We start from the raw sequence: 70,460 nt of genomic DNA, 5'->3' as shown, positions 1-70,460 counted from the left end.
AAAAATACATTCAATATTTTGCTACAGTGGAAGAAATAGTCATTCTTGGGATGTAAACTTATTGGCGACAAATTTTTGCAAAACTACCCAAAGAAAGGAAAAATTCAAGCAGCCTAAGTCACTAAAACAAAACAAAAGGTCTGTCTGGCAAGGAGTGGGGTTTAGTTATTAAGAAAGCCGAGGGCTGGGGGAGTAATTGTCACTACTGAGTTTGCCAGAATCAGTGTCCCTGGTGAGTGACTTTTGGATTTCTCCTGTAGCTGCTAGTCTAAGAAGCTGCAGCTGAGGATAGGAGGAAGATGCTCACAGTAGACAACAATAGCTCATCATGCTCCCGGGAACCTGTCCACTGAGATCATCATGGTGCTTTGCAGAGGGTTATTAAAATCATGCCAGTGCTGGGATGTGTCCGTGTCACTCATCCTCATTCCATGCTGTCCTTAGGGGAAGAGTGCCTGTAGCCGAATGCTTTAGGGTCATCAGAGACACAGTCACCATATTTAATTCAGGATGAGATGGACCTTTGGTGAGATGGCCTGATTCAGATGATCTGTTTTAAAGCTCAGAATTAGGCCCATAAGCATGAGTCACAAGTGCCTGGCTTCCCCATCACCACCAGACTGTGGACTAAGAGGGCCAGGACAGACTCTCCTCCCCCCCTAGTGCTGGATCCTCCATGCCACGGGTGATGGGGAGTCACTGTGCTGGTGATGACACTGGTGTGTTCCCCTCTGTCCTTCCTGTGTTCTCTGTACCACTCTGTACCTGCTCCTCTTGCTCAGAACATGGACTCTCTGATTTCTGTTCCAAGAAGGGGGTAAATGATAGCTAGCCTGAACTCCTGGAAGGCCGCCGAGGGAGCAGCTTGGACCTTGCAGGGGAGTTCTGGCTCTCAGGACTGTGCACTGGGGACTCCTGCTGGTCTTTAATGTGCTCCTCCAGGTCCTTCTTACATCTTCTCCTACCTGCTCAAGTCCCTGGGTTTCCAGCCTGTGGGATAGCATCAAAGACTCCCAATGCAAAGCTTCCGAGATATGGAGGAAATTGACAGCTGGGCAGTGTCTCCTGGGTCCCTCAGGATTACAGTGGCTGGCCACCTACTCTACTGTCCTAGCAGTAGTCCCTCCACCCCGTCCTCTTTGTGGAAACTTTCTGGCAAATTTCTTCAGGCCTGTGAATAGTGATGAGGCCCTGCGCAGCCCGACTGGCCCCGGATGAGCCTTTCCCCTTGTACTGACTTCTTTCCACCTATAGCTTTGCCAAGGGTTCTTTGTGCAATTCTCTTGAAACCATACTACGTGAGTGTGTCAACTGGACTTCCTTCATTTATAAAAGTTGAAATATGCCTGTCTCGGGATGAAATGGTGTAGCACACAAGAAGCATTCAGCACCAGGAGCACACAGTTATGTGCTCAGCAAGTGATAGCTCAAGACATATTTCAAGGTGGAGCTGGTCAGAGCCTACCAATATTTATTAAGGACTAGTTATGGGTGAGGTAGAAAGCCAGCCATTTCCCAGGTGACAAAGGTGTGTTAGCAAATTCAACGCAGTCCATTCCTTGGGAGACTGGGCGACAAGAAGCTTCATTTCTTCTCTTTTCTCCACCTTCCATCGTCATTTGTTGAGTGTTTCCTGAGAGCCCGCAGTCTTCTGGGGGTCATGTTAACAATACCTGGGCTTAAAATAGTGAGGAAAATAGACATATCCCTGCTTTCAGAGAGTGCAGAGGCTATTGGAGGAGAGAGACATCAATCATGTTACTGTACCATAGAGGTGTGTCTGCTCACTCATGTAAGGGCTCGGGACAAAGAGCACTCGGTCTGCGTCAGGGTCAGGAGATGCTTTGCAGAGGACACAGTGCTAAATGAAAGGATGAGTAGACCTGGGCTTGGCGGAGGATAGGCGGAGAGGTCATGGGCGAAGGCTGCAGAGGGAGGAAGCAACGGCAGAGGGAGCAGAAGAGGGAAGGAGGGGCTGGGTGGTGGAGATAGGGGACGTGGCCATGGAGGGGTGGTGGGGGCCAGATGGCACAGGCCTGTGCTACAAAGTTAAAATGGTTAAAATGGAAGGGGAGTTCATGGTGATTTCAAGGTTTGAAAGTGACACTGGCTGCGACAGAAAATGGACTAGAATCCTTAGGATAGAGAGCACCACTTAGAAGGTCTTTGACAAAAATCTGAGCCAAAAATAGGCTTGGGCAAGAATGTGGCAGAGGAGATGGGGGGAACTGGAACAGTCCAAAAGACACTGATCCATTGTTCCATCTTCCCAGATGGGGAACACATAGAAAAAGTTAAATATAGCACATGATACATAATGATGACAATAGTATAATTATATAATATGATAATATTAATATTAACTAACATAATGATTATGATTGCCAACCTATTTTAATGCACCTGTAACCATTTCATTGAAATATTTGTAGAATTGAATGCTTAGGACTTAATGTGTTAAGAAACAAAAAATGAAATTTCATAAAAAACGAAATCAGGCATGGTGGCACCTGCCTGTAATTCCAGCGACTCAGGGGACTGAGGCAGGTGGATTGTAAATTTAAGACCAGTCTCAGCAACTTAGTGAGGCCCTAAGTAACTTAGTGAGCCCCTGTCTCAAAATAAACAAAGGGCTGGCGATGTAGCTTAGTGGTAAAAGTACTCTTGAGTTCAATACTCAGTAAATGAATTTAAAAAAGAACAAGAACGTTGGGGGTGACATAGAGGATGAGAGAGTGGGAGAAAAGAAGCCCAGGATTTTGGCTGTTTGATGATAGCATCTCCCTAGAAATGAAATGCTTATAGAAGATGGATTTGGTGTGGAGGGTGTGGGGAACACCATGAGTTCAGTTTTAAGTCTGATGTGTCCTTTTGAGACATCTAGATGGAAAAATCAAGAAGCGATTGGATGCACGGGTCTGGAACTACAGGGAGAGATCTGAGCTGGAGATTGGAGTGTAGTGGCCATAGGAAAGCAGATGGTAATTAAAGACCTGGGGGACAGCCTACAGAGAGGGTCAGTGAAGACTTCCAGAAGGGTAAAAAGCAAAGTAGAGCGAGGGGACAAAGAGAATGTTGCAAGAAAAAGGGAGCAGTTGACCATGTGTCCTGTTCCTGAGAGGTCAAGAGAACTGAAAAATGTCTTAGAATTTGGCAGTATGGAAGTCCTTGGTGACCCCGGGAGAGTGATGTCAATGGGCATGTCAGGGTCAAAGCCAACTTGGAGTGCCATGAGGAAATGCAAGGATTTATACTCAGTGACCACCCCCTTCCCTGTTTTCTCAATTGATTTGACTGTGAAATGGAGAAGAGGAATAAAGGGGCCAAGAGAAGGGCATTTTTTGTTTTTCTTTTAGGATGTGAAGGATTTAAACGTATTTGACTGTTCATGAAGCAGATCCAGCTGAGAGGAGGTAGGTGAATTTCCAAGAAGGAGGCAGGCACACAGTGGGTGTGAGAAAGCAAGTGGGTGGTCTCAGCGACTGGCAGGGGAAGGGCTCCTACCTGTGGCTTTTATTTAATCCGTGAAGGAGGAGGAAGGTGGTGATTTGAGAAGAATCAGTGAGTGAGTTGATTGGAGAAATGCCCAACAGTGTCGAGGGCAAATTGTGGCTTCCTGAATTTACGGTGAGTCCTGTGCGACGGTGCGGTCACTCTGTGTGGCCATGCCCTGTGGTGCTTGTACAGACAGGGAGGGAGAAGATCATAAACTGTCCGGGGGGGGGGTGTTAAAAAGGCAGAGGGCAGGGGTCTGCGGGCATTGTCAAGACAGCCATTGAAGGACACCTTATGGGCTCTATACTGGCAAGGAGGGCTGGGACAGAGAGGGCCGAGGGATTAGGACAAAGGTGAAGGATGACACCAAACCTGACTTTATCCTCCCCTGGAGCCTCCCCGCTGACCTTGAGGAGTGACCGTGCTTTCCTGCTGGCATCTATATGGGAGTCTCATCCTTCCTCCGACGGAAGTTGTTGATGATACTTGACAAATGTTTAGTGAGCTTGCTGTATACAGTCACAGAACAAAACCAATGTCATCAGAACTGTACATACGTGCATACAACCACGGGGACAATAAGGATGCTGAGTTTGTTTCCCTGCCAGGCACGGGAACAGGACAGTGAAGAAACCCAGTGACAGGTTTGCTGGGAGGAAAAAAACTCAAGTTTTATTTCTTTGGTTATTGTCATCTTTTTGTTGTTGTTGTTGTTGTTTTTTTTTATTTAAAGAATTAGGGGAAAAAAAAGTAGTTTCTTGGTATTAAGGGTGACCACGCAGGTTGGGTCTGACAGGCGGAGTCTGTAAGGCCGGTGTTTGAAAGCCCCGTTGTTCTGGGACCACAAAGCCTGCAGCGTGGGTCTGGCATTCAGTTCTGGTGTTTCTTTGGCAAGTGCTGCTCTGAGTGAAAAGGTCTCCCTTCCACAATGCTGTGCTGTTCTGTGCCCTGGGGCCGCGGGGGAGCTCCCTGCTTCTGTGGAGTTTACACCCACGGAACACAAAGGGCAGGAAAGTCATGGGGAGGAATGTGTGTCTGGGGGTGGCCTTAGCCACAGCAGGTGGCTGGCCCAGTGCTGGGGAGCTGGGCATCTCAAGACCTGCCAGGAACTACCCAGGACCCCAGGAGAGCACCTGACTGTTTCAGGTAGGAACCCAGCAAGACCGGCCTCCGAGACCCTGGAAGCCAGACAGGCTGAGACACGGACTCCAGAGTCAGCAAGTCCAAGTTCCTGTGTCCTGCCCCGGCTTCCTGGGGAAGGTTCCAGGTTTCTCCAAACCACAGGTTGCCCATTTGTCAAGGGGGAATGAATCCTAACTGCCCTCAATGACAGGGATGTGATGATGTGTTTCAACGTGTGTTAGCACCAGGTTAGGCGCGTATGAGCTGCTACGATTACTACAAATAGTGAGACAAGTAAGGAATTTTGCCAAGACGTTTAGTTCTAACTTCTTATTTTACAGAATAAGAAGCTCAGCCCAAAGAGATAGGTATAGATTTATTTATTTATTTATTCATTCATTCTTTTTAGATATACATGACAGTAGAGTGTATATTGACACATATACCTTCATGGGTATAACTTATTCTAGTTAGGATCCCATTCCTGTGGTTGTACCTGGTGTGGAGCTCCATGGGTGGTGAATTCATATATGAATATGGGAAACCAAAGAGATTCAAGCAACGTCCCCAGGGCAATCAGGATGTCAGCAAAGCCTGTCCTGGAATCGTGTGTTCTCTTGCCCAGTCTCTTCTGATGATAGAGAGGCAATGTACTTAGTGCCTACAAGCAGATTTTGGAGCCAGAGTCCTGAGTTCACCCTGACTCTGCCTCTTCCTACTATGTCATCATGCTCAAGAGGAAACTGCGTTAATTTTTGGCTTTCTCTGCTGTGAATGGAGCTAAAAGCTTCCTCAATGGGTTGTTACAGCCATTACATTGGATGAAAACCAGGAAGGACACGTAGGTGCAGGAAACCCTGCGTAGGCACTTGCCAGCCTCATACCACCCTTTCCCTTAAACTTCCTGTTGTTTTCTAAGACACAATCTCAAAATGAAGCATCACTCAGAAGCAAGGCCTCAGGTAAGCACTTAGACCTTTAGTGAAACGGTCAAGATTTCTCTGCACTGGCCGTTGGTGCATGGCAACTGTTATGTTTAGGGGTGAGGTGTCTCCCAATGCTCATGTGTGAGACAATGCAAGAAAATTTAGAGGTGAAGTGATTGGGTTATGAGAGCTTTAACCCAATCAGTGCTGGATGGATAAACTGGTGGTAACTGTTGGCAGGTAAGATGTGGCTGGAGAAGGTGGGTTGCTGAGTGTGCTGTTGGAGCTTATGTTTTGTCCTTGTTGAGGGGAACTCGCTTCCTCTGCTTCCTGGTGGCCATGTTCTGAGCTGCTTCCCTCCACCACACTCTTCCGCCATGATGTTTTGCCTCATCTTGGGCCCAGAGCAATGGAACTGACCATCTATGGACTGAGACCTCTGAAACCATAAGCCCCAAATAAACCTTTCCTCCTCCAAAGTTGTTCTCTAAAGTTGACTTTTGGTTATGGCAGTGAAAAGCTGATTCAAACAGAAATAGAGAGCTCCATTCATCCACAACACAAAAAGCTGATTAAACAGCAGCAAGCAGACTTGGAGCATTTGTCTAACTCAACAGGGACAAATTCATCGTCACAGGATGAGCTGCAGAAGAAGGCAGACAAAGTGTAGGGGATGTGACTTTGGAACATTGGGCAGGGCAGGTGGCTCACAGGAGAGGTCAGAGAAGTGGCTCGAAATGTGGGGAGGGCCCACGGTACCAGCAGCTGAGCTGCCATGCCTGCCACACTAAGGGAGAGATTGTGACAGCAATGGTGTGAAGGAGAGGAGGCCAAGAGATGCACAGACAGGCCCCAGCCTCTCTCCACAGCCCCGTCTTCCTTGTGATGACAGGGGATGTGTGAGATGCCACCCGGGTCCTCACAGGGGATAGAGAACTTCTCCCCCAGCTTTTGGGACTGCTGCGGTGGGCAGCGCTCAGTTGTCAGCCCTCTCTGGGATTGCCTCTGTGAAGAATGCCACCTCTCCCATGTCACAGCCTTTTCCAGGGCAGCCAGGAGCTGATGACAGGCTAACCTGGGGGTATAGCAGCCTGCCTTCCTCGTCCCCGCTCAGGACAGCTCCGGAATGTTGTCACAGCCTCAGAGCTCCCACAAGACCATCTGAGGTCTTTATCGCAAAGGCGGAACACCTCTCTTTGTCCCTTACAGCTGCTGCAATAATCAGGGCTAGGAAAATATCTGCAGAGGCAAGAAAATGAAGCTAATTTCTTAGGAGAACGGACCATTGGGGCAATGGGGGGAGCAGGTGGGTAAGAGGAGGAGTCCTAGAAACAGCATGGTGTGGGTGGTCAGTGGGTCCTCCGCAGCGGGGGAAGAGCTTCAAACCCAGGCCACGAGGGACAGTGGAGGGGACTGAAAAGTGAGGTGAAGAAGTCAGATTTACGCCAGGTGCTGCGGCAGAAGGCTTTAACTTCAGCGACTCAGAGGTAGAGACAGGAGGATTGTGAGCTTGAGGCCAGCCAGCCTCAGCAACTTAGCCTGGCCCTAAACGACTTAGCGAGACCCTGTCTCAAAATAAAAAATAAAAAGGACTGGGGATGTGGCTCAGTGGTTAAGTGCCCCTGGGTCTAAAAAAATATAAATTCTCAAGGACTATCACAGCAGCCTTCACCTCTGGACAGGCGATCATGCAAAGGCTGCATGAAACTTGTTCTGCTGGGTCTCCTGGCTTCTGCTCTTGACCTTCTACAATCCACCCTCATACCATTTAGATCAAGAAGTCACTCCCCAGCTTTGAACTCTCCCATGGCTTCTCACGGTACTGGGGATAGAACAGAAGCATCTTGCTGGGACCTGCCAGGCAGGCCTCTTGTCCTTGATCCTTTTCTAGCTTTACTTCCTAGGGCTGTTCCCCTGCCCTGCCTTCCAGCCGCAGCGGCCTTCTTGCTGTTCCTTGAATATACCAGCCCCTTCAGGGCCCTTGCACCTGCTGTACCCTTTGCTCCTTGTTCCCTACGTTCTTCTGTAATCCCTTCATTTGCTCCATGCTTTGTGCTGTTCAGTGTTGGAACAAAGGTCATTTCTATCTCATTACCCTGTTTTATGGTCTTCATAGCTCCTTGGCTCCCCAAAATGATTCTGTACCGTTGTTGATTATGTGATTTTATTTCCTGTCTTCCCCACAAAGAGCACAAACCTCGAGAAGACGGACATGTATTTGTCCTGTAACCATGGTAACCTCAGCCGCCTACTCCAGTCTTGGCATGTAACAAGCAGGTGCCCAACACCTATTCGCTGAGTGAAAGAATGATTGTGCAAGGGCCTAGAGCTAATGGGAAATGTGGACAGTGGAGTTTTAAAGCTGTAGTAGGTGAGCCCTGTGGTCCCCGGAGGTGCACTTGGGGCCAGGCCTGCCCCTCTGCAGGCCCCTGCAGTCCATGGCAATGCTGGATTGTGTTTGGATTCAGACAAGGCAGCATTTGAATCTTGGTTCTGCTGCTTCCTGGCTGACCACAGGCCTCAGACAAGCTGTTTGACCTTGAAAAACCCAGTTTCCTCATCTATAAATACATGTTTGAGTAGAAGCCACTCTATCAGGGTGCTGGGTTGATTAAATGTTGCCATTGAAGCCCTTGGTAAGTGTGGGGGCACTTAGCAAGTGCTAAGTTGGTGTCCCTTGCACAGTGTGACTGTTTCGTTTCTGTTTCTCAGGAGATTACAGGTTCTGTTTCTACTATCCGCTTGAGGCCACGAGGCTGCAGGAGCTGGGGACTCACTTGGGAAAAGGCCATGCTGCCAAAGTCCCCCTCTCATGAGCACAGCACCCCTTGGCTTTTATTTCCCCGAGACACAAACCGACTGCTCTCCTAGGGGGCAAAGTAAGCAGCAGTACTCTGGGTTCTGGTGGGTGGCAGGGGTGGTGAGCTGCCTTCCAGACTGTTCCTTCCAACTTCCTGTCTCTGACTGAAACCAGAGCTGACCTGGGCTGTGGGAACCAGATGAGGAAGTGGGGGACTGCTGTTCCCTCACAGGATTCAGAGCTAGTCACAGTTGGCCACCACGATGGAGAGGGCATCACTGCACAGCAGGCAACTATCAGCTGAGGCTGCCCGGTCCCTGAAGCCCCTTTGGATGGCCAGAGAACTTTCTCCTTTCTGTTCCAATGGTAGCAAGTTAACACCATCCATAGGATGAAGCCCATGTCATGCCGGGCGCTGTCCTTAAACAGCTGCATCACCTGTGTCACTCTCCCAGCCACCCTGAGATGGCTACAACCATTAGCCCCGATTTACAGGTGAGCAAATGTCTGCTGGGTGAGGTTCAGCCCCTGAGCAGGTGCAAAGGCCTGAGGTGGGAGGGCGTGTGGCGGCCCAGCCTGGTGGAGTGAAAGAGAGTAAGTCAGAGGCGAGGACAGGGAGGAAAGACCCAGGAGGGGAAGGGAGAAGAAGGCTCTGAGCTAAGGACCTGCTAATGCCATCTCACGTGATTCTCATGGGGCCACCCAGATAGAACACTTGTCCCACGTTGTAGATGAACCAACTGGGCTTACAGAGATTAGGAATCTGGCCTGAGTTCTCAGGCTGGGAGCTGAGAATCAGACAGGTCTGCCCAACGAATCTCCAGCTCTTCACCTCGTATCAGGCCCGGTGTTGGAAAGGTGGGGACTTTCCAAGGACACGTTGGACCAGATGACTTTTATGGTCCTGGCCAATCCAATGTTCCGAGGGACTAAAAATCTGATGGGAACTCTCTGATAGTCACTGGTGGGCCCAAACATTGGGCAACACATCTCAGGCCTTATTATTTAGGATATGTCTCTCGTCTCTTCTCTTGCTTTTATTTATTTATTTTCTTTTTAATACACTGCATCGTTTTTCCTGAAAAGTTACCCCAGGAGCAAAGGCTAAGTGCTGACAGCATCTGCTCTCTGCTGTGGCATCCGCACCCCATCTCCAGCATCAAGGAGATAGTCCCCATCTTCCCTGGTGGCACTGCCACCTTTCCACATCCAGAGCTCCCCCACCTACCACCCCAGTCACCACCCAGGTCCCCACAATGGAAACCCATCATCACTTTGAGATCTCATCTTGCCTGCCCGTCTGTAGCCTGTGGCACGCAGTCACCCCTGTTTGACCAATCATGTGCACTTGGACGCTGCAGGTCACACCTGTTGGCTTTCAGCTGACCCGTATGTGGCAACCTCGTCCACTCGTGGCTGGAAAAGCCATTCTTCAGTGAGATTCAGTTTATCTATGCGTCCAACAGGGTCTTCTCCTCTCCACTGCAGACACCTACATCTGACCATCTCCTGGACATTCCCTGAGTGTCAGTAGGATGTCCAGCAGCCAGTCCTGAATTAGCCCCTTGTTCTCAGTCCTGCCGGCAGTGGACTCCTCTCTGGTCCTTCCCATTACAGTGGAGGGCAACCCTATCCTCCCAGTTTCTCAAACCTCAAACCTGAATCTCTCCAAACTCCTGTCTCTCGCACATCCTGTCCGTATGTGGACTTTCAAATGACCTGCTCCAGCAACTCCTCATCACCCCCACGGGTCACTGTGGCTCGCAACACTGAGTGGCTTCCCAAGCACCTGTCCTCCTTGTCCAGTCTCATCCTAAGTCAGCAGCCAGAGTGTGAAAGCTCAGGGCAGATCATGCGACATCCATTAGACACTCTGCAGAGGTCTCTCCAGCCAGGGTCAAGCCCTGCTGGGCCTCCAGGCTCTACACCTGAGCCTCCCTCTCCTCCCCTCCTGGGCCTTACATCCTCTGCCTCCCTCCGTACCTGCTCTAATTCAGCTTCTCCTGCCTGGACTGCCACAGCTCCAACCTCTCCACTCTCCTCCTTCCCACCCGTTCCTCGCTCACATCTTCAGTTCTGTGCACAACCATCACTTTCTCGGGGAAGTTTTCCTGAGCTCCTCTGCTTCCTGCCCCTCCTTGCCTCCATGGGGACTCTCTCTCTCTGTCTCTCTCTCTCTCTCTCTCTCTCTCTCTCTCTCTCTCTCTCTCTCTGTCTATTTCATTTTCTCTATAGCACTGAGGCTTAGGTAATGAATGGGTCTATTATTCATTTATTTAAATCATCTGTTAAAGTGTAAGCTTAAGGAGGGCAGGAGTTTTGTGTTTTCAGACTCTATCTCTGGAGTGGAGGATGGGGTCTGGCATGCAATAGGTACTCAATAACCATAGTTCCATAAATCAGCGTGAGAAACAGCAGTGTTGTGGCCACAAATGGGTCAGGAGGAGGCTAGTGGAGCCTCCAGGCCCCAGGAGACTCTTCTTTGCGTCTGCAACTATTTTCCCTGCAAAACACACCTACTGGAAACCAAATCCACTCACCCCCCAGCTTTTCAGTTCTAGGAGTCCTGACAAGAGGAGGCTTCAGATTAAGGATCAAGACCTGGGAGGCCAGAGGAGTGAGGGACCTGGGAATGCACTTCTCCTGATGGAGGTCAGAAGAGTCAGATGACAGGGTGGGCAGAAGACCACAGCAGGGGACAGGCAATGATGCCAAGCGGGGAATCCCAGTGCTGAAACCAGGCCACGGTGGGCAGGAGGGTGGGTGTCTCCGACTGACTGGTCAGACGTGACCTTGCTGAACTTCTGTTTTCTATTTTAGGGGGCAGGGCTGAATCAGGCCTTCTTCCTGGGTGGGGTTGTCGTGGGACTGTAGGAGATTGTGCATGTCGCCCAGAGTAATGCCCCACAAAGCAGGTGGCGACAGTGGGGGAAGTCGAGGTGGTGGCGCGGCGCGGTGCGGTGCGTGCCGGCTGCAAGCGGAAAGGAGGCAGGAAGACCGAGAGGAGGAGGATCCGGACCCTGCAGCAAAGTTCCCGCGGGCGGAGCGCAGCGGGCCGAGGTGGCGCAGCGCGGAGGTGTTCCCGAGGCGGGGCGGGGCGGGGCGGGGCGGGGCGGGACCCGGCGCCTAAAGGCTCCCAGGGGACTCGGCCCCGGCCAGCTAACCCGCGAGACTTGCGGACACGTTGAGGTCAATCTGTGGATCGGCGCGTCCTCCTGCTGCGTGTGGCCGATTGTGCCTGTCACCAGCACCTGCCGCCCGCACCTGTCACCTGCACCTGCCGCCCAGCGAGAGGCAAGCATGGCGGACCGGGCGCCCTTCGACACGGACATCAGCACCGTGACCCGCTTCGTCATGGAGGAGGGCAGGAAGGCTCGCGGCACGGGCGAGATGACCCAGCTGCTCAACTCGCTCTGCACCGCCATCAAAGCCATCTCCTCCGCGGTGCGCAAGGCGGGCATCGCGCATCTGTGAGTTGGGCTTCAGGCCTGGGGCCGCGTCCTGTCTGTCTGTCCGCCTGGGGATCTGCCTGGCAATCCCGCGTTTGGCCCTCGGGTCCTCCTGCTGTTCTGCCACTCTGACATCTGAGCATCTCTTTCCCTCTCCAGAAGCTTGCCCCGATGCACACAGCCCTCCCCTGTCTGTTGGCCTTAGAGGTGGCCACCTGGGGCCTCTTTCCCAGGCGCACCCTGCACCTCTCCTCTGGCAGGAGGAACCTGCCACCGAGTTCAACATCCTAGTGAAACCCCAGGGACTCAGGAAAGTGCTAGCTCAGGGCTTCCTTCCCTTCTTCTCCTTGGCCTCCTTCACTCCCTTTGGAACGGGGTCCCAGTCCAGTATCTCCTGGACCCCAAAAGTCCTGGCAGGCTGGGAGGAAGCCTGTCTGCCCAGGTCCTAAGAACACAACTATCCCTCTCTCTGGGAAGTTTTTCCTAGTGTGCCCCGTGCTCCACTGGCCCACCCCTGTCTAGGGCAATTGCCACACTGTCTCATAAGCAGAAAAAATTCACCCGGTGAGCTTCAAAATCTCTACCCATTTACAATAATGGTGTGTAAGGCCCTTTCTGGGTTAGTGAATAGTTTTAAAAATGTGTGCAAGTAGAATGGTTTCGAATGAGCTAGGAAGTGTTTTTCAGACTTCTGTGCACACAGGAGTCCTTTGTGGATCTTGTTCAGAGGTGGCCCTTCTTGCAGTAGGTCTGGGGTGAGGCCCCGGATTCTGCATTTCCAAGTAGTCCTCCTGTGGTGGGGGTTGCTGATCACCATTATGAGTAGTGAGGAGTCAGGGAACATGGGGACTCAGAGGTACCTCCTTGCAACCCTTTTGGTAAGCCACACAACACCCTTTGATTTGTTCTGGTGTGCACAAGTATTTGGTTCTTAATTCCCTTGAAGGATAGCTGGGTTTTCAGATTGTCCATACCCCTTCCTGACTTGTCCCACACCTGTGGACACTACAAAATGACACAGGATGCCCATAGCCGGTCCTGCTACTTTGGGATGCCTCCCTAGATTTGTTATAGCTCCCCAGCAGTGTGACCTGGCTTCTGTTTTCTGGCAAGCTCTGGTCCCACAGAATGGGTTGGTTGAGCCAATTCTTAAGAAAGAAGCGAATGGTCACATTTATATTCCGAAGTCAAGCAGGGCCAGGTATGTTAAGAAAGGTGACGACTCTGTTATTATTGTACTCTCAGCCCCTCCTAATAATGTGTTTCTAAGGATTCTTTGCTTTAGCAAACAGATTTAATTTACAAGTGTCGGTGGCCTCAAGGCTTTAGCCCTTTTTAAGAACGAGGGTGATTTGTAAGAAATAGCAGTTCCATTTTTTTTATCTTGTTTTAAAAACATGTCAGTACCCTTTACAACCCAAGAGAGACTCAGGAGCACAAGATCTGCTTTGAGGTGTCCTACCTTTTAAGCAACCTCAGATAGCAGTACCTGGGAAAAGGGGTGCTAATTATGACCTCATAAGATGTGTACTTCAGACTTGATAGATGTGAACATGAGTTTTTTTTTTTAAATCACTGTTGTTATAAACTACTTAGTAAGTTGCACTAATTTATACAAAAAAAAAAAATCAAACCATTCAAAAGAACACAAAGGAAAAAGTGAAACTACCCCATATCCATTTCCTGGGGTATCCACTGTTGACAGTTTCCCTAGTATTTTCCAGATACTTCTTTACACTCATACAGATTTATACATGAACACATGTTTACATATTCCTATATGCAAATAGCAAACACAACGGGATCATTCTTAACATATGTGTCCAGTTTGCCTTTTCATTTGACACGATATGGGAAAATAAGTTTGTGCTCAGGCTGACATGTGGTCAGACCGGTAGAAATACGACAAGATCTCCAGCCAGGTTTCCAAATTACATTCATCAGAGGCTTTGATGTGTTAGGTGGGGAGCCAGCAAGCCCTCAAAGAGCTTATTAGTGCTGAAGATTTGCTCTAGAAGGTCATATGCTCAAGGGAGTGGGTGCACACACGGGCACAGTTTGTGAACTCACTTACGATAACAACCCATTAGGAATCATCAGGAGTGTAAGGTTGGAGCCTGATGGCCACATGCTCTTCCTCTGTGCCAACCTGAGTTTGCCAGTGAAGTCACGTTCATTGCTCCCAGTAAGAGAGTTTTGAACTGAAGGAGGCTCATGGGCTACCTAGTCCAGTTCCCTTCTGTATAGCTGAGGACCCCAAGGCCAGGAAGGTGAGTTGACTTGGCTTGTGGCCCAGGTCTCCAGAACTCCAGCATGGGGATCTTCTTGTATACCATATGCTTTATTTGTTTATTTTTAAAGAAACCATTAAAGATTGACTGGGGTGTAGCTCCATGTTAGAGCATTTGCCTAGCAAGTACAAGGCCCTGATTTCAGACCCCAGCACCACCAAAAACCAAACCCAGACAAAACAAAACAAGAGTTAAAAGTGGGGATGGGGTGGTGGCTCAGTGGTAGAGCACCTGTGTGGCCTGTGCAAGGCACTGGGTTTGATTCTCAGCACCGCATGTAAATAAATAAAATAAAGGTCCATTGACAACTAAAAAATAGTTTTTTTTAAAAAAAGTTAAAAAGTTAAAACTCACCCAATTCTAAATCTCATTCATTCATCCCACCTTTGATGTGAATTAAGAATTACATCCCAAGGAGCCACCGTCCTTTGGCAAGCATGGCCTTGAAGCCTTGTACACTTCTGCTCCTCTCCACCCACCTGAGGGGAGAGTGCATTCAGATCTGTGCAGGAGGTGGGCAGCCTTCTGTTCTTTACAGTAGCCTGTAAGAAGAGCTGGTGAATTCATGGCTCAAGTGACAAAGTCTCTGTTGTCCCACTTCTTTGCATTCCTGGGGAGAAAGAGGTCCTCCACAGCCTTAAGCTTTGTGGCTTCGTGGCACAGATGTTGCTGGTTTCCTTTTGAACATGTTTCCAAATCACCACCTGAAGAATTCCTGGGCTCCACTTCATTTAACATACTGCTGCTGCACACCCACAAAGGACAAAGCTCCAGAAGAGACGGAGAGATGTAACAGCACAGACCTTACCACCAGAAGAACAAGCCAAGGCAAGAATTTGTTGTAGAACATAGGAGGACTTCTGAGAGATGCTGTCACAGAGGGGCCAGGACCATGATTCAGGCATGAGGGATTGGGGATCATCAAGGTGGGCTTCTGTGAGGACAGTAAGGGCAGCCACAGGCTGGGTGGCTGTGGAGCAGTTAGACTGGGCGGTCAGGTGAGGAAAGGTCCTGAGTGGGGAGAGTGTTTCTGGGAAAGCTGCTCATTCAGTTTGACCAGGGCCTGGAGTACACATGCTGGGGCATTTGTGGTGTGAAATTGGGGGTGTCCTGGAGGAGCATCCAGTGACAAGAGTGGCCTCTTTACACATTTGGGAGATTATGGAAAGGGAGAGGGCAGAGGTTTTTGAGTTGGGCAGTGGCATTATTGGAGATTAATCTAGGGAGAAGAGGGCTATAAGGATGGTGTTGGCAGATGAGACATTTGGAAAACCAGTAGCGCGCTTGCCTGGCATGCGCGAGAAAGGGGGTTCATGTAAGAGGCCATGAGAGCTGTGGCATTGGAGGAGTTGGGAGAACGCACCTGAAGGTGGAGTCTGAGCATGGACAGATGAGAAGGGCAGGGGGCGGGTATCAGAGAGCTGGTTCTGGCAATTGAGAGCACAGTTGCACCATCAAAAACCAAAACAGCTAGGTGCAGGGGCGCACGTCTGTCATCCCAGCAGCTCAGGAGGCTGAGGCAGGAGGATCATGAGTTCAAAGCCAGCCTCAGCAAAGGCGAGCACAAAGCAACTCAGTGAGACCCTGTCTCTGAATAAAATACAAAGTAGAACTGAGGATGTGGTTCAGTGGCCAAGTGCTCCTGAGTTCAATCCCTGGTGCCCACCTCTCCCAAACAAAACAAAGTAAAACAACAAAACAAAGCCATACAGACGACAAGACCCAACTATATAAACACACAAGCTCCTCCAAGGCAGAGCTGGTTTTAGAGGCTGGGGAAGGGTGAAAAGATGGTTTTGACATTATGAAAATGTTGAACTTGAGGTATTGGAGAGCTATGCCATTGGAGATGTCCAGCCCACAGTCAGATGTGCCAGTTGGGCAAGAAGTGCCTACTAAAGATTTGGCCACTGGACTTTGGCACACTTTCTCTGAGGCAGAGAAGAAAGGAGATCAGGACTGGAGTTAGCACAGCAGGAACTTGGGAGTGCATTTCTCACATTCCTGGCCCTTGATTCCTCTGAGAATACGGGCAGGCAACATAGCATTCCTGAGCCTCAGTTTCCCCACTTGTGAGATTGGGACAGCTGTGTTTTCAAACTCAGGGAGTTGTGTGAAGGTGAGCTTATAATCAGATACCAATGTTATAACTATTTTCCTGAAGGCTATTTTTTTCTTGGGGGGAGGATTGTTCTCTATATATTGCTTTTCATTTCTTAGCAGCAGGGATACAGGCTAGAGCACCACGTGGGAAAACAAATTTGCAATAGGAAACGTTTTCCTATCATGTTTTTGTTGGGTTCACAAGTTACATTTGCATGTGGGTTCTTCTTCAGGTGATAGAAGAAGATACTATGAAATTTCATCTTAATTTTGGAATTACAGGCCAGCTTATACATGCTTAAGCTTGCCTTCAGACTTGCAGTGTTGATGACATTAAACTAGTGGAGACCTTATCAGATTTATTTTCTCTTTCTTGGCTTATCTTCTGCACATAACCAGAGAGTGAACTATGACTTCCTTTCCATGAAAGTACAGCCAGCCCCACGTTGCCCTGTTTGCCCATTTTCAGCCTCCGTGAACACAAGCAAAGGTTGTTTTGATGACCTTGAAAGCTGCTTGGTCGGCACCTCTTCACCGTATTTCTGAACTAACCCTTGGATGCTCCTGGCTGGGTGAGTGGTTGGTCATTTACCATGGAAGCAATCAATAATAAACCACTGTTACATTGGACTTTAGTGATAAGGATTAAATAATAAGCCTTGCTTTTTCCTGGATTGGGAATTCTGAAGATGAGCTTGGTTCTTGTGCTCACTGTCTAAGCTGTTGCTGCTTACGTTGTCCTGTTGACATCAGGAGGAAATGGTCCTCAGTCCGTGCACCAACCAAGGAAGTCCTGCAGAGCTTGTCTCAAGGTGAGGCAGGCCCTGGCTCTGGTCCACATGTCCAGTACTGTCTTCAGGATTGCTGTGAAAGGCAGCTTTCCTTGTTTATCAGAAATCACCTGTGAAGCATCACAGATTTCATGGCCCAGAAACAGCACATCCTATTGTAGAAACCATATGCAATAATCAATGCTAACATTTAATCCAAATTTCCAAGGATTTCAAAATACTGAGCAAATTAGGCTTCAAGAAATTCCCTATTCTATGAATTTCAGTGACTTATAGTACTTTTTCAAGTTTTTTGGTGAAGTTTACAGAGAACGTAGAAGATGAGATATTAAGGACTGCTTCTCAAATTGAATTTTGGCCCCTAAAGTTCCAGGAAGAAATTTTTTTTTTTTGATGTTTGTCTCTAGGAATTTGAAAGGGAAAGGTCACGACACAGAAGCCTGACTCCTGAGGGGATTTTCCCCACTTTAATTAGTTGGGCTGTAGTGCCAACTAAATTGAATAAAATGGAAGTGAAATGTCACAAACATCTCAAATGAAATATTATTCTCAGTGAGAGCTTGTACGTAAACTTGGCACACTTGTTCTTTTGTCAATTACTTGTGACAACAGCTCTGCACTGGCTGTCACCCCAGAAGTTGCCTAGAAACTGGTTTGGGTGGTGTCACTCCCATCACTTCCTCAGCAGAGCCTGGGAGGTCTGAGAGCAATGGTGGGTGCCACTTTAGGGAGGAAGTGCTTCTCTGAGCCAGGGGCATTGCAGGTGTTATCCATCAGGCCTTCAAACTTGGCCAGAAGCCGTCAATCAGACGGTTTGGACAACTTGGTGGAGGTCCCATAATCGGGAAGAGGGAAAGGCAGAATCTGAACACAGATCTTTGGGGTGCTGCATCTTGCTAGGATCCTACCTTGCTTCTCATTGTGGGTGTGTTAATGCTGAGGGAACTGGGCATGGCCATGGAACAGTAGTATTTCTTTCACACTTACCTACACTTTGACCTCTGTCAACTCATGCAGTCCTCTCTAAAAGCACGAAGCAGATGCACCATATTCCATGTGACAGAGGAAGCACCAAAGGTCAGGGGTGCAGAGTGATCTGCACAGGGCTGCTGAGCATGCGGCAGAGCTGGGATTTGAACCCCCATTGTCTAGTTCCAGGCTGCACATGGCCTTGACTGCCGTGTCCTGCCGTCTCCTGGTGCACTGGCTGGAGGGAAGGGCCACTTGCCTGCCTTTTATCAGGAGGTGTGTTAATCTGCAGTGGTCGTGTCAGGGATGGGGGTCTTGGATGGTAGGTTTTGACGATGCCATTGGGTTGAATGGAGTTTGTAACCTTAGATGTCCTTGGATCCCGTATTATTCTCTAAATTAATCCATTCATTCCAGAAGAGTTTATGGAGCACTTACTGTGTGTGGGCATTGTTCCAAGTGCTAAAGATACACAGTGAGCAAAATATTCTCTTTTCCAGGCTCAGGAACTGGAAGGCCTTTCTTCTCCCAGAGGCCCCTTCAAATGTACCATTTCTGGGAGAGAGTTTCTGTCCTCAGAGATCATTCACCTTGTGCCTGAGCTTCAGGTTTAGGCCCCACTAGAAAATAAACCAGATAAATGAAAACAGTGATCTCAGGAGCCCCTGTGCCCATCCCCAAGCAGAGAGCTGTGTGTGGGAGAGAACGTCCTGAGACTGGCCCAGCGGGAGCGCCAGAGCTGGAGGCTTTGCCCCCTGGCAGCCCCATGCAGGTTGGCCACATCCTCTGCAATCGGGGTTAGAATGGCACTTCCAGGACTGGCAGCCAATCTTTCCCCCCGCTCCTAGGGGCTCTTGTAGGCCATGAGACCAATGCACCAGAGATGGCTCCTCCCAGCCTGTGGCTTCTCTGGGTCCTCTCTGACTAGGGTGGAGAAGAGGCCCTCTCGCCCTAACATGCTTAGGGGGGGTCATGTACTGTCCCTGATGCTGGTGGCCCACTCCTGGAGATGTTACCAGACTCCTGACATCAGGGAGACACTCCTGGAGCCGGGGGTCCTCAGTGTCCGTCTGGGATCCTCAAGTGGTTGTCCGTCCGCACCTCTTTGGTGGTCCGTGCTGACCACCCACCTACACGGACAGGTTTCCATTTTCAAGGCAAACACCGGAGAAGTGGATGAACCCCTCCCTGCTGCTTCCAGAAGTTTCCCCCACCCAACAGTTGTACCTATTAACTTGCCGCATACATATCAGGAGCAAGAATAGGTCCCTCGTCAATCAGCTCTGCTCTTTCTATTTTCAAAACCCCTTTAATTAAAATTACCCCAAAGAGGATGTGTAATTATGTATTCGTCTTATAAACTTCAATCGAAATCCAACACAGAGAGTTTCCAAAATACATCCATCACCACATGCTCAGCGCCGTCCCCTGTTCTCTCTTCCAGTCACTTTGATGAGGATACCTGGGAAGCGAGTATCCTGGGCCTTCTGGAATAATGCAGTTTAAACGCATGCCCCAGATGCTTCAAGCTTTGAAAGCCAGCTGTGAGCCGCACATGCCTGAACAGCTGCATCTTGTGACATTGTGCCCTGGTTCAGGGCCCTGGGTGCTCAGCTGGTTTCCTTGTGCTGTGGTGTGTAGGACATTTAATTCCATGGCCTGCAGAAGTGGTCAGCGGCTCTTGGGCCTTGGCTGCTCCCCGATTCTCTTGCTTGCTTCTCACTGTACCTTGCGGGAGGCCACACGTAGTTTTTCTTCTTCCATCTCTCAAGCTCTGACATTTCTGCTTAAAGGCCCAAGGAAGAGAAGCTCGCCATGTGGTCTCTCCCTGCCGTAATAACTCCCATCTAGGACAAACTCCTGTGGCCGATGCCACCGTGCAGTGGGATCAACTGCTACAGACCCCTTTTCTGGGTGGGGGTTGGAGAGGTGGCGGATCCCAGGGGTGCACAGTGTGCTGAGGTCCACCTGCTCCTTCACTGTTACAGCTTCTTTCTCTTTCTCCACCAGTTGTTAAGGCATGGTTGGCCCCAGGGAAAGGTTCCCCAGGTCAGGGTTCCCCAGATCCCTGCAGCCCCATTTGCTGCCTCATTCTGGCCCCAAAGAACTGACCTGAAAGAGACCCAGGTGGCGTGAAGAGGGCTTCCTCTCATCTGGGGTTCACGGCTGGCATGGAAACTCCTTCCAAACCAAGACTGGCTCTTGGCCTCTTGAGTCTGCCTAGAACTTCCATTTGGGGTACATCGCTGCTTTGTCCGTAAAGCCCTGGCTCAGTGGGTCAGGCAGAGCCCTGGAGGTTGTCGCCAGGTGTGAGCCTAGGCCGTACCTGCTGTTGACTCTGTAGGCAACTCCTCTGGCTCTGTCCATGTGGTGATCAGAATGTGGAGAGGAGGCCCTTGCAAATCTATCCCTTGAGGAATGATGACTGATCAACCTGCACAATTTGATTATTTCTAAGGGGATAAAGTCCATGTGCCCTTCAGTTGAGGAGTTCCTGGAAGATATTTCTAAGGGCTTTCCCTCGTTGCTAAGTCACAAAAGCCTCACCTGCTTCAGCTTTCTATTGACGAGGACGAGCATTGCCTTGGAGACTTCTTGCAGCCCCTTTGAGGGTCCCACTGAGATGCAGGGGGGAAGCCGGGGTGAGCATTCATCCAACCACAGCTGCCATATGGCCGTGGCTCCCTGATCAGCGGCGAATGGAGCTCAGTGAGGGAAAGGAGAAGCTCAGCCCACCGTCACCCTCAAATGCTGAGATGTGAGTCACAGAGTGTCCAAAAATCGTGACACAAACCCAGACGTCATTCCTACCCACATGGCAGCATTATTGGTTGGCAGCTTAGCAATTCACCCTCCTGAGCCCTGCTTTCATGTCACTTTCCTGGGCTCTTTCAGAGGGTTTCTTAATGCCAAGGCCCACTGGGAAGGCCCCTCCAGCCACACGTCCTAGGAAAGCTACACAGTGAATGACTTTTGAGCTTGAGGGGCTCAGACTAATCTCTCTCCAGAAAGGTCTCTCCTGTGTCTTTCCCTGAGCTACAGAAGGTCGTGCTCAGTGTTGGGGAAGGGGACATGAGCCAGGTTTGCTCACTGCTGCTCCAGGATCCTGAGAGGGGCTCCTACCCACAGAGAGAGGCCACAGAGGGTCCCAGAGGGTGGCCAACCTGTCTACGATGGCAGTCATGTGAGCCTCAAGAGACACCAGTCGCCAGCAACTTATGGGACCCTCACCACAGGCTTCATGGAAGTGGCTCTTCCCCAAACACGGCCAACAACCAGCTGCTTCTTCAGGTCCTCTGCCTTTAGGGTTTCCCCGGCACCACTGGGTGATGAAGTGTTAATGCGGCCAATGTGAGTGGCCGGTTCTTGCAGCTTTCTTCAGAACCCTTTTCCCCCAGTAAGTGTCTGTTCTGTTCTTACGGAGAGAGCTTTCTGGAGATAGATTAGTTTGAGCCCCTCAAGCTCAAAAGTCATTCACTGGAGGGCCTTCCCCGTGAGCCCTGGCATTAAGAAACCCTCTGAAAGAGCCCAGGAAAGTGACCTGCGGAGCTGAGGTCTGGACCCCTCTCTGCCCTCAGGCCCATGTGCTCGTCGGTCAGCACTGTCTTCCCTTCTGAATCAACAGTGACTTTAGGGTGGATATCCAGGCTGGCCGGGGGGTGGGGGTGGTCACTAGTGGGGCCAGCGACGGGGGGAGGTGTTTGGGTTGGTGGCTCTGGCACAGCCCCTCTGGTCCACCCAGACTTGGGCTGCTCTCTTCCACCACCGTTGGCTTCACAATCGAGTTCAGAAAGAAATAATGTGGAAAGAGAAACACAGCCCAGAGACTCGTGGCAAGAACACTTGGTCTTTTGCTCCTGACACAGAGCGACAGGTGAAAAGAGAGGAGAGGAGGCCAGTAGGGGCCAGGGTGGACGCTGCTTCCAGGCTGGGAAGATGCCAAAAGTGGAGGACACTGATAAGGGGATTGATGAGACCACTGGGGAAACCCCCTGGAGACAGTCGCCCAGGCTGGGCATTTGGGTTTGGATGGTTTTTAGGGTGGACTTCATTTTGCCAAGCCAGACACAAGCAAGTTATCCTTTGGGAAAATGTGTCTTCAGGAGAGGAAGCAGTCGCACTCACAGGAGTATGACAATTGTTCCTGATCCCCCAAGGGTGCAGTTGGACCCTGACCTCCATGTGCAGCTGCTGGGCATCTTCAATGCTGCTTCTCTTCATCTTTCTCTTTGTCTTTGCTCACCCAGGCTCCTGTCTCTTCTCTGCCTCCTTCTGGGTTCCATCTCAGGCCATGAAAACCTGCATCTTCTCTCATGCTAACAAGCCAGGCTGCACTTGGGACAAGCCCCTTGGATTCTGGGAAGTCTACAGTTACTGACTTTCAGGTAGCTTAAAAATAAAGCAAAAGCTCTGGGCTCCCTTATCCCCTAGGATGCCTTCTGGGGCCACAGGGGCCACCAAGGGCACCCAGGCTGCAAGCCAGAGGGAATGACCCTCCTCTGCTCTGGCTGGGTGGTCTGGAGGGACCCACACTTGCCTCAGAATCTGTTTGGTGGTGTAAAAAATGAGGCGGTGAAACCAGTCGATGTCCACTGTCTTCCAGGACCTTATTTGTTGTGCAGCTGTAGAACCTCTTGGTAGCAGACACCTTGGGTCGCTCTGAGCCAGGCTTCCTGCTTGCTGTGTCTCTCTGCTGATTCCTTTAACCTGTGCAGGTGGGGATAAAAATGGGTTCTTGGACAAAACAAAACATAGAGTAATAAATGGATGCACCTCTGTATATTATTAAAATTAGCATTTCATGGGGAAGTGCGATCAGGGAAAAATATTTTAAAAGGCTCTTTATGGGCAACCCGATGTGAGTAAAGAAGAGATGGAAGCATGTGGATCTGACCACAAAGGTGTGCAGGCTGGGTGACAGGGAGTTGGTCTTGAGAGTGACAGTCATCGGAGTCATTCTGGGGCACCCATCTGTCCTGGATTGGCTCTTCCACACCATGCATCTATCTTCTTTTCTTTCTTCTAAATCCTGCTAAACGCTCCCTTTCAGTGGGTGTGTGGATACGTCTGCGGATTCTGGTGGCTGTGGTTTATTTTTTTTGTGGCTTTCTTCTCTCTAGCTATGGCATCGCTGGCTCTACCAACGTGACAGGTGACCAAGTTAAGAAGCTGGATGTCCTCTCCAATGACCTGGTTATGAACGTGCTAAAGTCGTCCTTTTCCACCTGTGTTCTTGTATCCGAGGAAGACAAACACGCCATCATCGTAGAGCCGGAGAAAAGGGTGGGTCTGGAACCTCCTGCTCAGGGATGGAATGAAGCCATTTTTCTTCTGAGCTGCACAAACGACTACCTGTTTATTCAGACTGGACTCCCAGGAACCACTCTAGCTCCTTCCTGTGGTCTTTGCACCCCTTCCACCTTACTGCCAATCTCAGGCCCACTCTCCCTCACCCATGTGCATTCGTCCTGTGATCATGTGGGTTCTTCTCTCTCATGGACTTGCCCTTGGTCCTCACTTCTCGAGGGCAGGTTCAAGCCCTTCCAAGTCTGGCTTCCGTTCACTGCCTCTTCTGGGAATCTCCGTGCATCCAATCCCCAGCCTTCTCTCCTGACCCTCCTGCCCACGCAACCCCCTCCGAATTTCCCTCACTGATCTGTGCCTGGGAATGAATCATGGGATGCCTACCGGTCAAGGGAGGGAACAAATCATATTCTCTGTATCCCAGCATCTGTCCCGAGGCCTGCCACACAGCAGGGGGTCAGTGCCAAATGACGGATGGAAAAGATTGTGGAATGAAAGAGTAAATCCAGCTTTTACAACACAATCGTGATTATGATGAAAAAGACCCTGGGGACCAGACGTACAGTTGTATGGACTTATTACCTTGCCCCCAAGCCCCCAGATGACTGGAGACATGGAGTAGAACTAGAAAAGGAAATCAGAAGATGAAGAGACTGCCTGTCTCCGTTTTATTAAGAGGGTGGAGGACACGTCTTATTCACTGGCTTTCCATCATTCCTAAAACAGCACTACATGTCAGAGTCTCAGTTGGTGTTTTTCTCTGATGGACTTTGGCAGTTTGGGGCATATGCATTGAATTCATTTTTGAACCTTCTCCATCAGTCACCCCAAGCATCTCCGGCTGCCACAGGGGACACATTTCCATTTCCCAGTTTCTCCCACTAGCAGGAGGTGATTTGTGAAGAGCAAGAGGCCAGGAAATTATCTTAATCCGGTGCAGGACATTTAAAAACCACATTGAAGGAGGCTAACTTGAAGAAGGAAAATTCCCAGTGATGTGCTGAGAAACTGGCTCTCTCTCTCTCTCTCTCTCTCTCAAAAAAAAATCTGATTTGTAATATTTACTAGTCAATGATATAAATACATTAATCATAGACCGACTTTAAGCTACCACCATGACACCATTGAAAGCAGAATTAGATGTGCACAGTTAGCTCTTGAGAACTCATACCAGTCAGCTCCAGCATACCACTGAAAATCCCATTCAAAGAATGAATCTTTGGTGGTCCCATTACAACAGAGGGTCATCTCCCTTGGGAGTTACACTAGGGATATTGTTGACCACTGCAACCTCACAGGGCATTTTGAGATCTGCATGGGAAGTTTCTTATAGATCTGAATGCTAGGAAGGTCTTTGTTTCACCTAAAAAATTGTTTTTTCCCCTTACAAATAAGAAATTATTTCTAATCTTGCTTCTCTTTTTTCTGTGGCTACCAGGACTCTCAATCCAAAATCATAATTAAACTCTATCCATGACGTAGGAAATTATGACTTCTTTATTTGTAGTCTATGGCCTCCCTGTGCACTTCCTATTCTAAATGGTATCTTCTCTTTTGAATTCTCTCTCTCTCCTCTCATGTCTTCCTTGACAGAGTGAAAATAAATGATTCCCATTTCTTAAGCTTGATCTACAGGCACATTTTGACTGCTTGGTGTAAATTCCCAATTTTGTTACAGTATTTAAAAAGTATTTCTTTTTATTTATTATTATTATTATTTATCATTATTATTTTAATTGTTTATCTCTATTCTCTGCTCAGGGTAAATATGTGGTCTGTTTTGATCCCCTTGATGGCTCTTCAAACATTGACTGCCTCGTGTCCATTGGAACCATTTTTGGCATCTACAGAAAGGTAAAATGGGATCTATTAAGCCCCTGGTTTTAGATCAAAAACAAAAAAATTAAGGTGGAGAATCTGATCCTGTTTCACTAGGGGAAGCATCTAGAACTTATTGGATGAAAGTCTGAGGCTTGAGTTGATTAGCAAGTCACCTTCTAGCTTTTCAACATTAATTGGATAATAAAAATCCATGAAGTTGTTTTCTAAAAAATATGATAGTAAAATGTGAGTTGGATCAGAAAGATATTTCACTCTTTTAGCTATATCTTTCTTTTATGTTAGAAAATTATATTTTTTAAAAAAAAGTTTCATGATGATACTGTGTGAATTGGGAATTGAGAGTCTGACAGCAACTGAGATTATTTATGTAAAAATCATCCTTTAAGTCCTGTAAATCACTGCTGAAATTATATGGCCTATGACCAAAGAATAACCATTTTACATTTTTTTAAAGGGTTGAAAAAAACCTAAAGAAGATCATTTCATTGGTCCATGAAATTCACGTGATATTTACTTTCCACCATTCACAAGGTTTAATTGGCACCGGCACATTTATTTACATATTGTCTTTGGCTGACTTTTGGGCCTACTGAGAGGGGCAGTGGCAGTGACAGAGGCTGGGTGACCTGTAGAGCCTGAACTATTTCCTCTGTCTGTAGAAAGGGCTTGCTCCCCCTGCTGTGGGTCCTGGAGGGCACACTGTGCAGCACAGGACGGGTCCCTCCCTGAGTCTTGGAACTGCCTGACCTGGGCAGTCACTCCACCTCCAAGAGCCTCTCTCCTTCTTTTTCTTTAGAGTCTGTGTGTATATGAAAGAGAGAGAGAGAGAGAGAGAGAGAGAGAGAGAGAGAGAGAGAGAGAGAGAGAGAGAGAGAGAGAGGGAGAGAGGGAGAGAGGGAGAGAGGGAGAGAGGGAGAGAGGGAGAGAGGGAGAGAATGCTCAAGTACAGAGAAAGTGAAACATAGGAAGAGTGTCTGTGTGGCCACCGTAAGACAGTATAAAATGGGCCTCTTGGTTTCAGTCTTATTTATTTTATTTCTCAGTTTTGCAGTGTGGGGGGCAGAACTCAGGGCTAGTTGCATGCTAGGCAAGTGCTCTGCCGCTGAGCTGTGCCCCCCGCCCAGCTCTTATGTATTTAGAAATAGGACGGCTCACAGGTGGCAGCTGTGCCATCCGGTTTCTTCATCTCCGTGGATGACGTGGTTCATTCCACTGAGCCATATTTCAGGTGATGAAGGCTGGAGCTTAGTCGTGAGACCCAGAGTCCCCTCTGCTTCTCCAAGTGACGCATTGTCCACTGTTGCCCGTGGCTTCCCGTTCCGTCCACGTGGAAGGTAGCAGCACCGTGGGACAGTCGTCATGGGTCACTGGATGAGTTTTCCTTTGCCCTGGGGGACAGCCAGGTGCGCTTCAGCATCAGTGTGCGTAACAGGAGGTTCCGACGACCCTTCTCCCCCAAGGCAAAGGTGGTGCTTTCTCTCTGGTCCCATTCATGCCCTGAAACACACCATTCCTGCCCTGGCCACGGAGAGACAAGATTTTCCCCGCGGGACACCAGGTCTGTACCTTAGCAGGAGAGGTGTGCTGCAGCTCTTCCACGTGCAGGAAGACCTGTGGTTGGTGATTGTCTGAGCATTCAGGGAGACCTATCCTGCTTTCTGCAGAGGTGGCTCTTGCTGGGACTCAGCTCCTTGGTGCACATGCTCAGTGGAGAGCACCCATAGCTGGGATCAGGCCTTGTCCACGTGATGACTGGAAAGAGGCTCAAAAGGACCTTGACAGCATGTGGCCCAAGGTTCTAGCTGTTCCTGCTGCAGCTCACCCTGCTTCTGGCTGGAGACATGTGCACAGGACAAATTCTCTCAAGGCATCAGGCCACACCACGGCTAGAATATTTGTCCAAATACTGAGTTGTCTGTCTCGTGATTGCTCATTTGGCTTTTCGGAGCATCACCTGAGATTCTTTTATGTGTTTGGAAACAGCTTTCCTACCCGCCTTTTTTTTCTCTTCTTTGAGTTAAACACCTTTCATCTTTCTATTGGAGGCGATTTTCGATCTCCCTCTAGCCTGCACTCGCTCCTGGACACACAAATTGGCAACATACCTTGAAACTATTCAGTCCCCACAACTGAAAGCAGAGCTTCAAAAGGAGGCTTTAGTGGTTTTCACTATGAGGAAAGACCTTTGCGACATGACAGTCCCTACCCCCACCCATTTCTGCCTTTCTCCTTCGCCACCTCAGGCGTCTTCCCTGTGCTCTTTATTTATTTATTTTTGGTACCAGGGATGGAACCCAAGGGCACTTAACCACTGAGCCACATTTCCCCAGCCCTTTTTTTTTTTTTGTATTTTATTTAGAAACAGGGAATTGCTCAGGGCTTCGCTAAATTGCTGAGGGTGGCTTTGAACTCGTGATCCTCCTGCCTCAGCCTCCGGAGCTGCTGGGATTCCCCTTTACTCTTTATGGGAGATAACACCTACAGCAGATGGAACCTTGGGTAGACAATGGTAGGGACTAAAACTTTATAATTTTTCCAAGTATTTTGTGCCCATGACCCTCTTCCCCAGGCATGTGCAAGAGGATGGACTGCACACCCTGGGAAGAAAGGCATGCCGTGCTTGGGTTTGGAGGAGCAAATTCATGCTCTGGGAAGGGTGATAGGCTAGAAGAGAATTCCTCCCAATCTAGGATTCCATGTGTTTATTTCCGCTTTCTTTTGGGTATGTGGGTGTCATAGACAAGTGTTTGGGTTCCTTAGTCCCATGCAAGGAAGGCCCTGTGGGAGAGTGTTCGGTAACAGTGTTTTGGGGAATTGGTTGTTTATGTTTGCATCTTTGCTGCAGGAAGACATGAGGGTTCTGGGCCAGGGGACTCTCCAGAGGACTCGGCCTGAATGGAAGGAGAGGATAGTTAGAGGCCCGGGTCCTTCCACTGTGTCACTGGATTCAAGGGAAGCAGTTATTTGTTAACCTCTGACCTCAGATAGGTGGTCCATATTGACAGAACCATTAATCTCTTTTTTTTTCAAGGTGGGATGCTGGCAACACTTGCCATTTAGGGAAAACAACTCCAATTTTGGATCCTGGGTTGAGTCTGCACTATCTGGTGAATACAAACCAAATTAAATCAAGTAACTAGACCATTAACCAACCAACCACCCAGGTGAAAACCATGGGCAGAACTGACGGAGAGGATTGTTTTTATTTTTTCCTTTTATCGGAGTAGTTGGTTCAAGAGTCACCTATGGCATGTAATAAAATGCAGATCCCAGCACCCAGCCTAGACAAGTTGGCCTGGTAAGTCTGGGCTACAGCCGCAGAGAACGCGTTTTTCACAAGTACCTCAGGTGATTCTGATGCAGATGGTCCATGGGCCACACGTTAAAAAGCTCTAGGAAGAAATGACCTGGACTCTGTCTGCTGGGAACCTTGCTCTTCAGCTCCTTGGTAGAGACACTCTCAGCTTCTGCGATCTCCAGCTGCTGAAGGAGTAAAGGAAATTGGAGGAAATTGGCCATTTTAAATTTTTTTTAAAAAGTTCAGGCAGAGAGCATCAAACTTAGTTTGTTTAGGGCTATTTTGAGGACGGAACATAATTATCAATAAGAAATCACGGATTATAAGCCACTTTTTAAGTCATTTCCTTTCTTATTATTAGATAAACTGGGTCACATGACTCAGTGCTTTGAATAAAAAAATAGAGTCTATGTCACATTCTAAGTGTAGGTATTGTTGGTTAATTTGTATGTGTGTGTGTGTGTGTGTGTGTGTGTGTGTGTGTGTGTGTGCGTGCGCGCGCACACATATGCATGTGGGCTATACTGGTTCCTGATGTAAAATGTGTTTCTTTTTTCTTTCAAAACTGACCACAATTACTTTGGGATATCATGTGATGCCTGCTACATGCACACATTGTGTAATGTTTAAAGCAGGGCAAGGGTGTCTTTCTCCTCATTTGACATTTATTTGTGGTGAGAACATTCACAGTCCTTTCTGCTGGCTTTTCTGGAATATACAGTCCATTATCATGATCTGTAGTCATCCTACCGTGCAGGAGAACAGGAGGCTTGCCTCTCCTGTCTAACTGGGACGGTATCACTGCCTAACCTGTCTTGCTCTCCTTTCCCCTCCTCTCCAGCCTCTACCCACTCTCAACCTCTATGAGATCAGCTTTAAAATGTGTTTTTTTTTACTGTGGGTCATGGTCAAAAGCTGGGCAGCACCTGCCTTCCCTGCAGTGACTCTGGGGAGGTTTTGCAAATTCTGAGTATTTCTTGGACACGAGATGATATGACCACACAGCCTGTGCTGTGACTGGCAAGAGCTCTTGAAATTGATTTCCTCCCAGACTCCCTGCCCTGCAGCCTGGTGTTAATTGGTTTAAATAAAGATGGAGTAGGCAGGTGAAGGACATTGATGCCCATAATCAGATTAAATTAGAGGGAGCTGGCAAGAAGCATGCTGTTTTTTTGGAAGTGATAATGGAGAGATGAAGGATTATCAAATTAGAAGAATGGGAGGAGGCCCCTGATTGGAAAGAAGCATCCAGATGCAGGAAATTCAGGGTCTGGTGGGAAGGCTGCCGTGGTAATGTAATAAGGATGTGACGGATGTGGAGGACGGTCCCTCTGGGAAGATGCCTGCTTCATTAGGAGAACACCTGGACAATGCATCCTGCTAATGGTGGACCCAGAGAAAAGATCCATAAAACCAAACAAAAACATGTTTTGTTTTTTTTTTTTTTCCTCTAGCAATCCTCGGGTGAGCCTTCCGAGAAGGATGCTCTGCAGCCAGGCCGGAACCTGGTGGCGGCTGGCTACGCGCTCTATGGCAGTGCCACCATGTTGGTCTTGGCCACCGAGAGTGGGGTCAACTGCTTCATGCTGGACCCGGTGAGAGGGCGCGGGGGAGGCTGGGTGCTGGGTGGTGGCTGGGAGTTGGTGTACACTGTGTGTGGGCCAGAGGGATGGAGAGGGCAGGGTGGGGTGGGAAGGGGAGGGAGATGAACACGGGAACATGACGGAGGTGCGAAATGGTGTCTGTCCAGAGCACAAGCAGGGTCTTTGTTCCAGGATGAAGTCTTTCAAACGGCCACTGCTCCATTATTCCAATGACTCAAAAGCCCGTCGTGCCCAGGAAGGCCAGATTGCAGGGGAGGGCGGGTGAGGGGCAGTGGTAGGGACTGGGGTGGCCTGGAGAGGTCCAGCAGCAATTGTAACTATTTGGGAACAGAGCCCCGGGTCTTGCCAAATTGTACAATTTTTCAAGGAACACTGGAGTTTGAAAAAGTGTCATGTTTCTAGATGTGTAAACACTGCACCAGCCAACCCAAACACGAGGGTGGACAGGTGGGGCCTGTGGAGGGTCTGTGGGCCACCCACCATATCCACTGCTAGTATTTCTACCTCATTCACCGGGAGGGGAATTCGTGAGGGGAAGCGGTACCCCACAGTGTCATGTAACAGAGGGATACCCCGTCTTCAAAATAGCTTCTTCGAAAATAGCCATCAGGGAGGATGGCAAGTTCAGGGCCACCTGGGAAACTTAGTGAGATGCTGACTCAAAATAAAAAATAAAAATGGCTGGGGGCGTAGCTCAGTGGTAAACTGCTTGCCTAGCAGGCGTGAGGCTTCAGGTTTGATCCCCGGTCCTGTGAAAAGTGGGGAAAAAACCCCCAGCAGTTCCCAAATGAAGTTGATTTTGTATGTGTGTATGTGTGTGTGAGTGTGTGTGTGTGTGTGTATGTGTGTACCAAATCTCAGTTCACCCTTGCAGTTTTGATAAGACTTTGATGAACTCAAGGAAATGAAAATAAATGAAGGGAATGAAGATAACCCCTTTGTCCACCACACAGAGAAAAGTTACATTATAGAGAGGCCAGGGTGCGGCTCTGAAAAATGTTCACTCATAGCTTTAATTTATGGACAGTTGCTTCTACGTGTCCATAAATTTGCCCATCATTTATTCAATCAAGTAGAGGATACTTTTCACAGGACTGGTAAAATTAGGGAAAGGAATCTCTTTTAAGTATTTGGTGCCACCAAGCCCACCACTGAACCCTGCACTCACAGGACTGCTTGTCCATGAGTTGACACATTCACTATGCACTTGGTCTAGGGTGCCAGGGGGGGGAAATTGGATTTATAAGTTTCTTTTAATTTTAGAAATGTCTTCCTGTGACATTTAGTGTGTTTTGTGCTGACACACTAAAAACAAGGTATGAAGTGCAAACTGGAATCCTCTGTGGGTCCGGTTGTTGATAGGGAGGCCCATGGGGGTAGTGTCTGGGTATGTGTGGCAGGTGGTATTAACCAGAACAGGGCCATTTTTGATCCATGCACTCTTAACAGAACTGGACTTTCACCTCCTTGGAAGCATGGCACTTAATAAATAAACAAGGGCAGGGTGATAGCACCAGTTAACAAATGAGATGATGTCAGGGGGAATTTGTGGCGGAACCAGAGCAGAGTTCAGTCCGTGTCCAGGACCCAGCTCTCGTCTCGCCTGGCCAGCATCCACGGCTTCCCCACGTGTCTTTCTGGTGCTCCCTCTGTTACCTTTGAGTCGTGGACATGTAGGGAAATCAAATCTCTTCTTGCTTCCTGATTGCAGATGGGGTCTCCAAGAGTAGGCTTCCGTGTATCTGATGGTCTTTTCCCTCCTTAGGTCTAAAGGTTTGCAGGAACAGGGTGGGTTGTTGTGAGAGTGTACTGCCAGCTGCCACCTGCGACCTGATTTGTACTCTTCCTCTCACTGTTGCCTGAGGAGGGCAAGCTGCCCACCTGGGAGATGCTGAGCACTTCCTCCTCTTTGTTTTGACTTGCTACAAGGACAGGCTGAGGGTTTCTGCTAAAACCACTGCATTCCTAGCAGGCTTTGACTTTTGAGGAGCTTTTGTGTCTCTGGTCTCCATTCCTGGGAGTTTCCCGCTCCTTGGCACCCTGGTTCCTCAGCCTAGATCTAGGACAGGGTGACTGAGCTCTGCACGCAGTACCTATTGCCTGTCGTGCTTCCTTTTCTGGATGCTTTTTTTTTTTTTTAAAAAAAAGATATTTATTTACTTATTTTGCTTTATTCATTATAAAAGAATGTTCCTATATATTTATGGTCAAAATTTTTGGAAGTGGAAAAATAAAAAAGAAAAAAAAAAGTAAAAAGGAAGAGTCACCTGTAGTGATACTATCAATGACCACTGTGAATTCTCCCTCCCTTCCTTCTAGTTTTAACAGGAACCAATCTTTGTTATGGGAATAAATGGCTGGCCTCGCTTCTTAACTCACCTCAATAGAGCACCTGCCCTCCAAGTGGGCAGAGCCCCGCCCCCCCTTCGCCGGGTCATCTTCTCCCACATAGGCGTCCATAACAATCCTTATCCAGAGCAGCAGGAGTTATGGGCACTCCCCCCCACCCAGTTCAGGTCTCCTTTGAAGAACCAAAACCCCAGAGGCATCTGCTCAGTGCCGGGCATGTGGGAGGAGGTGTCTGAGATACATTTTGCACATCAGTGAGCAAAGGTGCCCGAAGTTGCATATTCTGGGACTCAAAACTCGGGGTTCCACTTTGTTCAATAGAAACACACAGACAGCCAAGACAGAATGAAATGCCAGCTCAGAGACTGTGGTTCTGCTGTTGTCTGTCTTCCTGAATCCCAGCTGCCCTCTGAGACAGCTCAAGTGCAGTGGGTACAAAGGCATCTCTGATATTGCTTTGGACACACAATTCTTCCTCTTTCTCAAGGTTTGCTGCTGTTTTACACATTTCTGCTTGCCCTATGTCTGCATGGTTTCTTTCTTATTTTACGGAAATCATTTGCAAACAGTCAGAAGTCCTGTTTACCACCCTGTTGACTTCTGCAGCAACCCTTCGCCTTCCCTCTTGTTTTATTTTATTTTACTTTTTTGGTCCCGGGGATTGAACCCAGGGGTGCTCAACCCCTGAGCCACATACCCAGCCCTTTTTACATTTTATTTTGAGACAGGGTCTTGCTAAGTTGCTCAGGGCCTTGCTAACTTGCTGAGGCTGGCTTTGAACTTGCAATCCTCCTGCCTTCGCCTCCCTAGCACTGGGATCACAGGTGTGTGCCTGACTTTTTATTTTATTTTTTTGCAGTCCTGGGGATTGAAACCATGCTGCTCTGCTGATGAAGTACATTCTCAGCCCTTTTGATTTTATTTTGAGGCAGGGTCTGGCTCATTCGCCCAGGCTGACCTTGAGCTTGCAACCCTCCTGCCTCAGCCTCCCCTGTCACGGGGATCCCATTTCCTTTTCACTCATTCCCACCGCTCTCTCTTCTCTCACCCTGCCTGCAGTTCTTGGGGCATTTGGCAGGAGTCCCCGGTGGCCTGGGGATGAGGTATGACCATAGGCCACGCACCTCCCCGTTCAGCCCGGCCTGGCCACTTGACACCTTGATCTTCCTGGGGGAGGCTGCTTGAAGGCTCTCTACCTTTCCTTTCTTGTTTCAAAGGCCATTGGAGAATTCATTTTGGTGGACAAGAATGTGAAGATCAAAAAGAAAGGTAACATCTACAGTCTCAATGAAGGCTACGCGAAGGACTTCGACCCCGCCGTCACTGAGTATGTCCAGAGGAAAAAGTTCCCGCCCGTAAGTAAGGGGCAAGGGGTGGGGCTGCGACAGTGTTGGGGCCTTTGGCACCAGGGGCAGCTCTTGGGGGAGGGGTGTCCCCTGAGAAGAAAAGTGACCTCTGGGATTGAGAAGGGCCCCGGGTCTTATTTGGGACTCTTGATTTATGTGGAAACCCACTGATTCATGACTTACCCTGCTTTGTGCAAAAGGAGGCAGGTTCAGAAGCAAACTGGATTTCAGCCTGTGCTGATCTGTGATTAGGCTCTCATCCGGGTGCTGGGAGCTGGAGTTCTTGCCCCGAGATGTCAGAATTGGAGTGTTATTTCAGCCTTTGCCACTTGCTCTTTGAAGAAAATCAGGATAATTATAATGTCAACCAGATGAATGTGTTTCAGGTGACAAAGCATTTCTACCTGTGGGTACAGAGGGTACAAAATGTGGTATTTCCACCCAGGCACCTGCCACGTGGTGGGTCCTCCAGGCCCGTGTCTGAGATGGGCTTCTTTCTGTCATTCCGAGACAGAGTGTGTGCTTCCTGGCATCTCTCTAAAGAGCTTACAGTTGGTGAATAAGAGGAGAAGGAGGACAGGCCATATAGCGGGCTCCATGTGGGCATCGCTCATCTTGTGGTACTGGGGATTGAACTTGTGGTACTTGGTTGAAAGCCATCGACAACTGCTATTTTCTCAGGATGAAACCCTAATGTCATCAGCATGACATTCAGGGTCCTCAGAGCGGCTCCAGGCTTTCTCCTCTTTCTCTGTACCCTCCTTGATGCCCTCTGGTGCCCAGCCCTGGCTTGCACACTCCCCCAGGCCCTGGGTGGCTGGTCTTTGCAGAGAGCTGTACAAATTCTCCTGCCATGAAACGCACAGTGTGGCCCTGCCCAGCTCCTTAGCCTGCTCACATCCTTCCCAACCTTGAGGTGCTGCTCAATGGAACAGTTTTTGTGATGCTTGCTCCGACACCTTGGTCAGAAGGAACCACATTCACTTGGGGGCTTCTTCCTGTAATTTGACCTGTGGGGAGAGGGATGGGAGGCTGTTTCTGTTATTCTATTTTCTGCTTCTTGAAACAGGATTTTTCATTGCATTTCTTAGCACAGCTCCATAGCGGCTCCATAAATGATTGGAGTCAAATATGCATAAGAGACATAAAGAGAATGGCCTTAATTTTCTGCACCCCTGGTTACTATTGTTCTCTCTTTGTAGGATAATTCAGCGCCCTATGGCGCCCGGTACGTGGGCTCCATGGTGGCCGATGTTCACCGCACACTGGTCTATGGAGGGATCTTTTTGTACCCTGCGAACAAGAAAAGCCCCAATGGAAAGGTGAGAAAATTCCCCAAAAAGTGATCAAGAAGGAGTGGATCTCATTTTTAGCCTGGGGTATTCGACTTCATGTGAAAGAAAGATTCAGACAGATTGAGGTCCTCTGGTTGCTGCTGAAGACGTCTGTGGCACATTCTTTACTAGATTCAAGGTAAAGCCAGATGACACCAACTACACACACAAACACTCTCTCGAGAGCCCTTCCAGGGCTACAGCAAAAGAGAATTGATGGGGCTGGGCTGTAGCTCAGCCGTAGAGCGTTTGCCTTGCAAGTGTGAGGCACTGGGTTCCATCCTCAGCACCACATAAAAATAAACAAATAAAAATAAAGATATTGTGTCCATTTTCAACTAAATAACAATAATAAAAATACAATTGATGGAGTTCTGGTCAGGAGGGGACTGAAAGGGCTTGGAGCTTCTGGTGGGTACATGGTTTGGCTTGGACAAAATGAGTTTCACTCATAAAGTGAAGCAAAATGGTCCAGTCTCATTACCAAGGAAGCAAATCAAATATATATATCAGAGGTCTTTGATCAATTTCAAAAGGCATAAAATAGAAATAACCAGTGAGCCTGACATTTGCTGCCTTAAATACGAGAACTTTTAGGGAAGAACAGAGTCTCTGGAGAACATGGAGCTTTCCCCAGGACTTTACTGGTACTAACGAGACATGGGGTGGGCCAGGCTTTCTTATGATGGCCAAGGAATACCCCTTTCTCTACACAAAGTGACAATGGCTTCCTTCCCCAGGATTATGTCCTCTTTTTTTAAAAACATTTTAAAAAATTAGTTGTTAATGGACCTTTATTTATTTATATGTGGTGCTGAGGATTGAACACAGTGCCTCATGCATGCAAGGCAAACGCTCTACCACTGAGCCACAGCCCCAGCTCCCTCTTTTTTTTTTAATGTGCAATAATGAATAGCAAGAAAGATCCCCTTAGGATAGTTAGCAATTGCTATATTCACATCTCTGTGTATGGCACTGGGCGGCCAGGTACCCGACGGCATTCTTCTTTACTTGAAACCCCAGCCTTCTGGGGCCACAGGTGCACTCCAGCCTGTGTGATTAGCCTGCTTTCTAGCACTTGGCTCTAATGCCTCAAAAATTGCTCTTGAACACAAACATAGAAGCTCCTCCTCTTTTTCCATTTTTTATTAGAGTCTGGAGCTGACACATATATGGGAATCAAGTCAGGAGACATCTGCACAGAGCTGTCTGCTCAGAAGGCAGACTGCAAGAAAATGCATATTAGGAAAAAAAAAAGTTCATATTTAAAAGTAATTGCCAAGATGTGTAACACACTAAACCCCAGCCCTGGAGCCATGGGAGGATCGTAAAAGGAAACACAGAATTGCAAACAATGTCACACTGTTTGGAGGAGCCGGTCTGTTCTCCAGATGTCTGCAGCCAGACACTACTGTGGATTTTTAAAAATGCTTTTAGATTCGGCAAAGCTCCATCCCAAACACACAGAGAATCAGTCATTAAGTCCAGTTTCTGTGCTATAAAGAGGAGGGGGCCATCAGTGCTGCCAAAATGTCATTTTGTCCTGGCTCCAGGTGGTCGGCCTCAAAGTGGCTTCGGGTCGTCTGTTGCTGGCGGTTTTTTCTCCGTAGCAACCAGGGGTGGGAGGGAAGTTTTGCAACCCGGAGGAGGGGAAGAGTATGGGTTACCTTGGGACCTCCCAGCAGCTCTGCCCCGTTGGGCTGGGCAACAAGCCCCCCTCTCTGTTCAGTGACTTCTGGTGTGAGGACGCCAGTGTCGGGTTCTTGTTTTCCAGCTGAGACTACTCTATGAATGCAACCCGATGGCCTTCGTCATGGAGAAGGCAGGGGGACTGGCCACCACGGGGAAGGAAGCTGTGTTAGACATCGTTCCCACCGACATCCACCAGAGGGCGCCGGTCATCCTGGGGTCCCCCGACGACGTGACCGAGTTCCTGGAGATCTATAAGAAGCACTCTGCCAAGTGAGGCGCCCGCCTTGCCCTCACCTGGAGGAATGGCCTCCCTCTCGGCCCTGGTCCCCACCCTGCCCGATTGTGCATTCCCAGGCAGCACACAGAAAGCACGGGGCACCTTTACCTAACCCCGTGGGCGAGCCGGATTCCGAGTGGAAAGAGGAGAAATAAACTTCTCTTCCTTCCTTTCTTCATTGTTTTGTGTCAAGTTAGGACGATGGTGACAGCAACATGCACACAACCTTAGGTGATTCAGTCTTCACACTGACTTGTGCATAAACACGGGAGTGACCCACTTTACAGGGGATGATGGAGAATCAAGAGTTGAAATCTGCCCCAGGTCTCCAGTGAGTGGAGACCAGGCTGTCACTCAGCCAGTGAGTGGCAGAGCTGGGATGTGAACCCAGACATTCTGGACACTAAACCCTGGGTTTAAGGATCTTGCTTCTCCTATGTGTTGTCCCATGAAGTCCCAGCCCACCAGAACGAGAAATGAGAGCACTCTTCAGGAGCTGTGTATGGGGGTAACTGTGCAGGCTTGGCTTCCTCCACTACGGGCATAGCTGCCTGAGTCACCAGGGGAGGTGTGCCTTGCTATTCAGTGGTGACTTTCTATAAGAGTGTTTTATAAATAATTTATTAAACTAATAGAGTCCAATAATTCCAAGGGTCCAGTTACCATAAGGAAAAGCACTTGTCATAAGATCCAGATTTAAGGAAATGCAAGTTAGGGCAAGCGAGAGTGTACTGCACCAATCTTCCTCTATGAACAGTCCACCCCTTAGCTAAGCTTGGGTCTTTCTGGACCAGAAGTTCAAAATCGTGGCCACTTATATCAGGTATCAAGTAATACTGGTGGCCTTTCTTGAGCTCTAGATTTAAGTGTGTGTGTGTGTGTGTGTGTGTGTGTGTGCATAAAATGTGTAGTTTTTCACTTGTGAACTTAAAATATATGTCTGTGTAAATACTGCTTCTTGCCCTTCAAACACTCCTAATTCATTCTGCTTGGACCCAAATCCGAGCATCTCCCCCACTCCAGCTGTGGCTGGCCCGCTCAGGAAAGTCCTTGGACTCACAAAGCACCTTTTCAGTTTTAACCCTTGAGCTCAGTTGGTGCCAGGTTCTCAAAGCTTTGGAGGACATGAAGCAGTCTGGGGGCCCCTTCCTATGCTAGTGACAGCTGTATGGAAACAATTCTTCCCCACCCTGGTGCTGTGAGGAAGCCGAGCAAAATAACTAGAAGACCCATTTCCCCTGTCATATTTTCAATGGATGCTTATTTGCATCCTATTGTGGGCATGCCCACGTCTCCCCATATCCGCTCTGAGAAAGACAGACACGGACACAGAGAAATAGTGATTCTCCACTGATGACCCTTAGAATCTCAGAGTTGGATGTGACCTCAGAGATTCTTGGCTGCTGCCCTTGGACAGAGGCTACGAAGGGTCACACTTACAGGAGAGTCACACAGAGATGCCCAGAACGCTGGGCTCCATGGTGTCACACTGCTCCTAAAATGGGAGACTCTTTCTCCTCCTGATCAAACACATAATGTTCCCTCATGAAGGAAAGTGCCTCCTCTCACCATGCAAATACTTGGCTGCTAAGTCTCTCGACTTTCTCAGCATTGCCATTAGCAGGATTTGGCCCCTCTTCCCCTTTCCTACTCTTAGGTCTGATTTTTGCTGGAGGTTTGTTTCATAAGCATAACTCTCAACTTCCAAGGTCACAGTGGGCCTGCGGCCTACATTCTAAGTATTTTAAAACAAATCAGCCAGAGGATTTCTCCACGAGAGCATACTTGCTGCTTGGGACTTTTGCTAAAAGTGAAGAGAATGTCCTTCCATTGTGACATGAAGCCTCATATGCCCTGGATTTGCCACTGTGGGCAGGTTAGACATGGCTTATGCCCAGGTGGGGACAGAGGTGGAAGTTCATTGGTTCCCGAAACGCCACAGTGACTGTGGCCTGGGCCCCAACTTCAGAGTCGGGAATTATTTCAAGATGCCTATGGTGGGTTGAATGGCGTCCCCCACAAAGATACGTCCACGCCCAAATCTCTGCCCTGCGAATGTGAACTCTTCCGGCAAAAGGGTATTTGCAGATGTAATCAAAGAAATGATTTTGAGATGAGCTCATCCTAGAGGACCTGGGTGGGTCCTCAATCCAACAGAGGTCTTTCCAAGACACACCCAGAGCAGAAGGCAATGTGAAGATTGAGACAGAGGTTGGAGTGATGTGCCCAAACCCCAATGCAACCAAGGATACCCCCCAAAGCTGGAAGAGGTGTCGAAGGACCCTAACTCCAGAGGGAGGGTGGCTTTGTCACTGCCTTAATTTCAGGCTTCTGGTGTGGATCAGTCTGCTTTGTGGTAGTCCTAGACAGCATCTCCTATTCATGTTCCCCAAGGAGTGTAATTCAGGGTCCCTCATGCAACAGAGCCCAGGGAACACTCTTCCTTCACGTGGCCATTCTCACAAATGGGTGCTGGGCGCACGGGCTGCTGTGACACCACTCTGGGAATTTGAAGGATTAAACCCAGAGTGGCCTTCCCTTTCATTGAGATGCTCTTTTTGGTTTCCCTGAAGCCGCAAGCTGCAGGGACTCCCTGCGACTCCACATGCCGGCTGGTGAGGGTGGAGATGGGGGTGAACTGGGACCCGGCTGGGTGTCCTGGCAAGCTGCAGAGAAGGCAGTGTGCCCCCGAGATGACCTTGAGATCCTTTATACTGGGGTCAGGGTGATGCAGGCTCAAGTTTTGGGTCTCCGTTTACCAGCTGTGTGAGCCAAAGAAGGACTCCCCCCCCCAAGAAGACTACATTTCCCAGCCTCCTTTGCATTTAGATGAGGGCCATGTGACAGGGTTTTGGCCAGTGAGACGGGGGTGGAGAGGTTGGCCAGCAGTGCAGGATGGCTCAGCCTCTCTCTTTCCTTCCTGGCCACCTCTGAAGCTGTGTGTTTTAATGATGGTGGTGCAACATGGCAGCAGCCTGAGCCGCAGTCTATTTCAGACTGTGAGATGAAGGAGGAATGAACCTTTCTTGGCTGTGCCATGCCACTGTGCCACCACCTTGGCTGTACTAAGGCTGAGCTTGGTGATGCTTTTTAACCTCACTGAGCCTCAGTCTCTTCTTTTGCAAATGTTGGTTGTGATAACATGCTCTGCTATATTAATTGTAATAGCTATTGTCATAATCAAGGCCAGGTTCACTGTAAGTAACAGAAACCCACTCATTAGGGCTAAATTAGAAAGGGAATTTGCTGGAGAATCTCAGGGGGATCTTGTGAAACCCGAATCCTTTGCTTTCCTACCTGCGAGGTCACATTTCTTTTAGTTCCATTATCCTCATCCAATTCACTGACATCTCTGTGTCCCACCTAAGTTTCTAGGAGAAAAAAAATCTGATTGGCTCAGCATGTGTCAAGTGTCCACCTCTGGTCCAATCAGCTGTGGCCAGAAACCACAGTCACTTAAGATAAATGTGGCCATGAATAGGGCGTATCCCAAAGTTGTCTACCACGTTCCAGGCAGGAATGCTGACTTTCATGAAGGAGCATGTTTGGAACCACACGAGAGGGTGCACCCAGAGCTTCTTGGCAGGGTTTTGCCAGCAAAGAATGATCTCCCAGTTAAAAAACTCTGGAGTCACATTTCTGGTCTTTGGGAGGATCCCGGAGGGTCTGAATGTCCTGATGCACTTAGACTGGTGAGCATCTTTCACCAAGTCCAGCAGGTCATAAATAGCTCTGTGGTCACCCATGGATCAGTGGCACTGAAATCACAGTGAGGGAATGCAGCCCCCCTGCACCTCTCGGGCTTTCACCAGTTGCTCTGTCTCCCCTCTGTTCTGTGCGCCTGCCCTGGAAGAACTTTGGCATTTGCTGAAAGGTCAGCAGCTGCACTTTCAGGCCATGTGGGTAACTTGAACTTGTAACATTTAAATGTAGCTGCAAAGGGTATGACTGTCACGCCTGATGTCAGCCTGGGCTAGAGGCTGGCAAGATAGCAGGCCTCCCTCACTCTTTACAGGGCAGGAGTTGACTGCTTATAAATGGCACAAGCCAATGTTTCTCCCCCTGACCCCTGAATTACCCAAACTTCTCATTCCTGACATAGCAGAGTGCCCAGCTGCCTGTGCTCTGCAGCTCTCTGTGAAATGCTGGCTTGTTGGTTTCCCTGTCTCATTGCTAATCTGCTGTGAATAGTTACATTTATGAAACATAATAAAAAGAATTACTGGTATGGCCAATAGGCATATGAAAAGATGCTCCAAATTGCAAATCACAGGGGGAAATGCCATTCTAAGCTACAAATGAGACACCACTGCAAACCAGCTCGGATGGCTGTTATAGGAAAAAGGAAACAACAAGTGTAGGTGAAAATACAGAGACACTGGAACTTTGATCATGGCTGATAGGAATGTGCAATGGTGTGGCCCTGGCCGAAAATGGAACAGCAGCATCCCAAGAAATTAAATGACGTTATCACGTGCTTCAGCAATTCCACTTTGGCTATATGCTCCAAAGAACTAAAATCAGAGACTTAACAGATAATTGCTCAAGCAGCATTTTTCACAACAGCCCCAAAGTGCCATCAACCCAGATGTCCATTGACCAATGAATGGATAAACAAAATGTGGTATATGCGTGCAGTGGAATATTATTGAGCCTTAAAAAGGAGAAAAATTCTGACACAGCCTACATTGTGCATGACCCTGAGAATACTATGCTAAGTGAAATAAGGCAGTCACAAAGGAACAGATATTGTAGGGTTGCATTTATGCAAGGTACCTGGAGTAGCCAAATTCATAGACAGAAAGTATAAAAGTGGCTGCCAGAGGCTGGGATGGGGGGCATGGGAAGTTCATGTTTAATGGGGATGGAGTTTCATCTCTGGAAGCTGAAGAAGTTCTGGAGATGGATGGTGGGGCTGGTTGTCCAACCATGTGGATGCACTCACGCCACTGAATTGGGCACTTACAAGTGGTTAATGCTTGAGGTCCTGGGTGCATCCCCAGCACTCCCTCACCCACCCCCCGGATCTAAATGGTAAAAAGAATTACTGGAAAAATGTCATGAAAAAGAAATACATAAAAATAATGTTAGGTCGTAACTTTTCTTAAATTTGAATGGCACTCATCGTTACAGTTAAATTACGTCTTAATAAATATAATCAGAACAAACATAATGTGGAAAGATTGCTATAGTCATTTCTAATTTTTCCACGGATCCACTAGTAGACCAATAGGGTTTGCAGAACTGTCTCTGATCTACTTTGTATTTCGAAAGTAAAACAGACTTTTGAGAAAAATACAGAGTGAATTTGACACAACATGCAGATTTAGGCAAATCGCTCCATAATCAGGATGCAGAACAATTTGGTCATGCAAGACTCTCCCTTGGCTGATGCCCTTCCTGCACCCTCACCTCCCCCTCCAGCAACTCTGGAAACCTTAGCAACCATTGCTGTCATGTTGTCTTTTTGGGAATATCATACACATGGAATCATGCCTATGTAGCCCTTTGAGACTGGCTTCTTTCAGTCAGCACAATGCTGTTGAGATCCATGTGACAATAGTTCTTTGCCTTGCAGAGCAGTATTCCATTCCAAGGATCTACCAGTTGGTTTACTCATCTGCTGCTTAGGAGCATTTGAGTGTTTACAGTTCCTGAACGTTAAAAATAGAGTTGAGGTAAATGTCTCCACAGGGCTGTTCGTGTGAGTACACATTTCTCTTTTCTAGGGTGAATGTGATGGTCCCCTTGAGAGGTGTTATTTTGCACCATCACCCAGGAAATCCTCTGCATCAGAGGACAATGTCAGATTGCAAAGGAAACCTGAAGACCACTCAAAGGTTCCTCTCTTCATCTTTCAGTCATCAACTGGCCCAGAACTCCAAAAATCCATCCACTACTTTTTCTATAATTACGACAGAATCACAGTCAGTCTTCTCACGTGAAAGGCAAAACACAGTTATTTGTTACCGGCAAAATGGCCTGTGGGGATCAGAGCAGGCTCCCTTCTGTGGTCCTCAGTCCCCAGAAGCTCCCAGGATCCTGGTGATATCAAGACTGAAATGTTCTGACCCAGCAGTTCCTCCTCGAGGCCCGTGTCTCACTGAAGCTCTTGCAGCACATATGAGGACACTGCTTGGGCGTGTTTGAAGAACAAACTCTTCCAAAATTATCCAAATGTCCACACACTGGACCACAGGAAGTCTCTGTGACTGACTCAGATGTATCCCCAGGATGTTTAGGACATGAATCTGGCCATGCTCTGTAAGGTGGAAATCTACTGGGGGTGGATGGATGGGTTGGGGGAGGATTTTTCTTTCTTAATAAAAGGGAACTAACATTTCCTTTTTATTTTCTGCCCCTTTGAGTCTTCAGTGTGGGCTAAGTAATTAGAGTGATGGCCACTTTGTGACAACAAGGTGACAAGCAGGCGGACAAATGCCAGCAGACCCAGGATGACAGAGAAGGGACAGAGAGGGGTTCCCAACAGGACCTCTGAAAAGCTGAAAACATGCCATAGCCACTGCCTAGCAAGTGCACTATGAGGAAAAACAACAACAACAAAAAAACAAGCAAACCTGTGTGTAGCTTGCTCCGTGTTTTCTATTACTTGCAGCTAAAAACATTCTAAATAAGTGTCAAGCAGAAAATATCAAACTGAAGAGCAATGTGTAAATTCTTAGTTATGTCTGTATACATATTGTTATAGGCACACTGAAACACTGGAGGAGGAAAGATTGCTAACAAAGTATTGAGTGTAACTTATCATTTTTTTTTGGAGGGGGTATCAGGGATTAAACTTGGGCACTTAACCACTGAGCCACATCCCCAGCCCTTTTTTATATCTTATTTAGAGTCTTGCTGAGTTGCTTAGGGCCTGGAAAAGTTGCTGAGGCTGGCTTTGAACTTGCAATCCTCCTGCCTCAGCCTCCTGAGTGGCTAACATTACAGGCCAGTGCCACCCTGCCCAGCTACATCTTGTCATTTTTAATCCTCTTTCTCGCAGGTGGGTATTTTGTGTTAAACACATTCACAAGTGAGCTCACTGAAGTTTCAAGGGGTTAAGTAACATTTCAAATTGTACAACTAGCAGAAAAGTAGCTTGGTACTCTAAGCCAGGTCTGTCCCTAGACATAGAGCTCTGGCCAGCACCTGGGATCACCACCGTGCCTGTCAGCCACACTGACCCCCAGCAGCTTCCAGCACAATTATTTCTAGGGAGTGGGATGAGGGGGTCAGAGACTGGTGGTGAGGAGTCTTTATACAGTTCTTTAGCAAGTATAATTTCGAATGAGTATTATTTTTGTTCTCAAAACACCAACCTAGAAAAATTGGTAGAGTAAGACTGGAGCTAGGTGCTATGCTAGGAATATGATTTTTTTTTTCTTCCAGATTTGGATATGGAGTCTGGGTCTCCATTCAGTCAGTTCACACACGAGTTCTGGAAGCCCATTTATTTGAAAGAAGCTGGCTAAGGAGATCCCGAAATTGGCATTATGTTAGTATGTGACCTATGCCCCAGATAAGATCTCTGCCAATCTGCCAGCCCTAACCGTGGGGGAATCGGGCTCTGCACTGACCCAGTGAGGAATCCCTTGTCTTCTTGAATAAGAGGCTTTGATGGGTCATTCTTGATTAGCTGGATCTCACCCCACTCCCATTACTATATGGTTGCATCTAAGGATCTTGGAAGAGGGGAGCTCGGGAAGGGAAGCGGCCTGGGTTTCCGCGCAGCCCAGTTCTATTTACAGCTTGCATGTGGCGCTTTGGCAGCTGTTGCCACCAGGGAGGCCAAGAGGTTTCCTTGAGGGCTTGTCCAGTCATTTCTGTCACGTGGGTCAGGGCCCTTTGCCTTAAAGGTCCTGGCACGGCCACCGCGGGTTCCGCATCAGCTTCCACACTGCAGAGCTGCAGCCCCTCGGGGTAAGCCAGAGACCGCAGGGAGGAAGGTGGGAAGCATCCTCGGCCACCATGACGGACAGAAGCCCCTTCGAAACCGACATGCTCACCCTGACCCGCTACGTGATGGAAAGGGGGCGGCAGGCCAAAGGCACCGGGGAGCTCACCCAGCTGCTGAACTCCATGCTCACCGCCATCAAGGCCATCTCCTCGGCCGTGCGCAAGGCCGGCCTGGCCCACCTGTGAGTCGGGGCGCATGCGCGGAGCGGGCCAGTGGGTGCCGTCCTGCAGGTGCCTGGGCTGGAAACCGGGTTTTGCTTGCTTCATGTGCTCCAGAAGGAAGCTGTGTATCAAATTGCATGCTTTGTTAAAGGAGGCTTTAAAGTGTTTCAACAAAGGAACGAAGGACTCTGAGGCCCTGCAGGGAAAAATAGATAAAATCTCTCCAGTTACTATTTACAACAATAAAGCAGGCAGGGGCTTGCTGCAGAGCACATTGAATTCTCAGGACTTGTGTCTGTAGAAGGGAATTCTCACAGGCAGCCTGAAACAGCTCTCCACATCATTTGCAGATCTGAGGGTTTGTCGTGACCCTCGTGGATAGCCAGGAGCTAGAAATCATTCACAAAATAGAAAACTCCACAGCTCCCCGTCCTTCGCCTCTCCCCTCACCATAGAAGGAGTCTTTGCAGGCAATGTTTTCAAATGTCTTCTCTGTGACTCTCTGTCTTTGTCTCCACTTGGCGTGCAGGAAGGTGGGGGGGTGCTTGGCCTGGGAGGTGACTGAGGGGTTCTCTTCCCTTGGTTCTTGCTAAGGATTTTTTCCAAGTGCAGAATGAGGCCAAGTTCATGCTAAGGCTGCTGAGGGTCATGGCCAGATGTCCAATGCAAATCTTTGATGAAAAGAAACCATCTTTTGTTGGGGCTTCGTTTTCTTTGTCATGATTCCAGGAGAGGTCTTCTTAGAAGTTGAAGGACCTGCTTTTTTGGGGGTGAGAGCAAACCCCAAATGAAAAGCTAACAAAGTCTAATTATTTCAAATATTTCTTCTTAATAATGTAGAAATTTTAAGATGAAAGAAGTGTGATAATGTAGTGGCACCCCCCCCCTCTTCCACAGAAAGTCTTAACTGGGCTTCTCCAGAAATCTTCACCATGGCTGATTTTAGGACTGTTAGCAGAAGAGTCTCCACAAAAGAGTTCAATGTAGATTAACTTCCTAGTTTTGTGTTGCCCTGTTTTAGTTGGCCTCTGGCCAGGAAGAAATCAGCACTCCAGGTGCTGGACACCCCCTTACTAGTTTTTCACAAACATGTATCCAGTATAGCAGTTTGTAGAAATGTGTAAGCAAGGACCCTGGCCTTGAGCTTCACTTCACAGAGATGACTACATTTCTAAGATGAGAGAAGTTACCAACTGGGCTCCATGGTAACAGCTGGCAGGGGAGGGAAGAAAGGGGAGGAGAAGCTCTCCCCTTCTCAGGTGCTATCCTTAAAGGGTTAACTTGCCCAGAACAGTGAAAGAAAAAGCTGCTTTATGTAAACTTCTGCAGACGGTGAACTTGTGAGTCCCTCCCCTGACATGCTGAGTATAAAATCTGAACTTGGGGTTCAGGGGATTGATTGATTACAGCAAAAGCTGTGCCCTCTGAACCTGGCTGCAGCCAAATAAAACTGTTTCCTGCTATCTTCGGTACCTTGCCTGTCTGTCCCTACAACAATAGCATTATATTACAAGATGCAATTATGATAAGATTATAACAGACTTTATTTATGTAAGGATTTGGGACCCAGTAATAGGACCCTACTTAAAGAAACATTAGGATCCATTTGTTTTCCCCTGTGAGTCACTATAACTGCATTATCATCTCATTTGGCAATAATGGCCAACCTCTTCCTCTAAAGGCCTTCTCAAACGTGAGGTCCCCTGTCCTGCTGCTGCCAGGTGATGGACCCTCCTGAATGACACTGGATAGCACCTTTGTCTCTCCCCACACACAAGCCCTGCTTGCTATACTCGAGCGATGCCCTCAGTGACACCCCACCTCAGTGACACTATTTGTCCACACTAGTGGGGTTCCTCTTCACTGCAGGACTCTGCCAGTCTGAGGCTGCCTTGGCTGAGTTCTTATTTATCTGCTTGCTGGTAGTTTAGTGTCAAGACAAACTGATCCTAGGAACTGGAGAATCAGGATGATTATTTAACTTGGCTTTTGCTACCATGTAATCACAGGCAGTGGTTTTCTCTTGTTGGAGCTCAGTTTCTTCGCTTGTAAAACGGAGAGGACACTAATTGCCCCTAACTCATAGGCTTGTGATAAGGGTTGGTAGGTCCATGTGCTGAAGATTTCTACAGTGCCAGCCCCATAGTAAATGCTTCCTAAACGCTCCAGCAGGTTGCCAGTGCAGACCTGGAGAAATTTGCCAGCTAGCTTATGTAGTCAATTGACCACTAGGTGGCAGGCGTAGCCCTAGAAAAAGCGTCAGGATGCCATGATTTTTTTTTTGCTGCTATGACGAAGGGCCTGGGTCCCTACAATGGCAGCATCTCAGAGGACCTAAAGCAGAAACCTTACCCCCTGTTAGAAGAGCAGCCATACTAATGCCTGTAAGACTGGGCCACGTTCCTTCCACTGTCCCACTCAGGGGAACTCAAGCCCCTCATTCCTTTGCTTCCCCCTTGGGAAGACATTTCTAGGCACAGGATCCATCAATGCAATTGATAAGTTATTAGAGGTTATTATTTTTCCCCTTTATATTTTCTCCTCTCTTTACTATGTAAAGGAGGGTGCTGAAGTGCTATCCTAGAAGTCTCTCCTTGACTTTTTGTGCCCACATTGTAGAACATCCCATTTAGAAGTTGTCAGTGAGCTTCAGAGCTAGTTAAAATGCTAAAAGATACTGCCCTGTGGGTTGGAAGGTACTGTTCATGCCTGACCTAAGTTGAAACAGGGATGGTTGTGAATTCTTCCTCTTTCTGGAAGGAGAGGTGTTGCACAGGGCATGGAGGGAGGGTGCACAGGGCAGGTTGTAAAGCACAGGACAGGCAGAGCCTGCTTCTCACCTCTGCCCACACAGGCCTTGGATGCTCCAGCTGTTCATGCCACAACAGCAGCTCAATAGTCCATATTAAACAAGAGGATTGGGCATGTGATCCCTTTAAATGCCCATGCAAAAATCACCTATTTTGATTTTTGCTGTTATTTCTTTTGCTTGCTTTTGTCTTGAACCAGGAAGTCAGGGTTTCTGGTCAGACTGCCAGCTGCCTTATCCTAGCAAACATCCAGTGATGAGTGGCGGTCGGGGTGCGTGGAAGGGAGAGAGGTTCTCAGTCAGGCAGGAGGGCGGGTGATGCGTTTGTTCCTGGCTTAGGGTAATCAGTGGTTCTCAACTCTGGCTGCCTCTTAGGACCACCTGAGGATTTTTTTCACACATAAATGGAATTAAAGTAAGGATGAGAAGAAACATTGCTTTCTTGCCATCTCCTCTGTGCTGCGCATGGCGGAAAACCAGAGAGCAAGGCACGGTTCTTGTCCCAGCAAGCAGATAATCCAGCAGGGAGGGTGTCCCAGGAACAGACTGAGCTGCTGTGGGAGAATGACAGGATATGCTATTGTCTGGCGGGGACTCGTCAGAGAACCAGGAGGTCTCCTGGAGGGTGTCAGGAGGCTGGGCAGTCGGCATTGCCATGTGGCTCGCACCAGGAGCAGAGGTGAAAGGGCAGAGGCTTGCTGGGGCTGAGGCCACAGGACATTTGAGGCTGGTGGAAGGCCAGCAATCCATGCAGCATGTGACTCACTGCAGTGGTGGGCGGGTGGCCAGACTAAGAACAGCTGCCATCCAAACAGAGAAAAAAAAAATGCATTCTAAATTAATTAAACCAATGCTAGATGGTGGTCAGGGCTAAGGAGAGGAAGAAATCAATAAAGATGTTGGGGTTGGGAGCTGCTGGTTTAGCTGGTGGTCAGGGAAAGCCTCGCTGAGAAATGAGCTGTGGGTCAAGGCTGGAACTGGGTGACAGCCATGTGGCTCCTGGAGGGCTATGCTAAGGTGAGGGGGGCAGCCAGGCCACTTGTCAGTTGGCCAGGGCAGCTGCATGCCTAGTGGGTTCCAGAGGAGGCAGAGACTGGCTGAAAGGAGACAAGAGGGACAGGAGGCCACGCCAGTGTGGGAACAGATCTTCTGTGTGCCTGACTCTCCCATGGGCTCTTGTCTTTGCCTCTGGGTGAGGGGAGTGATGTGCCTGGCATTTCAGAAAGACTTCTTTTGCTTAGAGGGGAGAGGGCAGGAGTGGGGAGAGCTTTGCCTTTTAATACTCTAAAACCAAAGCCCTGAGATAGACTTTTTTTTTTTTCTTTTTTGGTGGTGATGGGATGCAATTGTGAGCCTCCTACCTGCTAGGCAAGTGCTCTACCACTGAGCTGCCCCCAGGGCCCCTAGATAGATTTTCATAGCAGTGATCTTTCTTGTAGTGCTTGGGATAGTCCTGGGAAGCAAATTAAATTAAGTAAGTCTGTCCCCAGATTTCCTCCTTAGTTCAAGTAGCTCCCACAGGGCCATTTTATTCCAACCCAGGAGGAGCTAGTGGAGGATCACCCCGAGTCGTGGAGTTTCAGTGCCGGAAGCCAAGCCCTGACTTCTTGGAGGCCTGGAGTATGGCACTGTGCCTGACTCTGGGGCTCCCCCATCCTCCCCACCCCCTGGTGCTGAGCCCAGGTTGTCTCCTGGGGAGACCAAGGAAACATGACCATGTCCCCAAGATGCAAAGGAGGCAAGGCTGAGAGGCGCTGCCACGAGGCGTCGTGTGCTCCTGAGTGTGTAGGACCTGAGGCCGCAGAGATGCGAGGAAGTGGGGGGCGCGCTGGCTCTGGCTGGGGGGTTCTCTGCTGCCATCCGTGCTCCCTCAGTGACCTCAGTCGGCCTCTTGTCCTCTTAGGTACGGCATCGCAGGCAGCGTGAATGTGACTGGAGACGAGGTGAAGAAGCTGGACGTGTTGTCCAACTCCCTGGTGATCAACATGCTTCAGTCGTCCTACAGCACGTGCGTCCTGGTCTCCGAGGAGAATAAGGACGCCATCATCACGGCCAAGGAGAGGCGGGTGCGTGCGGCCGGGCACTGGGCCCCGCTGACGGGTAGAGGGCGCCGCTGGGCGGGAGGCTTCTCCCGCCTCTTCAGTTGCAGGGATTTTCTTCTATTTCTTAGCAACTGTTTAGCAGAATTAAGGTTGCAGGTTGCTTTTCTTTTTTCTCTTTCTTTCGTGGTGCTGGATATCGAACCCAGGGCCTCAGGCATGTCAGGCAAGTGCTCTACCACGGAGCCACATCCCCAGCCCTTGGAAATCCTAGGCTGCCTGGTGAAATAAGCCTCCGTAATAGGGCTGTGAGATAAATAAGGGTGATTTCCTGATGTGCCTTAGCAGGGGGGTGACAGCAGGGTACCCTTGGGGACTTGAACTTGTAGAGTCCAGTAAAAAGCAGAGGTTACATTGGGGGAAGTTTTCTTCCTTCTGGGAAGCGCCGTACAGTACAGCCTGTGGTTCCTCCTTACCTTGCTTCTCCTCTCTGCCCTCAACCCCACGATTCCTCATAGGGTGATGGTTTCAGCAGAGCTGTTTTGGTGCCTGACAAACTATTAGACTAACCCAGAAAATAAGTCATACAGACCCTGTGCTCTCGCCTTAATGTGATGGTACGGTTGGTTAGCACCGGGCCTGGCTGGAGACGGTCTGGGTCACTTGGTTCGCATTTATTAGTGAGGTTTTCTCGTGGCCCAAAATCTCAACCAATGCTCTGCTTCCGTGTAGTAATATAAGATAGATGCTGGGACTATTGGCCCTGGTTTTATACATTAGGCACTGGTAATGAGGGGCTGTTTCTTTATGATGAGCAGGAAGGACAGAATATAGAGCAGATAAGGAAAGCCAAATTTATTAAACACTGCATGCCAAGTATTGTACAGTTATATGCAACTTTTGCTTTTGTCTCACATAAATTAAGCTCACACCTATTATTTGTAATATTCAATATCAATGAATATAACCTTTGTTTTACTCTCCAGTCTAATCTGCCATTGTCTTCCCCAGTTGGCTTGAGCTCCATGGGTCTACACGCTAGTTCTGGAAAGTTCTGCATACCTGCTGTCCAGGCCAGGAGCACTTGCTGATCTCTGTCTTCCATGTGCCTGTATTTCTTCACTGAATATTCCTCATGAAACATTGTCTCCTTGCCCACTCTATAACCCTGACCCTGCTTAGATTTTCTTTGGAACACTTACCACACCTGTTAGTCAACTTTTTGTCACTGCGACCACAATCCATGGCAAGAACAACTTAGAGGAATAGAAGTTTATTTTGGCTCATGGTTTCAGAGGTTCAGTCCAAGGTCAGATGAATCCATTGCTGTGTGTAGAACATTAATGGCAGAAGGGCCTGGTGAAGGAAAGCTGCTCAGTTGATGGTGGCCAGGCACGGGGTAGAGAGAGGGAGAGAGAGAGAGAGAGAGAGACCAGAGGACAAGATTTGATCCTCAAGGGCACATCCCCAGTAAACGACTACCTCTAGCCGCACCCCACCTACCCACAGTTACCACCCAGTAGCCCATTCAAATTATTAATCCATCAAGTGGAATAACCTGCTTATGAGGCTATAGTTCTCATAATCAAATCATTTTACCTCTGAACATTCCTGCATTAGCACATGATCTTTTTGAGGGACACTTTGTGGTCCAAACCATAATACCCCCATGAATGTGCGTAAAAAGGTTCTGTTTTCCACTGGAATGTGGGGAACACAGGGCACGAATTGGTGCCTGCTGATGATCCTGCCCCCAAACCCACCTCCTTGGATGTTTTCAGCAATTATCTCTTGAGTGTGTGAGTAAGTGGGAGAGGCAGGATCACTCCCAGGGAGGCCCGGGGAGTTCCAGGCTTATGAATCGTCCTTGTCTCCTCTCCCTGTGGCTGAACAAGAAAAGAAAAGATAAGGGAAGCTCTAATGAAGCTAGGACACTACTCATCAGAAAGGCAGGGAATCTCATCTGACTGGAGGGAGAAATGACTCCTATTTTATTTGATGTTTTGTGACTGATGTTTAATTAGCCAGAGACCCAAACCTGTCACTAAGGGCTCTCGGTGCTGTGCACCTGGGAGGCCTGTACGACATATCGAGGGCTCTCCTTGTTTGGAATGTTGACTGGGGCCACTGTGACGGCAGAGTGGGGGACCCTGGCTCTCAGGACCCCATTCGCTCATTCTATCTTCTGGTCTGTACCTGGGACAGGTGCACTGTATCCATTTTTATTCTCCTGATGGATCTGGGCCTATCCACCAGTAGGACAGACCCAGAGGCTATGGGAATGTTGTCTGGAGGTTTTTCTGAACTCTTTTGTCAAAAGTGATGCCAGATAAACAAAACAGAAAGAGAGACCTGGAAAGTGTGATCCCAGAACTGCCCTTTCTGTGGACGTGAGTGGAGATGGCCCTGGGAAACCAGGCAGCAGGTCATGTTCCGCTCTTCTCTTGCAAGGGGCAGTTTCAAGCCTGGATTCCTGTCACATCGTAGCCACTTCTTAGCCCTGGGGACCCAGATGGGAGGGGAGGGCAAGCTAGGAGCAAGCAGAAAGAGAGCCATTTGGGGTGGGTGGGCTGTCCTGGGCTGTGTGCCCCTTAAATCTGTGTAGGGCAGAGTTGGCATGAGCTGTGGGAGTCACGCAGGTCCCCTCTGTCCTCCACAAGTAATGGCATCTTTGATGAGGATACGCCCGTGGCTCTCCATCCCTTTTTTGGTGTAGACTCGTCTGCCACACCCAGCCCTGACTTAGAGGCCTGGGACATGCTGATGGGGGTCTCTTCCCTCTGTGATTTAGGGGAAGTACGTCGTCTGCTTTGACCCCCTGGATGGATCTTCCAACATCGACTGCCTGGCCTCCATCGGGACCATATTTGCCATCTATAGAAAGGTGGGTAGATGGCTGACTTCTCCTGCTTCCTCCCTGGGGCGGTTTCCAGAAGGTTCCTGGCCGAGAGCTTTGAGTCTGGAGTCTTCACTTTCATCTCCCCACTAACCAGGCACACCGTTCAAGGCACACTGGGCGCTCTCTCTGCCTCAGGCTCCTCACATGGCTCTTCTTCTGCCTCCCTCCCAGCCTTCCTGGGAGTCACCTTGCTCTGAAGGTCTGGGCGGAACACAAATGTCAGATGTGGTGCATTTGATGGCCTGTTATCCAAATGCCTTGGACCAGACGTGTTTCAGATTTCAGATTTGTTTTTTTTTAGATTCTGGAATATTTGCGTTTGTATAAGGAGGTATTTTGGGGATGAGACCCCAATCTGAACACCAAGTTTCCTTCTGCTTCATGTACGCCCTGTACACAGGGCCTCAGTGTGATCACGCACAGGGCTTTTGTGTACTGTTCTGGTTGAGGTCTGTCACGGGAGTTCAGGAATGGAATTTTCCACACATGATATCTTGTTGGCCCTCAAAAGGTTTCACATTTTGGAGGATTTTAGATTTTAGACTTGGATAAGAGATGCTCACCATGTTAGGTTCGAGGTGCACCCTCTCTTTCTTCTTTGTGCATCCCAACCCTACCATATTAGTTTTCTGTCATTGCCCTGACAATATACCACATATTTAGAGACTTAAAACTTCTCCCATTGCTGGTCTCCCAGCTCTGTAGATCAGAAGTTGAGCAGGCTTGGCCGGGTTCTCTGCGTAGGGTCTGGTAAATCCAAAGTCAAGGTGACAGCCAGTCTGACCTTTTACTACGAGGCTGGGGACTAGGGGTGGAGAGTATTTGCTTCCCCACTCCTTTAGGCTATGGAAGGAATTGGGTTCCATTCTGTGGGATGGAGGTCTTCTCCCTCTGCAGGGCGATGACTGGGGGTGCTTTTGAGCCCCTGGAGGCTGCCTCTGTTCTTTGGCTGGTGACCTCTTTATTTTCAAAGCCAGCAAAGGTTGGCCAAGGCCATGTTGCTCTCTGGAAGCCCCCCCCCCACCTTCTCCTCGTCTCCCCTGCCTCTAGCTGCAGGAAGTTATGTGCTGTTTGGAGGCCATTTCATTTGATTGTGCAAATCAAATCGGGACAACCCAGGAAAGTCTCCCTATTTTAAACCCATCTTAGATCTGCCACATCCTTTTTAGCTACGTAGGGCAACATATCTGCAGGTTCTGGGGATTAGGATATCTTTGGGGGCTGCTCTGCCTACCCCATAAACGTAGCAACAGAGAGGATCTCAGAGGTTGGTTTGTGACCATCCTGCGTGACCAGGAACTTCACACCAGACCACGTCATCCATATTGAGCACTTGGCGGGGCCTTACTGGAGTTTAGTTCTTGCTGTAGCCATGAAGGCTGGGCCTCATCCCCTGCAGCACTCAGGCAGAAGGAGACCACGGGTGCTTGGGAGCATCATGGCCTTTTAGTGGGTGACCTGCCCTGGAACTGGTTCTGGAGACTGATCTCTCTGGCTGCAAACACTCATTTTCCACTTAACCGTCTATGATCCCACCTGTGGAGATGCCTCTGCTTTCTGTACCACCAACTTGGCACCAGTTATGTAATGGTTCTGCAGAGTCATTCCCCCTCACCCTCTGGGGACACGTTCTAAGACATCTGGGGATGCCTGTAGTTGGGGGTCGTACCAGACCCTTTCTAGACATGACTACAATGAAGTTTACGAGCTAGGTACAGGAAGATATTACAACAATAATTAATGATAAAATTGAACAAGGTAACAGTGGCAGAGTTATGTCGATGCAGTCTCATTCTCTGGGGTCGTCTAATTTCTGTGCTCATCCTTCTTGTGGTGATGTGAGATGACCCCATGCCCATGGGACAGGAAATGAGGTGAATGGCATAAGCATTCTGATATAGGGTCAGGCTACGGCTGACCTTCCATTGGACGCCAGGAGAATGATTACCTGCTTGGGGTGAGCCTGGATCTTGGAGCCGTGATGACATTTTCAGACCACAGCTGACTGTGAGTGACTGAAACCCGTGGAGAAGGGGATGTGGCTGTCATGAGCTTCCCATGAGTGTCTCTTCCAGATCGCAAGCCCGGTGGAGGGTTAGCTGTGGCCCAGGTCACTGGCCCGATGAGTGGGCTACAGATACTCACATTAGTGTGACCATGTGGGCTCCTGCTGATGCTTGGGACAGAATGGAGGCCCCACCAGCTTGCACAGAACAAGACTGCAGGGGGCTCTGCTTTCCCTGTTGGTCTCTGTCTCTCTCTTTCTTATGCAGAGGGAGAAGGAGACTTTTGCTGGGGGAGACAGGAGGGAATGACATAGGTACTTTGATGTCTGGGAAAGCTGAAGGGTTAAGCCAAACTGAAGCGAGGAGAGAAGATTGTCTCCAAAGAGCAAGAAGCGGTGTCATGTCCATGCAATTCTGAAGAAAGACGCTGGTGGTATCTTTGGGTGGCTTTGAACCTCAGTGTCCTTTTTGGCTGAGCTCGTCTCTGGGGCTCTCAGCCCTGGGCTGGTCCTCACCTCTGCCCGGGAGGCAGGTGCAGATATCATTGCCGCTTTTTGACTGAGGCAAAGTAGGAGCACAGAGAAGGTAATTGGTTTGGCTGAACGCACACCAAATGACGGCACGGGAGTTGAAGTGGCTGACTTCCCTCTGACTCCCTCCTGGAAGCTTTTAATCTCTTCCTAAGGCCAACTGGTCTGAAAACAAAGAGGAATGTTCTTATCACATTATAGGCTACCAACCCCTGAGTTTAGGCCAACTTGAACAGAGATTTCTGCCTTCAAATTTAAATAAAGCACAGGCTTTACAGGCAAACCCAAATAACCTGGAATTCCCTCTGATATAATATTTCTGAAGAAGAATCAGATGTCAAGCACATTTATGAAAATATGCTGGCATTTTCTGAGACTCAGCACTGAATGTTTATGTCACCAATCTGTGTGGTCAAAAGGCTGGGTTTGGAACATTCTAGTTTACAGGGCTTCTAGGTTCACCTCCACCAGGATATTCTAGCTCCATGGCTTCCTGATGTTGGACGAGTTGTCTAATTGCTCAGGTTTCCCGTCCGTCACCCGCTTGCTATCTCAGAGGGCTGGCAAAACTGTGGAAGAAGGTACTGCACAGAACCAGAGCTCAGTGGTCTTGGTTGTCATTATGGTTTAGAAGCATGGCTCAGGACAGTGCAGAGGGATGTGGCCTTAGCATCCCGGAGGGCTGTCCCTGGCCGAATGTAGACACCTAGGCTTGGAAGTCAGGGAGAAAGCGAGTGGAGAATGCTTTGCGAGATGGCTGTTGGCTATCATTTAATAGAGTGGTTCAGTGGGAACTGGGCACCAACCTGGCGGCTCATTTCCTCCGGATACACCTGCTGGAAATTGTTACTCCACCAAGCCTGTTATCCTGCTGCACAGAGGATTTCTGCAAAGGATGAAGTGTATTCATGAGGTGGCTGAGCTTGTGGAGACAGGAGGGCCAGTTTCCAATCTGCCTCCCCAGGGAGGGGACTTGGGGATGTTCATGGGTGGAGGGGACTGGAGGTCAGCAGAGAGCAGGTGAGGCAGGTTCTCAGGTTCCAACGTGAGAATGCGCTTCTGCTGTTGCTCTGAGAGATCAGAAGCCTGGATCCCCGGTGTAGGGTGCCCTCAGGTGACCACAAGATGGTACGTTTCGTTTTTCTCTTCTCCAGACCACAGAGGGGGAGCCCTCAGAAAAGGACGCCCTGCAGCCTGGCCGCAACATCGTGGCCGCAGGCTACGCGCTGTACGGCAGCGCCACTCTGGTGGCACTTTCCACTGGGCAAGGTGTGGACCTCTTCATGCTGGACCCCGTGAGTACCAAACACCGAGGCCTCTGTGTGTGGGGACATCGTGGGTCTGTCTTTGAATTCCCTCCCCTGGGAGAATTCCCTGGTCTTTCCCGATCCTTGTTTTGGGGGTCAGGGAGCCTAGTTTGGAGACCTGAGATCACCGTGAAAAGCAGTAAGGACCCCCGTGCACGCCAGGCATCCGTGGGGGGTCCTGTACAATCAGGTGGATCGACTCCCCAAGGAGCTTCCTTTCTTCTTCTTCTTTTTGTTATTAATTTATTTCAAGCTGATTCATAAAAACATACAAGTTGTACCTGCTTGTGGGGCACCATGTGGTTTTTCGTGTCATGTTGAAATCAGATCAAACACGTCCGTTCCCCAAAACATGGATTATTTCTTTATGATGAAAACATTTCGAGCTCCTTTTGTCTGGCTTTTCCAAAGGAGTTTATTTTCCAAGAGTGTGTACACCCTCCGGTTCCTGGGACACTGTCCCTGAGGACCAAGTTTCCAGACTGAGTGAGTCATGGATTCTTGGACGGCACCATCCAACAGACTCTGTCACCTGAGCTGCCCAGGACAGGTGCCACCAGCTTCCTGTAACTGCTGACCCTGGAGGCGTGGCCAGGGTGACTGGGAAGTGGGCTTTTTACATTTTATTTCATTCTGTTCATGTCAATAGCCACAGGTGACCAGGGGCGACTGCAGTGGGCAGCACAGGCTTGGAGGACTCTACTGACGTGCGCGTGCTTCCCCGTGGTGGGAGCGACTGGTAGAATACTCTTCTATCAGGTTCTGTTCTTCTCCACACTTTGCACACTGAGAAAATGCTCAGTGACAGAAGAGGAAGAGGGGAACCTCTGGGCAGATGAACGGTGTCACAGAGCGAGCCTCACTGGGGGAAGAAATAGCTGGATACCGGAAGGAGAGCTTAAAAAATAAGGCTCAGCCTTCACAGCATGTGTACTTAAAAATGCTAAGGAGAAATTTTGCAAACCTGTTTCTAAATTGTAAAACGTTTTCTTTAAATTCTGGATGCTTTGCCCGTCACTTATGAACTGCTTTGCCAGATACCACCAGGTCTTGTGGAGAACAAAGCAGTTTTGACTAAAGGCCATTTCAAAGCCTGCAGCATTCGCTCAGGGGAAAGTTCAGCACTTCAGTTTAATTCAGGCTTACAAGTGCTTACTGAGCATCTACTATGTCCCAAGTACTGTTCCGGGCAGCAGTGATACAGCACTCATCACACAAACACTCCAGCCCTGGTGGAGCTCTCCTGTCAGTGCGTTTGTGTGGAAGGAGGGAGCTGTCACAGTTCTAAACAGAATAGAGTTAGCTAGTAGCACAGGGTTTGCAGTGTGGAAGCCCAGTCACCTACATAAATAGACTCATTACACCAGGCCCTTGCTGTGTCCGTTTATCAATGCCCAAATTTCCCTTTATTTTCAAAGAAGCAGGCAAAGCCTGAGAAATCCTGTGGGATACAAATATGACCGTCAGACAATAACGTTGCCTCTGGAGTAACAGCTGCAGATAGTGCCAGGGAAATGTGGGTAGTCCTGCCAAGCCATTCATGCCCACAGGTGCACATACACGGGGGCCCTGCTCCTATTAGTCTCTCCCACTTCCTAGTGAGGCCCAGGGTATGAGTGACAGCAGGTGACCTGCCCAGGGTCATGCTGGTGACCCTGGCGTCAGGAGCAGTGCTAAGCCAGACAGAACCTTGAAAAAAGCTGGCTGCAGGCAGAGCAGTCCCCAGGCATTCTGAAGAGGTTCTGAAGGCCTCTGAGGCACGTTTGCCTCTGCTCTGTGCCTCCAGTCACAACAGAAGGCGCAGCTTGGGAAGGGAAGCTTGTCTACGTGTCAGAAGGAGAGACAAACAACCCCGTAATCTTTCCCCATCTCTCTTTATTAGCCCGAAACCTTTCGGGTCACATCACCCTGCTAGAAGTGAAACTCGAAAGCAGTTACCATTCTTGCATTATAATCATCCACAATCCGTGGAGCTCACCTGGACATAATCACGCACGTGTGGAATGTAATGTGCTCCAGCACCTCTCCTTTCCTCCTCCTCTACCCTCCCCCTGTTCCCCGCCCTCTCCTGGTCTTCCTTCTATTGATTGATTGATTTTTTAAACGGGGGCTCTCTAGATGCACATCAAGGTGGAACTCACTGTGGATTATTCATAAATGCCCATCACATAACCTGGTCCATTCACTCCACAGATCCCCCCTTTCCATCCCTCTTCCCAGCCCCTCCACCCCCTTCCTGTACTCCACGGATCTCCCTTCTCTTTCATGGGCTCCTCCTCAGTCACTTTCTCCCTTATTTTGCGATAGTTTCTGTATACGAGAGAAAACATTCAACCTTTGACTTTCTGATGAGCCTGGCTTATTTCACTTAGCATGATATTCTCCACTTCTAGCCATTTACCAGCAAATGCCATTGTTTCATTTTTCTTCATGGCTGAGTAAGATTTCGTTGTGTATTGATACCACCGTTTCTTCATCCATTCACCTGTTGACGGGCACCTGGGCTGGTCCCTTGACTGGGCTACAGTGAACTGCACTGTTGTAAACGTTGATGTGCCCGCATCTCCACAGTGTGTTGACTTTTAGTTCTCTAAAAGTGACGTTTAAGCAAAATCCTGGTGTAGGAAGTTTTGGGACTGTGGGGGTGTGAACTTGAAGGAGCTGTGGAGAGTGTCAGCAGTGACTGAGGTAGGAACCTGAGGGGACAGAATTCCCTCCTGGGTCAGCCAGAGCCTGTCTGATGGGGGGGGGATTTGCAGGGATGGCGATTTAATTGTGTTGGAGGACCCAGGTTGCTCAGGCACAGAGGGACAGCCACATTTTAACCAGACTCTCAATTGTGGGGCTAAACTGCACATCAGGGCATTCATTTAGAAATCACCCCGTGTCAGGGTGACAAGGATCTGGTGCCCTGCTGTCAGGAGCTCTCGTATCTCGGTACTTCTGAGGCCATGTGAGTAATTGGTTGTGGAGAGGCTTCACAAACACATCTGCCCCACACTAGGGAACACCATGGCAGAGACCCGAGAGTCCCCAGCCCCAGGCCCAGGGGCAGAGAAGCAAGTTCACCTCCTGCAGCACTTGCTCTGCTCCTCCCCTGACTCATGAACATCATGGTTTGGAGAAAAAATTGTGTCTACTGAGCTCTTTGTAGATAAGTAAGACAGAAAACAACCCGGCCTCATGGGGTGGCTCAGTGTGGCCTTGTCTCTCTATTCTACAAATGAAGTCGATGTTCCTTGGACATCCCTAGTCCAGCGGCCAGCTGTGGGCTACATTTCAGCTTTTCACATTCTCAGTCTCAAGACGCACCCAAATGGGCTGGTTTCCAGGCCCTGGTTTTCCTCCTAGCACCTCAGACGTGAGCGTTTAAGATGGTATCTCCATCTGGACGATCTCATTCCACAGGGATCAATGGGGGCAGAGCTAGGTGGAGCTGCCTGAGGGATGCCCTGCAGATATTGACCCCGGTGGCCACGGGGACTCGTGGGGCCATGGGCACCATCTTATTAGTGACTCTGAGGCCTCTTGGAATGTGTGCTTACCTGTTTCTTTATGCGGAGTGAATGCAGGATCTAATGGAAGGAAGGCCTTCTTCAGACAGAAGTGTTTGGGTTACTAGGAGCCTTTAATGGTTTCCAAGAGAGACTCATGAAGACGAGCAGAACGGCTAAAGCACAGGTTATCACCAAGCTGCTCCCCTACCTGTGTCTGTAACTTCTGTCTCTCGTTGTTGGTGGCTCAAATCTTCCTGCAGACATTAAACCAGGGATGAGAACTTGCGGGTAAATGCAACGAGACTCCTTGAAAATTAGCTGATGTTAGAGACACCAAGGTAGAGAGAGAAGGCCGGGGGCCGCGTTCCCTTGGAATTGTTTGACCTCTTAGTCTATTACTGCTTGAGCTTCCTGGGCAGGCTCAATCTCATGGCTGTTCTTTGTAGTACTCATGAAAGCACCACAGGCCAGCTCTAGGGTGCCCACAGCTGACCCCTGGGTCCTCCCAGTAGGCCCGCATCCCCTCCTGCCCCCGATGGTGGTGAGCTGCGCTCTTGTCTTCTGTTTCCTGGTATCTCTCTTCTTCCCTGATGTCTCTTATCACCTCTCTAGGCTCTTGGGGAATTCGTGCTTGTGGACAAGGATGTCAGGATTAAGAAGAAAGGGAAGATTTACAGCCTCAACGAGGGCTATGCCAAGTATTTTGACGCTGCCACCACAGAGTATGTGCAGAAGAAGAAATTCCCCGAGGTGAGTGAGGGAAGCCGAGGCCCCTGGAGCAGGGAGCAGCTGTCCCAACGGGGTCCTGTTTGGATGGGGCTTTGGGGGGCCTTGGTGAAAGAGGTTGGCACCACTGTTAGTGGCTCTGGTCTGTGTGAGTCTGGTGGACTCTGCATGCTTCATAAGCAATCAGTCTCGTTTGTCGATGACACTCACCTATTAAAGGAACACTCCTCAGTGGAGTCTCTCCAGGAGCAGTTGTTTATAAAGAAAGCAGGGCCATATTGGCAGTATTTAGAGGTTCAGGCCAGAGTCTCTTCCCAGGCACTCACTTGCTGAGCTACCACCTGTAAGTTGTGGCTATTCAGCTATCTTTGCTTTTAGACGGAATAACTACACTTGAAAGTCCCATTGGCAGGCTGTACTGGCCAAGCTTTGCCTTGAGCCCAAGTCTCAGGCAGCGCTGTGCTCTCCACCTGATCCCTGAGCTCTGGATGTCACCGATGATGACCAGCTGGACAGTCCATTAAGGACATCTATGGTACAGCTGTGTGCTGGAATCGAGGAACGCCCAGGCCAGGTGTGAGGCGGAGCCCAGGTTGGAAGCAGAGTGATACCCATCTGGGGGTGGGTCCTTCCTTGCCAATCCTGGGGGGTGGGGTGGAAAAGCAACGATGTGACATGTAGGCCTGGCGTCCCAGGAGGCAGATGGAATCCAAGGACAAGAGCCCAGACTTCATGGTAGCAGGTGGCACTCTCTCAAGGATGCCTGTGCTGACTCAGGTGGAGGCTTTGGGAGTTTTCTTTCTCTCTCTTTTTAATTAATTAAGCATAATTCCCATAGGTGCAGTCTCCTGTTCTGCTCCTTTGTAGGATGTTGTTCCTTTACCCAAACCTGTCAGACGCCTCGAAGCAAAAGGAACAAGCTAGGACCTGTGAGGGTTGGTGAAGTCTCAGTACTTCCACCTGGAGCCCAATCTTGAAGATGGCTTCACAGTGGTTCCACTTGAAGGCTAAAAACTGTCCCCTCGGGAACACGTGGAAGAAGAGATCTATTTACCACTAAACCAATGCAACTTCTGCCCAAAATGAACGTTTAGGAGGATAAGTCACAAGCCAGGGGACATTACTTACTGCTGATGTGACTACTGGTGAGTGCATAGTCTCGCTACATGGTGATGCTTTATAACTCAATAGGATGCTGTTGAGTCCCCAGCCAGGAACCCCGGCAATGACCACACAAGTCACAGAGGAAGTGCATGTGACTGGTCCGCATGAAGGGGGCTGGTGAAGAAAGAAATGCAAGTTAAAACAGCACTGCTGCCTCACGTCCGCACACGAGAATGGCAAAGATTGGAATATTGCTTAGCACAGAGTTCGGGTGTGAGAAGAAAAGCCTCTTATAAATGGTTAGAGAAAGCAGGAGGTGGCAGGCTTCTCAAATGGCCGTCTTGCCATATGGTTTCAATATTAAATATTCCTATCTTCTGACTCAGCAGTCTATCCCGAATTCCCCTTGGAATTTATCCTAAGGAGCTCATCGGTCAAAGAAATAAAAAAGATAAGTGTACAAAGATATGCCATCACTGTATTGTTTATGATGTCAATGAAGGAACACTGAAGCATCCTTTGGTAAGGGCTGGTTAAGGTATCATGGATGTTCACACAGTGAAATACTGTGCTACGCACCTGGTCTTCATTATACAGTAAATCCAGAGCCAGGGATGGAGCCTCGGTATAAAGAGCATGCTTAACCGCACAAGGTGTGCTGAACTCCACCCCTGGTTCCAGACAATCCCAGCAACAAAGCCAAGCCCATCTTCATTTATTCATAGTGGAACGTGCCTACAAAATATTGAGTGAAATGTGTGGGTTACAGAACTCACTGTGATCTTACAGCATCTATGTTTATGTATTTATATACATACATGTGTATATGTGTGAGTGAGTATGTCCGTAGTCTTCAGAGATGAGCCAACTTGTTAATAGTGGTTTTGGACACACAGAGGGTAGTTTACTCTCTTTGTGTGGTCTGACTGTGCTACGTGCAGTGATCATGTGTTATTTTGATCATTCCGTTTTGCAGAAGAAGTCTCCTTTCTCTTTTCACCTTGTTCTCATCTCCAGTTTCCTTAACGCATGAATTTCCATGGACTTGAGAGTCAAGGTGGATCCTCCTGGCTCAGGATTCCCCAGGGAGATTTTCCCAGCTCTGCACATAGTCCATTATCCCAGTAGAAAGAGTCCTGGGGGATTTGGGTTCCAGCCTTTTCTAGAAACAAATTGTGCCAATAAGAACTCTTCTGTAAGGTTGGAGTCCCTAGGAGATACTTAAAATAACCAAATTAAACTTTCTGCTCTTTCAAAAATTTTTCTCTTGTATCCTTTCTCACAGCCCAGCCTAAATATTTTGACAAGGCTAGAAGGACACTCAAGTTCTAGAATGAAGTTGCACTTTGCAGCTTTACATAGCAGAGAAGGTGCCTTAAGCAGATCAGCATCTGCAGAGTTTTCCAAGAGATGCCAAGGAATAATCAGAGTCTAGCAGGCCAGCATTCTTCAAACTTTCAACTGTGATCACTCTTAAGAAATGTATTATACATCTAGAACACGTATACACATGTAAATGCACACACGCGTGCATATACACACACACACAAACACAACTCAATCAAGTTAAGTTTCCTGTTTCTCTATGACTCAGAAATACCTATTCTATTCTATTCTATTCATTCCTTTATTGCATTTATTCTATTTCCATTCTCTTCTGTTCCAGTTCAACCTATTCCCTTTGTATAGGTTCCATTTTATTAGTGGATTTCCATCCAGTGTGAATAAGTGTTACCTTAGTGTCTTAGATATTCCACCAGATCTTAAAATTAATCTAGATATTCTGAGCAGAAGCAGTAAACTAAAACAATGGGCCATATATTCCTTGAGTACAGAAGAGATTAGCTGGAACGGATGGTGTGGCTGACATGTGCATGTGCTCAGTATACTGAATAGGGGGCTCTTGTGTAGCGACAATCTAAAAAGCAGGTTGTTTTAATCTCCTTTTCCTTCTTAAAAATCTGTCTGCATGGAGTAACTCCAGGTTGCCAAATGAAAGCCCTCCCCCCCCACCCCGGGCTCTCTGGTCACTCTTAGAAAACAGGAAGTCTGGTCATCACTTAAGTTGTAAAAATATTAGCCTATAAGCCTAATATATGAATCAATATGTTGGTATTAATTTAAGCATTTTGCCAGTCTTATTAATAAAAGAAATTCTAAACAACAAAGCAAGTTAGCTAATTCCCTAACATAAATGAAGGCTCTAAAATTCTCTGGTTGTCACTTAACATGGAGTTGTAGGTTTAATATAAATCTGGCTCTAACATAGGAATTGTTTTTTTCTGTAGATTTTGGTTTCACTTGTTTTAAAAGTTCCACAGACCTATGGCCACAGATCAGTTGGATCTGACCCTGAAGGACCCGGCAGGCTAGCATCAGGAAACTTGTACGAATGCTTAATAATTCCCAAGGGCAACGCCTGAGAGTCCTGGGAGAGATTTTTCTTATCTATGCAAAGCCAGTTTTGACCGAGGGCCCAGAAGCCCTGTGAAGGCCCAATTCTGACTCTGATAAGAAGAGATTGGAAGGAAGCCCAGAAATACACCCTTGGATCCGAGAAGCTCCATCTATAGATACAAGAAGAAATTCTGGCGTTAGATAAACAGGGGATGTTCTTGATACAGTGCTGGGATCCCCTAAGACTGTGGACAGAGGGCAGGGCAGTAAGGAGGGCTGTGTACCCAGGAAGCCCCATTTGGCACTGCAACTGGATGGAAGCCAAGGCATCTGAAGGGAACAGAAGTCGGGTGTGTGGGCTTTGGAGGCAGACCCGGGGCTGCAGATCCCGACTCTGATGCTCAAGCTCTCGAATCTCATAATTGACGTCAGGTCAGTGATGTCCAGAACACCTTTCTGCAATGAGAGAAACATCCTGTATCCATGTTGTCCACTATAATGGCCACTGGCCACATGTGGGCTTGGAATGTGGTTCATCTGACTGAAGAACCAAAATTTAATCTTTCTTTATTTTAATTATTTGAAATTTAAAATTAAGCTGGGCACAGTGCTACATGCTTCTAATCCCATGGCTAGGGAGGATCCCAAGTTCAAAGCTAGTCTCAGGAATTTAGTGAGGCCTTAAGCAACTTAGCAAAACTGGGTCTCAAAATAAAGAATAAAAAGGATTAGGGATGTAGCTCAGTGACTAAGCACCCTGAGTTCAATTCCTGGTACCAAAAATAAATAAAAATAAATAAATAAATAAAAACATTAAAAGTCCACATGAGGCCTGCATCTACTGTACTGCATGGTGTAAATCCAGAAGGCGGCATATGAAAACATGGCCCTCTGGTCTGGCCTGGTGTAGTTGCTGATCTGGAGGCAGTCCTGTTGTTTAGACCCTTTCTTCCTAATGAAGGACAGGAAGTAACTGAGTGTCCAGACCACAGGGGTCCAGCGAGTGGGGGTGGGGAGGAGCCCTGAGTCACACAGCATGGGAGAGGTAAATACTGTAATTATTCCAGAGTCTGCGCTGTGCTCAGAAAAAGAGGAGATGCTTGATGGAACAGTGTAGTGTGGTCACAGTGGAACTCTGTTTGCAGAAAAAGGATGATGGAAATAACTTTGGGAAAGAGAAACAGAAGCTGCCATGTGGCTACTATCTCCAAGCTTCACTAGGATCTTCCTTTTCTGTGCGCCTGTCTCCAGGCTGCGAAGCGATGGATCCTGGCAGCTCCTAACTCAAAGGATTAATGTAGGCATTCAGTGAGAACCATCCGCAGGAAATTCCCGACAGCGGTTCCCTTTCTGTTTTCTAGTGCAGCCTTGACCCAGGACTCACTCTGGCTTGTGTTCAAGTCTTTAAAGTCTGTCTTTGACAAGTACTTGTTTTGAAGGCAGCTTGGCATCACTCACCATTTCTACCCTGCTGAGTTGATCGCCAGCTTTGCTGGGGTGCACAAGGTGTGAGACTACCCTGGGCACCTCATGGAGAATTGGCTGCCCCATGACACTGCCAGAGACTCCTTAGATCAAAGAAATGGTAGGTGGAGTCTGGATGGGAAGAAATAAATCCACTCAAAGGAAGGACTTAATCACATGCCATGCTTTGCTGTTATGTGCTTCTTTGAGAAAAATCATGATCTTTGACTTACTTCTCTCTGCATGAACGTTCCTTTCATGACATGTCAATAATGAAATTGAGGTTTACAAATACATTGTTAGGCGGTATCTTTAAACAGTTTCTAGAGGTGTTTAAGATTTGTCCAGTGGAGAAAGACTGCTTGCAGGAAGTACAGAAGTTATCATTGCCATTGTTCAAGGAGATCTGGTTCTTGGAAACCGGAAGTACCATGAACTATAGGGAGTCAACAACCATACAGCAGTTGTTGGAAATCCAGTTGTCCTTCAGCATCTGTTTGATTCCAGGACCCGCCTCAGATACCAAAATCCTTGGATGCTCAAGTCCCTTGTATTAAACAGCATGGTATTTGCATTAACCTATGCACATCCTCCATATAGTTTACATAATCTCTAGATTACTTAGGATAGCTAATATAATGTAAATGCTATGTAAATAGTTATTATGCTGTTATTGTTTAGGGAATAATGCCAAGAAAAAAGTCCATATATGTTCAGTACAGATGCAATTAAAAAAATGTTTTCCATCTGAAGTAAGTGTAACCTGTTGGTGGGGAATTGGGAATGAATAGGGCTGATGGTGCTCCTTCAGGTTAGCTGTTCAGTTAAGATTGCTGCAGGACACTTACTTTAAGTAGCCCTACATTTAATGGGTTCAGTCATTGGCTGAGGTTTGCAGGGCTCTCCATGACTGAAGTGCTCAGTCTCCCTAAGTCCTCTGTCCCTAAGCTAAGGGAAGGGTGGCCGAGCTGTGCCAGCAGGACTCAGGGCCTGGGAATGGGGCAGGCTAGTTGCTAAACCCTCTGGATCTTGTCTCTTTCGGCCTTCCAGGACGGCAGTGCTCCCTATGGGGCCAGGTATGTGGGTTCCATGGTGGCCGATGTGCACCGAACTCTGGTCTATGGAGGGATCTTCCTGTACCCAGCCAACCAGAAGAGCCCCAAGGGCAAGGTAACTCTCCTGTGTGCTGTCAGTGAACTGCTAGGGCTTGGTGCTGCTCCTGGGCTTCTGTGTCTCAGCCTGCCTCTGGGTCATTTGCTGTGAGTCCCCTGTGTTCATCTCCCACTTTCTACAGGCCGGGTCTGTGGCAGTGCCAGCTGACTTGGCGATTGTTGACCCCTTAAAGAATCTAGTGAACCCCATCAACCTGCTTCCCAGAAAAAGTACACATAATCACACACTTCACATTCACTTTTAGGGGGTTCACAGATGCCCTGAAGTCTACCCAAGAAACTTTTAGAGAGCTCCCAGGCTTCAGAATAAAAATTTTGGCTCAAACTCACTCAGTATTTCTAGGAGGGTAGCTGGAATTTTATGATACAATCTTGAAAATACGTTCCCCAGTGAGAATCATATCTGTTGGTCCAAATTTATCTATAATAGAACCTTCTGTGGAAATGGTTCTGAATTTTAGCAAGTCACAGAAATCACCAGGAACTGGTCAATCACACGAAGACGCACATTTCCCTCTGTCACACAAACAGCTGGCCTCACACCTGTGTGCCATTCTGTTTGGCCGTTGAGGTTGGAGTGAGTGGAATGCCAGACTCAAAGCCATTGTAAGAAATCCAGCGTAGCACGTGAGACTGAGATTTTAATGTGCAGGTCGGTGTATTGAGCATTTTTCTTTGTGAGAGTGTTTAGTGTTTAGCTGAACTCAGAGGCACAGAGAAGTCTGCACGAGAGGTGCCCAAGGACAGAGAACTGCAGCGAGACCAAGCAGCAGATGCGGAAATTCTGAAACACAGCCACTCTTGCCACATATTCAGATCCAGGAGGGAGAGCATGAAGAGTTATTACTACTGGTTATTAAAATGATTCTACATGAGTCAGAAAATACCCACGCAGAGTTACACGAAGGAGTCCTGTGAGCACGTGTCATTCCCCGTGTTTACCTATACCCATTGCCCTAGGGCCATTGCCATACTGGAGGGACCATTGGTTCTTTTTTTTTAAAATAAATTTTTTTAGTTGTAGATGGACACAGTAATTTTATTTTTATGTGGTGCTGAAGATCAAACCCAGGGCCTCACCTGTGCTAGGCAGGTATTCACCATTCACCACTGAGCCACAACCCCTGACACTCCATTTGTTCTTTTTTTTTAGTACCAGGGATTGAACTCAGGGGCGCTTGACCACTGAGCCACATCCCCAGCCTTGTTTTGTATTTTAATTTAGAGACAGGGTCTCACTGAGTTGCTTAGCACCTTACTTTTGCAGAGGCTGGCTTTGAACTCGTGATCCTCCTGCCTCAGCCTTCAGAGAGCTGCTGGGATTACAGGTGCATGCCACCACACCCAGCCCTACCATTGGTTCTTTTTTTTAAAAAAAAATTTTTGTTTTAGTTGTCAATGGATTTTTTACTTTATTTTTTTATTCATATTGGGTGCTGAGGATCGAACCCAGGGCCTCACACATGCTAGGCAAGCGCTCTTCCACTGAGCCCCAACCCCAGTCCCCACCATTGGTTCTTGATCTCCCTGTTTCATCTTTCTGAGATCTTCATGTTTCTCTCAGATCACGTCCGTGTGTGTGCACTCGCATGAACATGTGTTTCTTTCATGTGTGCTTGTCTCTGTGTAGCCATGTAGATTTTAATTGCTGAAAATGAGTAGACTGTGTGGCCCACAGGTAATGAAGTCCTGGGCATTTCTTGCTCTTAAGACTGGTCAACTACAACAGAGGCATCTGAGGACAGGGAAAAATTAATTTGGCTCCCAAACAAGTACATTACATGCCAATGCTGGGCCTTTATTTATTTATTTTTAAGTATGTGACTCAACAGGCGCGTTGAAAGTCTGAGACTTTCTTGTCTGACACCCCAAATTTCCCCTGCCCTCAAGTCCCCCCCCAGTTCAAAGGAAAGGGGAGGAAAAAGCCAAGCTCTACAAGCCACCAAGGTAAGAGTGTCCCTGCATAGACTGTCTGTGAGACAACATGGCCTCCAGTGTCCCTGATCAGGAACAAAACTGGCCCAACTGGGTGCACCCACCTGCACCAGGGCTTCTCCAGGTCAGTGCCCTCTACTCTAAGGGCAGAGGCCTAAGGTAAGGGCACTGTTTGACCAAAATGGCAGCATATGCCCTCTGAAGTCTTAACCTTCTGTCTCTTGAATGCTTGGCCCTCCAGTCCTGACTAAAATACTTTGTTTCTCTCCTTTGAAGGAGTAATGATAATGATAATGATAATAGCAATAATGATCAGCATAAGACATATTTCTTAAAGTGTTTTTTTTCTTTGAAGAAAAGAATGAAGAAGAAAAAAGCTACAGAGAGCCAGGTCAACATTTTGCAAGCTGATTACAGAAATGAACTTTTTCTTCTTTTTTGTAAATTACATATTTTGCATCAATGAGGAGAAGGAAGGAGAGGATATTAGGACACTGAGTTGGGGCATGGTAGCAGGGCTTCCAGCTAGAACGTCACCTGGAATCTAATGCAGAGTGTGTGTGTGTGTGTGTGTGTGTGTGTGTGTGTGTGTGTGTGTGTGTCTAGTGGTGGTTAGGGGTCACAACAGAATCACAGAAATGGAACAAAAGAGGACATTTGATTCAACCTCAATCAATTCAATTCCCCATCTATTTACGGGACACAAGGTTGGAACTAGCTAATTTTCAAGATGCCTGTGGACAGAGTAGAAGGCACACCTTCCTCCAAATAAGTTCAGCCCCAGGTTCCTGTGCAGAACTTAGCAAGCAGGGTGCAGGCTGCTTTTAACCCCCAGTTCTGTCCCCAGCTGGGAACCATCATGCAGGACGGCCAGTAGCCTGCTTGGGCACTTTCTGTGCATCAGGCACTGCTGGGAATGGAGATGCCACAATAACTAGCCATGGCAGAGGCCATCCTTGCCCTCAGGTTGGGCAGTGTGGGGAGCAGTCGGGTTCAGCACACTTCATTGTGATGAGGGAGGTGCAGGGTGCTATCAGAGCGTGAGCAACAGAATTTCCCTTAGTTCAGGTTCCAAAAGAAAAGACCGTGTGATCTCCAGTAGGCTGTCCATCTAATCTACACTCCAGATGCAGAGTTCCTGCAGTACCGCCCCAGCCACTGTGATCTTCTGCAGAGAGGCCACCTTGCACTTTCAAGTGACCTTAAAATTCACCCAAGCTTGACATCTTACCAGCTATAAGTCCTCACATGGAGAGGCTTCTAACTACATGCGCACAATCAGTTTGCCACCGAGAGCAAGAAGTGGGCCCTAAATCTTATATCTCCAAATCAAGAGACAAGTCTCTTATAGGCACCAAGGTCACCAGATAGGTGGATACCCGGGTCAGCCACCTGGCCAGAGGTGAGCTACATAGAAGCTCATTGGTTCAAATTCCTCCTTAAGACTCAGGGATGTGACTTG

At 48.4% G+C, this 70,460-nt stretch overlaps 2 protein-coding genes and 1 long non-coding RNA gene across 3 annotated transcripts in view; 2 read left to right on the top strand and 1 right to left on the bottom strand.

Moving 5' to 3' along the window:
• Positions 1-11,477: 11,477 nt before the first annotated feature.
• On the top strand, positions 11,478-37,166 carry Fbp1 (fructose-bisphosphatase 1). Its single transcript, XM_005334887.5, has 7 exons — positions 11,478-11,813; positions 23,067-23,229; positions 25,012-25,104; positions 29,845-29,985; positions 33,561-33,698; positions 34,892-35,011; positions 36,798-37,166. The coding sequence occupies exons 1-7, from the start codon at positions 11,644-11,646 to the stop codon at positions 36,987-36,989; spliced, it is 1,017 nt and encodes a 338-aa protein (XP_005334944.1). The 5' UTR covers positions 11,478-11,643; the 3' UTR covers positions 36,990-37,166.
• Positions 26,104-27,027, bottom strand: LOC144369986 (uncharacterized). The gene is made up of 2 exons (XR_013429871.1): positions 26,659-27,027; positions 26,104-26,480 (listed from the first exon to the last, which is right to left on the bottom strand). It is a non-coding gene; the product is annotated as an uncharacterized LOC144369986 (long non-coding RNA).
• A 7,431-nt stretch (positions 37,167-44,597) lies between the features above and the next one.
• The window catches only part of Fbp2 (fructose-bisphosphatase 2), a 26,323-nt gene continuing 460 nt past the window's right edge, over positions 44,598-70,460 (top strand). The window contains exons 1-6 of the mRNA XM_005334886.5: positions 44,598-45,133; positions 49,826-49,988; positions 52,753-52,845; positions 56,551-56,691; positions 60,813-60,950; positions 66,942-67,061. Of these exons, the coding sequence (XP_005334943.1) occupies positions 44,964-45,133; positions 49,826-49,988; positions 52,753-52,845; positions 56,551-56,691; positions 60,813-60,950; positions 66,942-67,061 (825 nt within the window). The 5' untranslated portion in view covers positions 44,598-44,963. The remainder of the gene's footprint in view (positions 45,134-49,825; positions 49,989-52,752; positions 52,846-56,550; positions 56,692-60,812; positions 60,951-66,941; positions 67,062-70,460) is intronic.

Source organism: Ictidomys tridecemlineatus, chromosome 13 (genome assembly GCF_052094955.1).
Source record: "Ictidomys tridecemlineatus isolate mIctTri1 chromosome 13, mIctTri1.hap1, whole genome shotgun sequence".
NCBI lineage: Eukaryota > Metazoa > Chordata > Mammalia > Rodentia > Sciuridae > Ictidomys > Ictidomys tridecemlineatus.
The sequence above is the reverse complement of the archived record's forward strand: the minus strand, read 5'-3'. Positions and strand labels throughout refer to the sequence as shown.

What these genes read in the sequence shown, in the direction of transcription:
- Fbp1 (XM_005334887.5), top strand. Translation starts at nt 11,644, where the DNA reads ATGGCGGACCGGGCGCCCTTCGACACGGACATCAGCACCGTGACCCGC. An exon ending in TCGTAGAGCCGGAGAAAAGG is followed by an intron (nt 23,230 to 25,011) that starts GTGGGTCTGGAA and finishes TTCTCTGCTCAG; the next exon opens with GGTAAATATGTGGTCTGTTT. An exon ending in AGAGGAAAAAGTTCCCGCCC is followed by an intron (nt 33,699 to 34,891) that starts GTAAGTAAGGGG and finishes CTCTCTTTGTAG; the next exon opens with GATAATTCAGCGCCCTATGG.